General features: G+C 59.1%; 1 protein-coding gene across 2 annotated transcripts; it reads left to right on the top strand.

Moving 5' to 3' along the window:
- Positions 1–2851: 2851 nt before the first annotated feature.
- Aacs (acetoacetyl-CoA synthetase) lies at positions 2852–53553 on the top strand. Of its 2 annotated transcripts, XM_046445993.2 has the most exons (18): positions 2856–3072; positions 9348–9451; positions 10423–10543; positions 12464–12577; positions 15683–15780; positions 19437–19551; positions 19713–19794; positions 22530–22677; positions 26866–26946; positions 29281–29405; positions 32888–32952; positions 33046–33168; positions 35619–35732; positions 37512–37637; positions 40633–40702; positions 41315–41373; positions 42145–42347; positions 45605–53553. In XM_046445993.2, the coding sequence occupies exons 1-18, from the start codon at positions 2940–2942 to the stop codon at positions 45740–45742; spliced, it is 2019 nt and encodes a 672-aa protein (XP_046301949.1). In that variant the 5' UTR covers positions 2856–2939; the 3' UTR covers positions 45743–53553. The 2 variants fall into 2 exon arrangements, with proteins under 2 accessions (XP_058435755.1, XP_046301949.1); XM_058579772.1 differs by lacking the exons at positions 29281–29405; positions 32888–32952; positions 33046–33168; positions 42145–42347 and having other exon boundaries at positions 2852–3072.
- The last annotated feature ends 6506 nt before the right edge of the window (positions 53554–60059 follow it).

The raw sequence follows: 60059 nt of genomic DNA, 5'->3' as shown, positions 1-60059 counted from the left end.
GAAAGTCACATCAGCCCCACCCCCCGTTTTGCCATTGCATATTACATCCCAAGCACTAAAATAGCACCCGGAGCGTAGTAGGTGCTCAATAAAGACATAATCCAGTGTTGAGTGGATGGATTTATATTCTTCCTGGTTGGAAGCTGATTCAAGGAGGCAAAAACCCATGGCAAAGGGTTTCTTCTTTACCTTCTCTCACCATGCAGCCTAATTCTAAGACATTTTTAAAAAAACTGGGCCCTGAAGAGTAAGAAGGAGCCCTTCCCCGGATGCAAGACTCCAAGCATCACGTCTCCTCCCAGACAGCAAATCCCCATGTGCTCACATGAAAATATGAGGCTCCCCAGCTGAATGATTTTGATGAAAAAAGGTTAAAAGGGGAAGTCTGAAAATGTGGAGGGGACATGGGGGCTTGGTGGGGACCGGAACAGATTAAGGAGAACATTCCCATTTCTCAGGTGTGGGAACCGCTTCTAAGCTCCAGCTAAGTGGAGTCCGAGGTTGCCAGCCTTTCTGAGTGTCCAAGCCCCAAATTCAGGTTTCACCTTGGGCAGCATTGGCTGGCGGCCTGGGCAATAAGCTGTTTAATTTCGAAATCAAGGGTTCTAACTTTGCCATCATGGCTCCTGTGAGAGAGGCGTCCTGGCATGGGGCTCTGACAGTCTCTTGTCATTACTGGTGGCTTCATATCATAAAACCAGGTGGCCTCAACTGAACCATGAGGTGATGAACATCCTCAAGTGAACAGAGGCCCCCAGGGAGAAAGGGAAGTGGCCTTGGTGAGCACTGCAGGCAAACGGCCTCAGGCAGCAGCCCTGAGCCTGGACTCCCAGTGGCTAAGCCATCCTGCAGTGAGTGTCCATTGGGCTGGGCCCACCGACGGCCACTCCTCATCTCGGGGAAGAAAAGCTCCTGCGAGCCTGTGATGAAGCTTCTACCGGGGAAACAGACCCAGCCTGGGCACAGCCAGGCCTGTGGACTTCCGAGCTGGGAGTCCATTTGCAAGGACACAGTGTGGATCTTACTGAGGGTCCGCGTCCATCAGGTCGATTTTCTTAGGGTTCTCTCCCCAAGACAGGAATTTCGTTTTCCCCAGTTTTATCTGAACACCCATTTATTCCTATAGGTGCAAAGACACACCACGGTTTGAGACGCTTGAGAAAAATGAGATTCCCATCATCTTTTGCCATTGCATATTGTCCATAACAAACCATAGCAGACACAGGGACCTGGAGGCGGTCCTAAAACTTGGAGATCAGGGAAGTCATGGTGCACAGCAAGTTTGAATGTGGTTGTGGGGATTTAAGTTTGAATGTAGTTGTGGGGCCGGGAGAACTGTTAAAGACAAAAGGTGGGGGAGGGGATTGCTGCATCCACTCTAACGCAGCAAAGGGCTCTGTCTGTGGGAAGCCATGGGACTGCTGCTGATTGACACCATTAACACATGAACATGGAACCCAGGGACAGCGTCCAAAACAGACCCTCAGCCCCCTTTCTTCTCTCCCAGCTGTCACCTGAGTCTGGCCACCAACATCATCCCTTGCAACATGATCATAACTGCTCTACCTTTCCTCCGGAAGACTTATCGAAGACTTATCATTTAAACGTGTCCCCAACGTTCATGCATTGGAAATTTCGTACCCAATGCTGCAGTGTAGGGAGGTGGGACCCAGAGGGAGTGTTTAGGTGGGAGGACTCCACCCCCTCCACAAGAGGGGATTAATGCTGAAGGAAAGGCTCTGGGCTGCAGGGTCCACCTGTTCCTCGCCCTCTCTGTCCACACAACAAAGAACAAACAAACAAAAAAGCCAAACAAGATAGACTATTCTTTACTGGGCAGCCCCAAGGACCTCCCCCTACAAAAGCAAATAAACAAAAAACACTTTCAATGCTCTCATCTCATTAGAGTCAAAGCCAAATTCTCTGCTGGTCCCAGGCTCCACTTGAGCTACCACCTCTTTCCTGGATGACCTTTCTTTCCCCCAGGTCTTTCAGGTCAAAGGCACCCAAGTTCCCTACGGCACCCAACAGGAACAGGCCCGATCACTGGCTGTTCCTGATGCTGGAAACTTATCCCCAGATACGGAATAGCTCACTGGTGTCACCTCTTCAAGTCTCAAGTAGAAGTCCACCTCCAGAGGGGCCTTTCCTGGCACCCCTATTTAAATGGACACACATCTTCTTCCAGGGATTACACCGCTCCCTGGCTTTCTCTCCATAGAACTCAAAAAGTTTTTTTTTTTTTTTTTTTTTTGGTTGTTGTTGTTTGTCCCTTAATCAGGGATTGAATTTAGGGGTGCCGAACTACTGAGCCACATCCCCAGCCCTTTTTTGTTTATTTGGAGACAGACTCTGGCTAAATTTCTTAGGGACTCACAAAAAATTGCTGAGACTGACCACCCACTTGGGATCCTCTTGCATGGACCTCCCATGTCGCTGGAGGCGTGCACCACCGCGCCCGGCTCAGTGCCTTTTTTTGGACAGATTCTATACACTACACGCCCCGCTGCACAATGTCGGCAAGGACACTCCCGGATACACCGTGTGGACTAAGGCAGCTGTCCGACCACTGCACTGTCACCCCCTCCTGTCCCCCACCCGCTATCGGTGCACGGCACGCCGCAGGCTCTCAGTAAGCGTCCGCACAGGAGCGCACCAGCAGCGAGGGAGAAAACCACGCCGAGCCCCGGGAGCTGCTCGCACCGCCGGGCCGCAGGTGTGGGCGGGCGGCGGCCTAGCGCGCCTGCGCCCAGCACTCCTTTCCGAGGCGCGGCTCGGCGGAGGGTTACAGCGGTGGGCGTGACCTGTCCTGGGAGGGGCCCGCGGGGGCGTGGCCTCGCGGGTGTCCCGCGGGCGGCCGCAGCAGCGCCGGCTCAGTCTTGCAGACCGCAGCGCCGTGCGACTCCGTCCCCGGCGCAGCCCGCGCAGCCCTCGCAGCCATGTCCAGGCAGGCGCGCCCCGGGCGCGAGGAGATCATGGAGTGCCAGGTGATGTGGGAGCCTGACAGCAAGAGGGACACGCAGATGGACCGCTTCCGGGCGGCCGTGGGCGCCGCCTGCGGCCTGGCGCTGGGTGAGTGCGGGGCGCGGGCACCGGCCACCCCAGGGCCCTCCGGAAGAGGGTCTCTGGGGTCCCGGGACCAACCGGGCGGAGGGAGGGTCTCTCCTCCTGGGCAGGGCGTGCCCTTTTCCAAGGGCGTGGCGGTCCCGGCCCCTCCTTGCGGTTGGGATGCGCTCTTGAGGTCCAGTGTCCCGCTGCTGCGATCGGAGGAGCAACCGGACGCCGGGACCTTTCCTGGGGGTGGCGTCCTCCAGACGCGGGGCGTGCTCCTGTCCCTGGGGAGCGGCACCCCTGCTGTCACGGTGCCACGTGTCTCCTGACCAGCATCTCCTGGCACGTGGGTCGCCCTCTCCCGGGAGGGTCACTCCTCTGGCGGTGACAGCCTCCTGTTGGCTGAGGTCCCTTGCCGGGTTTTCTACTTGTTCGGTGCTCCTCTGGAGTCTCGGCTCCCAGCCTGTAGGGGCTCTTCCCTGCTGTACTGTTGGTGGGGTCCAGTGTCAACCCCCTCTGATTTCCAAGCCGCCTTTACTAGAGGCCAGCATGGATTCCCTAGCACCCAGTGGGATGTGCCATAGCAGCCTACCTTTGGGAAGATGGTAGAATCCCTTCCTCTTATGTTTAAACTCCTAGCCTCCAAACACATCCTCCTTCCAGCCATCCTTTGGCCCTCAGAAGCCCCTGTCTGATGTGCATGGATAGAGGTCCCTCTTCTGGGTGAGGGACTTCTGCTCCTTCCTGGGCACTCATTGGCTTGGCTTGTGCAGCTGCCTGCTCCTGGTGGCCCTGGGTGTCCTCAGGGATTTTTAACTCATCCTGGCCTTCTCCCCCCCCCCCCCCCCCTTCTCAGCTGCAGGGTCTCCCTCATGTCTGTTGGTGACATCGCTCTCCTGGTTATCAGCTTCACAAAAATGCAGTGGGGTCTTTGGCCCTGCAGCCTGGAGCCTCCCTCCCCAGCATGGCTTTCCTGAAGCCTGGAGCCAGCCCTCTCCTTGCAGCCTCCTCCCCTCTTCTCTGAGCCGGGGCTGCTCTTCCTGCTTCCTGCTCCCCGCCTCCCTGCTCAGCACACCCTGCCTGCTTTGCCAGAATGATCCTGAAGCACAGGTCTCACTTTGTCACTCCTTGGCCCAGAAACTCTCCATGGTTCCTTGTTGACCTTGGGAGTGCACACTGCTCCTGGCAGCTCCCAGGTTCCCCTTAGCTTGGTGGCCCTTGCACAGGGTCTCTTTCCTTGCCCAGACCAACCCAGCTCCACTCCCCTCCCCCCACTTGGACAGGGTGTGTTTCTTACCACTTTCAGGCTTCTAGGCTGTGGTTGGACTTGACCTCAGGGGGACCCAGCAGGCTGTGTTGGGGAGTTACTTCATTTTTCTGTGTCTCCCTTCATTTCGTCTGTTTCTTCTGCCAGCATCATCTAATACTGATCCCCTGGTAGCTTTACAACACAGTTTCGTACAGGGGCAGCCCTGGGAGTGGGCAAAACCTCCTTGCTCCCAGCAAGTGGAGAAGAAAGGGACCTGTAACCTGACTACCTGCATTTTTAACTGACTGCACTTGGGCTAACTGAGGAAGTCATCAGTTAGCCCAAGCTGTTTCCTCAGGGTCTGTGGCACTGGGTGCCTGTGAGGGTGCCAGGAGATGGTCAGGTCCAGGTGCAACTCTGCTACTGGCCTGTGGGTTGCTAGGCAGACATCAGCCAGCACTGGTGGCTCCCAGTTTTTCCCTCTGTCCAGGCTCTTGGACTGTTGGCCCCTGGGCCAGATTTGACCTGCAGATGTGGTGTTGAGCTTCCAGTGTTTAAAAGTTGGAAGGCTAAAAAAATAAAGTTGGAAGGCTGCATATGAAAATCAAGCTTCCCAGCTCCTGAAACCCCAGGGCCTGTAGCACTGGTCTGCACCCACCTGGCACTTCAGTGGGAGCGGTGAGGAGCTCCCTGTGGTCTGGACAGGGAAGGGTCCACGCTGTTTGGCTCTTTCCTCCTCTGGGGCACACTCCAGGTGATGTGTTCCCACCTACTTCTCCCTTTTCACATGCTGGCTCCTGGAGGTTTGGGGCTTTGCCTTAAGGTCTAACTCAAAGGCCATCTTTCCTTTGAATATTTTCTCCTTTCCTCTGCTCTCCAGGTGCATGTGGTCTGGGCTTTGGTCCTGCCTGTCTGCTCCTGCATTTGTGGGCATTCTTACTGCTGCACAGCAGCCCTCCTGCTGCGGCTCTTCACAGCTGGCACAGCCTGGAGTGTGCCACTGAGTGGCTCTGTGCAGAGCTCTGCATCCCCAGCTGCCCCAGCCCTGGACTGTGCAGGGAGGAAGGGGCCTTCCCCACCCTGGCTGCCTCTCCTTGCACCTTGGGCAGGAGATTTTCTTTTTCTTTTTTTGGTCCTGGGGTCCAAACCGTGGGTCTCACTATGATGGGCAAGCACTCTACCACTGTGCTCCATCCCCAGATTTTATTTGATACAGAACCTTGCCAAGTTGCCAAGGCTGGCTTCAAACTTGTGATCCCCCTGCCTCAGCCTCCTGAGTTGTGGGAACAGGCTGGCTACTGTGCCATTGTGCCAGTGGTGGGAGGTTGCTGTCCCTGGATTTCAGGAGGTGCAGGGCCTTGGTGAAGTCATCTGCTTCCTTTCCACCACTGCTCCCAGCCAGCTTGTCTGAGGCTCCCTGCACAGCCATGTGGGGCTCAGGGTCCCCTGATGCAAACTTCCTCAGATGCGGCCTGCAGCTCCAGCCCAACTTGTGTATGTGATCCTTTTTTGCAAGGCCCCAGGGGACATTCTGCATGTGCCACTTTCTCTGTTCAGCCAGTGCCGCTTCCCACAGGTGCCAGGGCCACCTCTCTGAGAAGCACCTGGCCTTCCTCCCTCTCGACCAAGGAGCAAGGAGCCATCTTCCTGCTAATTAGCACTTTCCTGGGCTGTGCCTCCCGTCTGCACGGGCTGGCTGGGTGTGCCACTTTCCTACAGATGGTGGGGTGATGCCAGGCCACACCTCTGGGCACCCTCTCTCTGCTGAGCACAGTCCCAAGCAGTTCCTGTGTTCTGACTCAGTGACCCTAGGATAGGTACCATTATCCTCCTCTTATGGAGGAGACAACTGAGGCACAGAGAAGTAATATGTCAGGGTTACCCCATTAGAGTGGCAGGATTCAAACCCAGTTAAACTTAGGAGCCTGTCCCAAGAAGGTCCTCACCACAACCCTATGACCTTTTCTATTTGCTTGTTCTGCAGCTCTGGATGACCCTAGGGGTGCTCTACCACTGAGCTGCATCCCTAACCCCCACCTTTTTTTTTTTGAGACAAGGTTTCACAAAGTCACAGAGGCTGGCCTTGAACTTGTGCTCCTCCTGCCTCAGCCTCTAGGTAGCTGGGATTCAGGTGTGCACCACCGCACCTCTACTGAGAGCCTTTGATTGATTGATTCATTCATTCATTCACAGTCCTGAGGCTCAACCCTGGGGCCCTGAGCGTGCTGGGAGTGCTCTGCTGCTCAGCTGCACCTCCACACTCACAAGAACCTTTCAGAGGAGCCTCTGTAGCTGCCCTGTGCTGAGGCTCCCAGGTGGGGCGGCTTGCCCCGGCCACCCTCTAGGAGCAGCAGAGCCAGATTCGACCCTGGCCATCCAGCCTGACCCTGGAGCCCAGGTGACCACTGCACCCGTGTGGGAGGAACCAGGGGTCTACCAGTAGTTTCAAGGTGACCCTTGAGGGAAACTGAGTCCCCGGAGGCAAAGTGGCCTGCCTGGGTTCCCGGGCAAAGTGGCTGGAGTCAGGCCAGCCACAGCCTTCCTGAGGCCCTGACTGGATGCTCCTGGTTGGGGCCCTGTCTGGGCATCTTTGCTGTGAACCAGATCCCTGCTTTCTGGGCCTGGAGCCCTAAGGCCCTTGGGGTCTGCCTCTGATAGCGATCCTCTGGCCTCTGAGTTCCCTGCTTCCCTCAGGGCGATTGGTGTCCCCCCCCCGCCCCTGCCCACACCAGCTGTCTCCACCTGGGCTCTTGGCACTGCTGTAGCCCATAAGACCTGAGTGTCCAGACTGTGTCCTGCGGCCAGGCCAGCCCTGGCCCTGTCCCCCCGAGTCCAGCATGCCTGAGAAGTTACCGGACCCCACAGTCAGAAGGGACACTGCCCAAGTTCAGTGTCATGAGGCCTCTTCCTCTGCCCCTCAGGCCTGGGGCCTGTGAGGAGAGGTAGTGTTGGTGTGTGGACCGCCGTGATGATTGAGCGTAGCTGGTGTAGTGTGCTCTGGTCGGTCATCTTCCTGCTGTCCCAGTGTCCCACCAGTGGGCTGTGCCTGGGGCTTCCCCTGGGCCTCCAGCGCACAGCGGTCCCCTCTACCTCAGGATTGCTGGTTCGTTTTGGTTAGTCACCTGGACCCTGTGGACGTGGAGGGTGAAGCCCTCAGCCAACTGGGGGCAGTTTACAGAGAAGTGAGGCCTCCTGTAGGGATGAGATCCAGCTCTGTTTCCCGTTTCATCTAGATGGCACTGAACTACGTCCCCAAGCCCTTTAAGCAAACAAACAAAACCAAATATATGTATTTTTTTGAAATCTTGAGACAGGACCCCACTAAGTTGCTGAGGCTGACTTTGAACTTGGCGATCCTCCTGTCTCAGCCTTCTGAGCTGCTGGGATTACAGGGGTGCGCCACAGTGCCTGGAGGGACAGTGGTCTTTTAACTTCACCGCCGCTTCTCGGCGGCCCCTGGGGTTCTCCTTCCTGCTCCCAGATGTGCGCCTCTGTCCCTCTCAGGTTGGCCTTGATTTCTGAGGCATTGGGTTCAGCTATGTGTCGATGACTGTCCGTCTCAGGTAATTTGGATTTCTTCTGCAAACTTGTGTTGCTCTTGTCCTGTTAAAGGCTACAGCTTTGCTGGGCATGGTGGCACATGCCTATGATCCCAGAGGCTCAGGAGGCTGAGGCAGGAGGATGATGAGTACAAAGCCAACCTCAGTAAAGGCGAGGCGTTAAACAACTCAGCAAGACCCTGTCGCTAAATAAAATACAGAAAAGGGCTGGGGACATGGCACAGGGGTGAGTGCCCCTGATTCAATCCCCAGTACTTCCCCCCAAAAGAAAAAGACAGCTACAGCCATGTACAATTGGTCTTTGAAGCCCGGAGACAACCCAGACATCCTGGAGGAGTGTGGTTGACTGAGTCCTGGTTCCCCAAGTGGAACACCGGGCAGCCCTTACACCCAGGGAGGAGGCAGCTCCCCTCACACCGAAGTGGAGAGGTCTGTGGTGTGTCTTCAGTGAGACATGCCAGTTACAGGACAGAGGGTAAAGCAGGCTGCATTTGCGATACAAAATTGCACACACACACTCCTTTCTCCCATAATCTCTTTGAGAGAAGAGAGAGGAAATGTTACTATTGATCCCAGGTGAACCCAGGGGTGAGGGAGCCGGTAGTCCTCTCTAGATTTGCAAATGCTGGTGAAGGTAGTATCCTGTTGGAAGCTCACCAAGGGCCACACGTGGCGGTGCATGAGGTGTCGCACACCTATAATCTCAGTGACTCAGGAGGCCAGGGCAGGAAGATCCCAGGTTGGAGGCCAGCCTGGGCAACTTAATGAGACCCTGTCTCAAAAACAAACAAACAAACAAAAAAACATAAAAAGGGCTGTGGCTGTGGCTCAGTGGCAGACTGCCCTGGGCTCAGTCCCCAGTGCCCCCCCGCCCCCCAAAAAAAGAAAAATTGGAAGGGCCCAAAGGCAGAAGAGATGTCCCCACGGGAGCCTGGTGTGACCAGTGGGCTTGCAGGAGTGGAAGGGTTGGGGAGGGGCATGTCACTCACTCTCTGCCAAGACACGGAGAATCCCTGTAAGTGGCGATCTCTGGACAAGGAGAGTAGATGGTTGTGGGATGCAAGAGGGAGGCTTGTTATATTTTTGTAATGCTAAATCATATGAATGTCTTACTTATTAAAAAAATCACAATAAATAACAGCCCCTCCCTGGGACCCTGTCCTGGCAGGAAGTCCACCAACAAGCTAGTGGTTCTGGCCCGCCGTGTTCCAGGTCTGTTGGGCACAGGCTTGCTCAGCCCTGCGCTAAGCTCTTTATACATGTGCTCATTTAAATCCCCTGGGGGGCTGTTAATCCTGCCTCTGTGTAGGTGGGGAGCATCTGGCTCCAGGGTGACACTTCCTCTGGGGACAGGTGGCAGAGGGCTTGCTCCCGTTGGTGGGGCTCCTCCTTGGGCCACCCCCTTTCATGGCCATGACACTCCTGCTGGCCTGATGAGCCTCTCACCACACGTCCCTGAGCCCTGAGCCGTCTCCTTTTGTTCTTAGAGAGTTATGACGACCTGTACCACTGGTCAGTGGAGTCGTACTCCGACTTCTGGGCAGAGTTCTGGGAATTCAGTGGCATCGTCTTCTCGCGCATGTACGACGAGGTAAGTGGAGATCCTGCCTCGCGCTCTTCATGGTGAGGTGCCCGTTTGGGGGAATGCTGGGTTGTCTCTCCTTTGAAATCCTCACGTTGGCGGGGAAAATCCAGACCCAGAGCAGGTTTAGTCTAGGCCCCTGCCCCCAGAGCCTGCTGTCTGTGAGTGCTCTGCTTGGTGCATCCCTGGCTCTTTTGGGAGCTTGAGCCCTGCTAAGGAGTAAACCCAGGGTGCTCTGCCCCTCAGCCACCTCCCCAGCCCATTTTCATGTTTTATTCAGAGACAGGGTCATGCTAAGTTGCTTAGGGCCTTGCTGAGTTGCTGAGGCTGGCCTTGAACTTGCCATCCTCCTGCCTCAGTCTCCCCAGCTGCTGTGATTGTGGGCGTGTGCCACCTTGTCTGGCTGTATTCAAATTGTTTTGACTGTAAAATACACATAAAATTTACCCTTATAGCAATTTTATAGAGTATGGTTCAACAGTAGTAAGCACATACATATTGATGTAGTGACTTAAACTGGCCTGGATTTTATAAAGAACTTTTCAACTCCTTAGTGAGACTGTAAGCAACTTAGAAAGACTTGTCTCAAAGATAAAAAGGCTGGGGATGTGGCTCAGTGGTTGTGCCCCAGGGTTCAATCCATGATACAGTAAAATAAAATAACTAGGGCTGGGGATACAGCTTCGTTGGCAGAGTGATTGCCTTGCATGCAGAAGGTCCTGGGTTCAATTCCCAGCACCACCCAAAAATAAATAAATAAAATAAATAAAGTAGTAGATTAGAGTAGCAAAGTAAATTAAAAAAAAAATGAAAACTGGATAAGGCTTTGGGCAGTGAATGAGTCAGCTTCCCTTGGCAGTAGCTTTCACCTGTTCATGGTGCAATCCTGCTGAGTACGCGCCGCATGTGTGTGTGTGTGTGTATGTGTGGGCGTGCGCGCGTGCACATGTGTGTGCATCTTGGCTTTCTGTCCTCTGCAGGTCGTGGACACGTCGAAAGGGATCGCGGACGTCCCCGAGTGGTTCAAAGGCAGTCGTCTCAACTACGCAGAGAACCTCCTGAGGCACAAGGAGAACGACAAAGTGGCCCTCTACGTGGCCAGTGAGTGCCCAGGGGTTCTTTCTGGGTGGCGCACAAAGGCATGCCTGTGGCACTGAGCGTTCTGAGGGGCCTGAAGCATGCAGGAACCGAAGGCTGGGATCGTCACCGGACAGGCTGATACCTCCCCCAGAGAAGGAAGACTGTGACCTTGGTTTTCCCTGGGAGGGGAGCGCCAGGAGCAGTGGAGATGCCACTGAGTGGCCTGAGCCACCCAGGCAGCTGCAGTTTCTTCCCTCGGCTTCTCCTTCTACCATCAGGTGGAAAGAGGGTCCCAGTTGGTGCTAAGAAGCTTCTGGAAGCTGCGGTGCAAATGGAACACGGGGGCAGGCTCCCCGCTCATAGTGAGGGTGCGGCCGTGGTTTTTGGCTTAGCTGGAGTGTGTTCAGTCACCTGGCGCCCCCGTGTGGTCAGGTGTTCCTCGTGGCCCAGCTCTCCCCTGTGAGTTAGGCTGCCTCTCAAGAGGCCACATGCTATGTCACGACGCCGTGGGAAGGGGCCTCAGGAGCTGGGGCGAAACTTCTGTTGTCAGGACGGGCCTCTGTTGTTCGGGACGTGCCAAGGTCTGCTGCTGAGAGCTCTTGGGGTGCAGGGCACTTGGCCCCCAGCTTCCACATGGGCCCTGGCTGCTTTGGTCCCTGTCTCCGCTGAGCGCCCTCACAGGCGCCAGTGTCCCTGCCTCTGTGGCCACCCCGGTCTTTACCCAGGGTTTCCATGTTCAGTCAGGCAGGGTGAAGGGGTGGATGCCTGGATTTGAGAGGTCGAGGCCCAGCCACACTCATTAGCCATGTGACCTTGGGTGAGTGGCGGAAGCACTGAGTCTTCCTGCAGGTGTGATGTGGGAAGGACGATAGCACCACTGCAGGGTCGCAGGGCTGGGCGGGTGTTCTGCACCTGTGTGTGGTCGTCAGGCACCTGTGTGGTCATACTGTGCTGGGCATGGGGAAATGCGGAGAGCCCTCAGTCAAGGTCGTGTGTTGGAGATCCCTTGCACCTTTAGGACCGGGGCACTCTTGGCCACTGAGTCACATCCCAGCCCTTTTTATTTATTTATTTATTTAAACCGACCTGGAACTCCATCCTCAAAGACTCCAGATGCTGGGCTCAGATCATGTTATTTTTATTTATTTTTAATTTTTTTGTAGTTGTAGATGGACAAAATGCCTTTACTTAATTTGTTTATTTATATTTGGTGCTGAGATCAAACCCAGTGCCTCACACATGCTAGGCAAGCACTCTGCCACTGAGCCCCGGGTCCAGCCCTATTTTGTATTTATTTAGAGATAGGGTCTTACTGAGTTGCTTAGGGCCTTGCTTTTGCTGAGGCTGGCTTTGAACTTGTGATTCTCCTGCCTTGGCCTCCCCAGCTGCTGGGATTTCAGGCATGCGCCACTGCTGGGTGTCTCTTTTGACCAAAGCTCTGAGGTCACTCTGGTGTCCACAACATCTGGTTGGTTGCTCAAGCCAGGCCTGGTCCACAAGGGAGGGGCTGCGCAGAGCTGACCAGGGTAGCAGCCTTGGTATGGGCATGGAGGCCACGGCCCCTCCCGTCCGTCCCTACTGGTCTGTTTGGTGCAAATTAGAGTCTTATTGTTTTGACGCTTATTCTTAGGTAACTAGTGAGGTCGGTTGTTTAATTTTCTTATTTATGCACAAAGTCAAGTTTTCTACCCTGAGCTCACATCATTTTTATTTATTTATTTGTTTTTTGAGTGGCAGGTGATTGATCCCAGGGGCGTTGATCACGGAGCCACATCCCCAGCCCTTTTGTATTTTATGTGGTGACAGGTCTCACTGTGTTGCTGAGGCTGGGCCTGAACCTGCGGTCCTCCTGCCTCAGCTTCCCCAGTGCACCACCATTCCTGGCGTAAGGGACATTTCTTTTAGGACGGTGTGTGTATACGTGTCTTTTTCTTCTCCCAGGGGAAGGCAAAGAGGAAATTGTGAAGGTGACTTTTGAAGAGCTGAGGCAACAGGTGGCTTTGTTTGCCGCGGCCATGAGGAAGATGGGTGTGAGGCAAGGAGACCGGGTGGTCGGTGAGTGTCTTGGGGAGGGAGTGGCCTGGGGAGGCCAGGGCAGCATGGATGGCATGGAGGGCCGAGGAGCTCCACGTGGGTGGAGTGGGTTGGGGTCCCTGTCCCCATGGGGCTGCACTGTCGTGAGGCAAGAGGTAGATGCGGGCAGAGTGTGGAGAGGGAGCCGCTGGTGCAGGGGGATCCTGTCCTCGGGCTCCTGCCTTGTCCTGAGCCTCGGACAATCCAGGGGGTGCAGCCGTGTGGGTGTGCGCTGGGCAGGAGCTGGAGGGTCGTCTGGCAGCAGCAGGAGCTGTGGGGTGCAGGGTGGGCCAGGTCCAGGCTGATCCTGAAAGGCTGGTCCCCCTGCAGTGCCTCCCCAGGGCTTCCCGACGCAGCCCCTCTGACTGCCCTTCCCTTGACCTGGGGAACGAGGGAGGGTGCGTAGAGTCCAGAGACTGCGGGGCGGGCAGGAGCTGCCCAGTGCTGGGGAGAGGCCCTGTGGGGGCTGACCTGAAAGGGGGGCGCTGGAGGGCCAGATGGTGATCGAGGCCTGAGGCCTGGCTCTGCTCCCTCCCTGAGCTGGGCCCTTCCTGTCCCCTTGGTGGCAAGGCACAAGTTCCTGCTAGGAGCAATTGAAGTGACTCTTAGTTTTCCTTTTACATCGACTCCTGGAAAAAATGAAAGGCCTGGGTGTGGAGCTGCCCCGGGCCCAGTAGGCGTGTGCACGGGGACACACAGGCAGGGATGAAGGTGACGGAACGCGTCTTCCATTGCACCCAGGGCTTGGGGCTCCTGACTTCCCTGCTCTCCCCCTCAGGTGGTGGATGAGGGCCAGGGTCCAGGGCAGTGGCTGGAGGTCCTGCTGGGCAGGGTTGTTTGGCTAGGGTGTGCCCCTCCCGAGGGAGCTTCCTGTGAACAGGCGTGTTCAGCTTGTGTTTGCTAAGAGGACGAAGGTGGCCCCATCCCGTGTGAACCAGGGACAAGGCTGGATGGGGCCTGTGTCCCCTCAGGTGACTGGGCAAGGAGCTCATGCTCAGCTGCTCTTGGTGACTAGCAGGGACACGCCCGCTCGCCCCATCTTGCTCTGGACGGCCGCCTGTTCTCCTGCGTATCCACAGGGTCCACCCCACGCATCCAGGCGCTCAAATGTGACCTTGCTGGAGGCTGACCCTGGCCCTCCTTTGACAAGTCCGTTGCCAGCCCTCCCAGCATAGGCTCCATTGTTCTTGCAGCCCCTGGCCCCCGGGTTCCTGGGATGCGGGCTGTGGCCTGCAACACTGTGGGACAGGCTTTCTCTTCTGCTCCCGCGGTGTCTCTGCAGAGGGCCTGGCACACCTCTGGGTGGCCACTGCTGGTGCCACAGGGTGCCGCTGTCCTCCCCCCCGTAAGTCACACTTAACGTTTAGCAGGACAGCGCAGAAGGTTCTTGTGGGCTCCATTTTTTCTTTGCCTCCATTTTCATTTTATTTTATATATATTTTTGCCACAAAATGGAACCCGGTGTCTCCCTTGAGCTGGGCAAGTGCTCTGCCTCTGGACTCCGCCCCAGCCCCGGTTTTCATTTTTCAAATCTCCATTTGAAGCACATTCCTGAGAGCAGTGAGCGGGGTCTGGGGGAGGCTGAATGCCTGGTGGGGCTTTCCTGAGGAGGCGCTGGCTGCAGGGCCCAGGGCTCTTCAAGGCCAGGCCAGCCTAGGCCACCGTCCTTCTTGTGGACTGCAGCTTGGAAACCCATTTCCCCCAAGCACAGGCACCAGCCTGGGGCCTCTGTGTTCTAGAAGGGCCATCAGGAAAAGGTTCAGAGGGGGTGAGTGGGCAGGGGCTCTGAGGGCCACCGTGGAGTCCGGCCCAGTTCTGCTTGCCAGGGCCTGCGGAGGGGCCTGTGCTGCGCTGGAGGGCTTGGAGGAGGACGGGCTGCTCGATTGTCAGTCACTAGAGAGTCACTGGAGCTCGCAGACTGCCCTGGGCTGGGAGTCCTGCTGCCCTCAGGGAGTGGCCACCCCCATTCTTCCCTGCGGTGGGTTCAGGGGCCTCTGGGGCCTGTGTCTGGGCCAAGCAAGCCATGCCTGGCCTGGCCAGTGGGTGCTCTTGGCCTCACAGGGGAGATGCCTGAGCGCAGAGGACAGAAGTGTAAGCTGTGTGGCCAAGCAGGAGGGGACCGGGCAGAGTGAGGGGCTGCCCAGGGGACAGGGACCCTTCTGCTCTAGACGCCTTGTTTCCAAGTCCTCCTTCAGGAATGTGGATCAGTCTGTTGTGTTGATCATGGTCACTGGTGGGGGATGTTCTCTGCTGCTATGTCATGGAGCCAGCCCTTGGGGCACAGAGCCACAGCCCTGCTCGGCCCTCAGATGCCCACACGAGGCTGAGCCTGTGCTCATTTCCCCTCCCTCCCTCCACCCCCCTGTCCAGCCATCCACACATCTGTCTGTCCCTCCGTTCCTCCATCCCTCCCTCCCTCTACCTCCAACCCTCTATCTATTCACTCCTCCCTCCCTCTCCCTCCCTCCCTCCGCCTCTCCATCCTTCCCTCTGTCCCTCCATCTGCCAGCAGGTACCCGGGCCTTGCTGTGCTGGGCGTGCCGTGGGCAAAGGCTCCTGGTTGAGTGGAGCTCGAGGCAGGCAGAGCCCTCCCCTCCTGCGAGGCCCCGACCCGGGCAGCCAGTTGCGTGTGTCACGATGAGCTTGGCAGGACAGGAGTGCAGGGGTTTGGGTTGACGAGCCGGGGGACCCACGTTCTTGGCCTCTGTGAGGATCTCTCTAGGGAGTCCCATCTGAGTCGAGGGCTGGAGGCGAGTGGGGAAGGGCGTGTGTGCGGAGGGTGCTCAGGCGGAGCAGGCGGCCTGTGCCAAGGCCCCGCACAGGAGACGCTCAGAACAGCTGAGGGGCTGAGGGAAGCCTGCTGTGACTGGCATGGAGAGGCCAGCAAGGGCAGGGCTGGCTCTGGCTAGAGCGTGGAGGGTGGATGGGGGGGATAGTGCAGTGGACAGAGAGCCTGGTGGCGGGTGGTTTTGCTACTCAGACAGCAGCTGGCCAGCCCCTTTCCACCCTGGCCTGGCTCTCCCAGGACCGTTGGAAGCCCACTGCCTGGATGCCACCTGAACCCCAGGCTTCCTTCCGTGCCAACAGGTTACTTGCCCAATGGCGAGCATGCGGTGGAGGCCATGCTGGCCGCAGCGAGCATTGGTGCCATCTGGAGCTCCACGTCCCCCGACTTCGGTGTGAACGTGAGTTGGGTCCCGTGGCTAGGAGTCCTGGTTGGGCCCTGGGGGTACGTGGGGTTCCTAGTGGACTACAGGCAGGGTGCTGGGGTGTGCCCTGGGCCACGGCACGGCAGCGCCCTTGGATCTTACTTTGAAACTCACAAGATGCTCCTGCTTCCCTTCCCTTAGTCCTCATGTCCCACTGTCCTCTCCTGCGGGTTGGGGCCACGCAAGGGTTCCTCAAGGAGCTGGGGACAGTGTTACAGGCTCGTCCTCAGGGTTGGGCACAGATGGGGCGGGGCTTCTTGCGTGGCCTGCTGCTCTGATCTCTCCGTGGGTGGGAGCTCTGGGGACACCCTGTGCATCCCCCTCTGCCCTGGGGAGCCGGGGGCCCAGGGTGCGTCCAGGTATACAGAGCAGTCAGGTACTGGGGCCGGCCTGCCCACGGGATGAAGGAAGCCACAGCTGGAGGAGACCCATGAGGGTCCCGCCCCCAGCCAGGGCTCGAGGATAGGGCTGTGGGGCATGGGGCGCCTGCCCTCTGCAACTGCTCTCCTCCCTTTACGCCGCCCAGGTCCCTGCACCATGCATGGGTTGTGGTGGCCCAGGGTGTGGGTCGGCATGGCCTTGGTGGCCCTGTGTCCAGGCAGGTTTCTGTCCTCTCTGTCCTCAGGTTTCCTCATCTGCAGAGCAGGGGTGGCGATGAGAGAGGCGTGAGGGGTGCATGCGCCTGGGTGCCTAGGGTGTGGCTGTGCACAGTTCCTGGTGCTGCTGGGGCTCCGCGCTGTGGCCTCGCTGCCTGGCTCTCGGGTGTGCACTTAGTATCTGTGCTCTGAGGCTTGCTGCTTTGATGAGTCACCGTGGGTCTCCCCGTGAGGAGGACTTGGGCCAAGGCCTGGGGGAGGGAAGGGCTCGCCCGGGGCCCCACAGCAGCCTAGGGCCCGGGAGCTGGGTCCGGGGTGGAGGTCTACTTGGGGCCAGATGCGGTGTACGTCCTGCAGCTTCCTGGGCCCTTTTCCACATGACCTCACACCAGGACTGTCCAGGGTCAGCAAGAACTGGCCGAAGACCCAAGCCCCAGTGATGGCCTCTGTGGGCCCTGTGCCGGGCTGTGCGAGCTGCCCGGGGCCAGTGGGGTCCTGGGAGGAGGGTTGCAGGTGGGCCTCGGCACTGATGCTCTCGGATCCCTCAGGTCTCGAGTGACCGTGGGCAGTGAAGGGAAGGGCCAGGAGGCCAAGGGCCTGGTGGGCACAGGCAGGCCGGCTGCATGCCTGGGGCCCGAGCTCCAGTCCCTGGATGGACAAGGGCACTGAGAGGACGAGGTCTGGGACGTGGGTGCAGCTTTAGTCGGTGGCAGCTCTGACCCTCTTGGTTCCTGTCCCAGCTCGGGGCTGAAGTCCAGCCTGACTGGGGACCTGGCACAGAGTTTCTGGAATCAGCCCTGGTGGGCGATGGGGGGGATGGAGTGGGGAGGGTGGGGAAAGGCACGTGGCCCACAGCGTCTCACCGTGCCCTCCCGCAGGGCCCTTGTTCTGTGTGGATGTCACCTGAAGTCCCTGGTGGCTCCAGCAGGTTCTGCCTGTCTCAGGAGGAGCGGTGTCAGTGAGGGCTCTAAGTGCCTTCCCAGGGGCTCCCTTCCCTGGGGCACCTTTCCCTGGGCTGCGTGGTCACGGGGCATGCTCTTGCTGATATTGGCACTAGGTGGCAGCAGCTCTCCTCTGAGATGGCCAGGCTGTTTGGGGTCAGGGAGGGACAGGCGGGAAGGCCTTCCTGCTAAATTCTGGGAACGGGTCTCATTTTGCTGGTCTTTGTGGTGTAGAGTCACCACTCCATCTTGTGTTCCTCAGGTTGGAGGTCCTTGTGACATTCCCTGTGCCCCGGGGCCTTCGGCAGCCTGGCTGGCTGCAGTCCTGGCTGCTGGCACCTGTATGGTGCCCACTCCCTCACGCTGCAGGAGCCTGCAGCTGTGACCCGAGGCGCAGAGGGTCCTTGTTCAGGTCTCAGCCCTATAGGAGTTGGTGACGGGGCTGGAGCCTGCGGAGGCAGAGAGCTCAGGGCGCATGGCTGACCCTGCCCCCATTCACACATCTCTGGGAGAGAGGACCCAGCCTCCACCTTCCGGTGTCCTCAGAGCTTCACCTGGACACCCTCTCAGCAGAGGGCACGCTCCTGACACTGCAGAGAGCATCACGCTTCCTGCCTGGAGCAGGCTTTCTGCTGTGCGCCCCGCTAGGCCTGTCGACGAGGCATCTCTGAGTGCAGCTGGTGGCCGTGGGGATTCTCAGAGGGCATTTCACAGGCAGCATGGGGGCCTCTGCTGGTGGGGGAGGGAAGGGCCCAAGGAGGGTAGCCACTGCCCCTCACCAGGCTGGGCTGGGTGACGAAGGGGCCTTTCGAGGCTATGGCACAGGTGTGGGCCAGGACACCTCTCTTTCCACAGCGATGCCCCTTGTGTCACTCTGTCCTGACCCTGTCCACCTTCTCACCACAGCCCCAGTTCCCTCCCTGCCCTACTTATGGCTGCCGGGTGCCCTGGCCCGTGTAGCCGTGCCCCTGGGCTGGACGGTGTGGCCCTGTGGGTGCTGTGCTCCTGGGCGCCCCTCCCCTAGCCTCATCCAGACCTCGGCTCCTGAAGTCTCCACTCCTCTGGGCTTTTCTCTGTGTCACCTTGAGCTGGTGTGTTGTCTAATGTCCACATGTGTGCCAGGGGCCCGCCCTCCTGAGCATCCGGGGCTGTGTGTGTTGCGAGCGTTGATGGGAAGGCCACCTTCCTGTGTGGTGGCTGCTCCTTGGGATTCCGTTCTGGTGCTTGGTGGGCCGCTGAGCACCACAGTCGGTCAGAACCACCATCATCACAGGTGTGGGTTTCCTGGCAACACGCAGGGTCCCAGCAGCCCCTGTGGACACCAGAGATCCAGACGGGTGCCCCCCGCTGTGCCTGGGGCTTCGAGCCGTGGTGTTGGACTCTGGTTCTGAAGCACTTACTGGTTTCTAGTCACTGTCACTGTCATTGTGACTGAGAGTTTTCTCTTTGGCATTTGAGCCCCAGGCCACTGGCCCACCTGGGCCTTCCCTGTGGCCTGACCAGGATGGTTCCCAGACACTGGGCTTCCAGGCTCTCCCAGTCTGGTTCCTCTGAGCCTCCCAGGCCTCAGGCTTCTCGCAGGCCTGGCCCTTCCCTCGCCTGGGCCACCCGCCACCTGCCTCACGGCAGAGGAACCTCTGCAGCCATTTGGGTGGCGTGGGTGACATGGGCACCAGGTGGGCAGCACCCGGGTCAGGCCTGGCACCCAGGTCAGGCCCGGCACCCAGGCTTCTTGGGCGGTTGTGCCCTGCACATCCTTCCCGCTCGGGGGCGGAGCCTGTGACGTCCCTCTCCTGGGCTCTGCGGGTCAAGGGAGCGGGTCCTCTCTGTGGAGCTTGCTGCCTACAGGCGCGAGCTCTCAACAACGCCAGGCATTTTGCTGCCGTGGTTTGCCTCCAAGCTGAGGGGGACCCCCATCCCAGGGTCCTGGCACAGCCAGGGTTCTAGGCACAGGAGCCCCAGGTGCTGGAGGGAGTGGGGGCAGGACTCCTGTCCAAGGCCACTCAGCCTGAGGAGTGGCCCTTCTCTCCTGAATGCAGCGCCTGCTGGCCCTTGCCTTCTGGATGCTCAGTGAGGACTGTCCTCCCACTCACAGGGCGTCCTGGACCGGTTTTCTCAAATTCAGCCGAAGCTCATCTTCTCGGTGGAGGCCGTGATCTACAACGGCAAGGAGCACAGCCACCTGGAGAAGCTACAGCGGGTGGTTAAAGGTGCAGCCCCTCCCAGTCCCCTCCGGTCCCCCCAGAGCGGTGTGAGCAGATTGGAGCCTCCTGGACTCTGTCTGCACAGAACTGAGGCCCTCAGGAGTCCTGCCGCCACCCCGCCTCCCTGGGTGGCTCCTGGTGTGACGTGTTCTCGCCTCTCCCTCCAGGGTTGCCTGACCTGAGAAAGGTGGTGGTGATCCCTTACATCTCGCCTCGGGAGCAGATCGACATTTCCCGGATTCCCAATAGGTAAGGAGCCAGCGCCCACCCCCAGGTGCCCACTTCGCAGGCCTGCATGGCCCCAGTGCCCTGGGAGGTGCCCCTGGGCTTCCTACTCACCCTGGTGGTTCGGAGATGGAGGTTTTGGTGAAAACGCTTGCTTCATAGATGGGCCCTTAAGTCCCCAGAGCAAATCCCCCAAGGCCACATGGTAAATGGGGGGCAGAACAGAGGGTCCCAGGAGTCCTCCCTCATAGGTCTGCTTGTGTCCCTTTGCTGTGGTGGGCTTGGGCGGAGGCGTCCAGGTCCCTGGGCGGGCCACATGGCTTTTCCTTGGGACTGACGTGCACACATGCATGAGCATGTGGGTGCCGCCTCTGTGTGTGTGGGTACGTGTGTCAGATGGGTGCCTGAGGCTGGTGATGCCCTCCTTGGCTTTTTTGACACTTACAAGCTGGTAAGCCGCACGTCTCAGCCTGGGTCGGCTGGGACTGCCCAGTCCTCGGAGTTCTCCCTGGATCTCTGGAAACAGCTGTGGGCGAGGCTGGGGGTTGGGGTGATCCTCAGGCACCCTTCCTATTAGCTTCTAGCCTGGTGGCTGCAGGATCCACAAGGGGCCCCTCGAGCTGTGGGGAGGGGTTTTTCAGAGATGGCAGGAGTCCCTGGGTCTGCCACCAAGGAGTGCCAGGGTGGCAGAGGCCCTATTTAGGCAGACAGTAGGTGACGTCTGGCTTGCTGGTTTTGTGTGGGGGCTCCTGGGCGCTGAGCGGTGTAAGGCACATGTCCTTACAGCGTGCCCATCACGTGGGTGACAGTGGAAGGGCCTGGGAGTTGAGACTGGGGTGTGGCTGTTCTGTTGGGTCCAGAGGTGGCGTCCGACTGGCCTTGAAGTGTGGCCTCCTAGTGCTGCAAGCAGAGTGGTGGCTTTGGGAGGCTGTGGCCTCTAGTGCCAAACTTCTTGGATTTGGGTCTCAGCTGGGTGACCCTATGCCAGTGATCAACCTCTCTGTGCCCTGGTTTCTCCATCTGTAAAATGGGGACCCCACCTTCCTCGGGGGCTGGTGTGAGGGTCAGAGAAGTGAGTGCTGAGCCAAGTGAGTAGTCAGTGCTCAATAGCCGTGTCTGTCACCGCCCGGCTGCACAGGCTCTGTCACTGGAGTGTGTCCTTCACAGGCGGGCCTGTGGGTCCTCTGCTGACCTCAGGTGGAGCCCTGGTCTTCTTTCCTGCAGCCTCAGGCCTGGCCCCCAGGTTTGCCTGACGGAGCTGGACATGGCGGCGAGGAGGAGGAAAACCAGCTGGGCCTCCAGCCCTGCGGTGGCCGGTTTCTCTTCCCCTGAGTGTGTTTCCCCTTGGCGGGGGGACAGTGGGAGCACCTGCCCTGTGATGGGGGACAGTGGGAACACCTGCCCCATGATGGGGGACAGTGAGAGCACCTGCTGCCATTCAGCTTGTGCAGTGGGAAGCTCTGCCCTCCTGAGGCCCCAGCAGCGGGCTCCGCACTACCCATGTCCTGGTTGCCAGGTCCACAGAGAACCCAGGACACGTGCTGCCCCTCACAGGGAGCGGAGGTAGGGCCACCTCTGGGCTTTGCATCTTCAGAAGAGCAACAAAAGTAACGGCTATTTACTGTGATTTATGGACCTTTTTAAAGGAAAGTCTCTTCTCTGTGTGATGCAGCGTGAGCAGTTTATATTTGAGGTGTTTTATATAAATGGGCTGCACAGGGAGGCGCCGGGGATGGCCTCCTTCCCCGTGCCCAGTGCTCGCGGCTATGTGTGCCGAGGGCTCCGAGCGAAGCGTCTTGGATGCCCTTCCTGAAACACCTTGTCCCCGGAGCCTTCTCCCTAAGGACATCATTCCGCTCACAGGGAGGGTGTTCCCCGTCTGGATCATTCTCCCTGGTGACTGCTGCTGGCTGAGAGTGACCGACTCCCACTCCCTTCCTTGGAAGGGAGAAAGTTCCACTTGGCAAAAATGTATAGGGCCAAGTTCACAGGACCCATGTCTCTGCTGGTCGCAAAATAGAAATCCCCTCTCGAGGTGGCTTTGGGAATCCTGCCGCTCTTTCTATCCCAGCAGACAGGTCTGGGTCGTGCCTTTGGTGGCTCTTGGCCACCCACATCAGTGCTCTCTGTCAGCGTGGGGTGAGGCTGGGCAGGCTTCCTCTGCTGGTCAGGAGCTTGGGTGAATCCCATTTATTCTTGGACACGTGTTTGTATCTCACGCCGTGGGCCTCAGGACACAGTGACGGAGCCTGGCCACATTGTCGTCACTGGTGCTGTGGTTGGCCCCTATTCCAGTTTCTCCTCCCCGTGGGGCCTTGGTTCAGAGGCAGGTGGCCTGTGCTTCCGTAGGGTGGTCAGTGGAAGCAGAGTGTGATGGTCAAGGGGACGAAGAGCCAACAATGGGAACGGGCCGCGACACGGATTCCAAGCCGCGTCAGCAGCGTTTGCACAAACAGGGTGTTAGTTGCGGGTGGTCCTCTCTGCAGTGCTTGTGAGGGCCTGAGAGTCTCCACGGAGCCAGCCCTTGGCCTGGCAGCAGTGCTAAGGAGCCCACTCGAGATCTTCACCCTGCAGTCTGTCCCTGTAGTCAGCTTGAGTTCCTGAGATGGGACCTCCCTGTACCCTAAAGCGTCCACGCCAGGCCGGTGTCCCAGGGGACGCACACCTTCCTCGTGCTAGAGGCTGGTGCTGTGTGTGGCAGGGTGGGCGGGTCAGGTCTGGCGTCTGAAACGGTCACTGTTTCGCTCTCTTGCCCGCAGCGTGTTCCTGGAGGACTTTCTGGCGAGCGGGCCCGGCGAGCACGCCCCCCAGCTGGAGTTCGAGCAGCTGCCCTTCAGCCACCCACTGTTCATCATGTTCTCCTCGGGCACGACCGGGGCGCCCAAGTGCATGGTACACTCGGCAGGGGTAGGTGTCCCAGCAGGGCTCATACCGCGGGCTCCCAGCTGGCAGCGCGGTGGGCATCAAGTCCTCATTGCCCTCCCGGGGACCCCGAGTGCTGCTCCTTGGGGAGTCTGGAACTGGGCTAGGTGAGAGGCCTGCAGTGTCAGGGGACATTGTGGCACTTGCCACAATGAGGACAGGTGTGGAGGTCACTGTGAGACGGTAACTTCCAGCTGCAGGCTGTGGCCCTGAGGGGACTAAGGTCCGGGGTGGGGTCCTGCAGTGGTCTAGGATCCAGACCAGTTGAGAGCAGAAATGCCACACATCAGGTTGGGAGTTACGGTGGTGTCCACGGGACTGTCCTTGCGTGGTGTGGGTTGGTGCACTGCTGGGGATGTGGTGGAACCCTCTCTGACTGTGAGCCCTGGGCAGACACCTGAAGGCCACGGGGTGACGTCCTAAGCTGGGGTTAACCTAGGGAGGCCCCCTGCTGCCCTGGATGGAGGCTAACGAGGGAGCCCGCTTTCCCACTGTGGAGGCTGGGTTCCGAGACCTGGGTTGTGGGCCGGCCTCCCCAGCCCCTGTCCCTGGCTTGTGGGGGCCCGCTTCTCCCTGTACCGCCCCAGCCTGGCACGCGACGCCCTGCCTTGGTTTGTTTCTGTTGCTAAGCCAGACGCTACTGACGGCATATTTAGGGAGAATCCATGTTTGCTCAGCTCACAGAGCCAGGTGGAGGGGCCCAGTCGGCCCAGCTGGGGACTTCCACAGGTCTCCGTGTGGCACAGGGCACCGCACCTAAGACGGAGCAGCTCGCTCAGCGTCCTTCTTCTACCCCTGCTGCCGACATGGGGCCCCACCTGCGTGACCTTTCCCACCTGTCACTTCCCAAGGGTTCCACCTCCAAATGCTGTTAACGCATGACTCTGGGGACAGGTTTCCACAGGCACCAGGTCTGTGGGTCTCCTTGGACTGGGTCAGGGTCACCTAAGGGCCTTCTCCTGGCCTTATCGCCTCTGTGAACACCTCTGTGGAGGTTGGGCTGGGGCTTCCACATCTGAGGCTCGGGGAGGGGGGAGCGGGTCAGCCTGAGGCAAGCCTCTCGCATCGCGTTTCCCAGAAGTCCAGCGTCCTTCAAGGACACATGAGATACATGGCTGCTGATGGTCTGGTCATAGATCGGCCGCCCCTAGCCTTTCTTCTTTTTGGTGCTGGGGATTGAACTTGGGCACTTAACCACAGGGCTGCGTCCCCAGCCCTGTGTTTGATTAGAGACAGGGTCTCACTGAGTTGCTTAGAGCCTTGCTAAGTTGCAGAGGCTGGCTTTGAACTCGTGATCCTCCTGCCTAAGCCTCCTGAGCCACTGGGATTAGAGGTGTGGGCCACCATGCCGGCTGTCCTTTCTTCTTTTAAAAGTAAAATGCCTTGGGCTGGGGTTGTGGCTCAGAGGTAATTCTCGTTTAGCATGTGTGGGGTGCTGGGTTCCATCCTCAGCACCACATAGAGGTAAAATAAAGATATTGTGTCCACCTATAACTAAAAATTAAATATTAAAAAAATGCCCACAGGACCTGTAGAAAACCTCTAGAAAAGCCGTAGAGTGAGGAGGTCCTTGCCCTTTGCCAGGCCCAGGCCTCGGTCCTGGGCTCCTAACATTTCCAGCATCCAGTTGTGACGTTTTCTGTTTGTTTTTTTGGTACCACTGAGCCACGTCCCCAGCCCTTTTTTATATTTTACTAGAGACAGGGTCTCACTGAGCTGCTCAGGGCCTCACTTTTGCTGAGGCTGCTTTGAACTCGTGATCCTCCTGCCTCAGCCTCCCCAGCTGCTGGGATTGCAGGCGGGTGTCATCGTGTCCGGCTGTGACATTTCTTATAGCCTCCTTTGCTTCATTTCTCTCTGGGCACCTACGCATTTCTGTCTCGTTTTTTGCTGATCCATTTGAGGTAGGCTGGAGCCGTGAGGGCCTCTTCCTTGACCTCCATCTCATCTCCTAGAAGCGAGTGCTCTCAGTGCTGTGGTCCAGGATCAGCTCCTGAACACCAGAGTGGCCGCCGGCTGCCCTCCAGCGTGCAGCCCCCACAGCACTGGGTCGCGCTGTCCAGTCTCCCCAGGGCCCTCCATCTGGAGCAGCTCCTCGCCGTCCCTGGTCTTTCCTGACCTTGACGTTTGAAGTCCAGGACTTGGTGTGGCTTGGATCTCTGGGCCTGTGTGACGTTTCCTCGTGTCAGATCTGGGGGATATGGCTCTGGGCAGGGCTCTAGGGCCCTGACGCTGTGTCCCTTTCTAAGCATCTTCTCTGGGGGATATGCAGTGCCATTCTGTCCTGTCATTGTCATTTAACTTGGTCACTTCAGAGGTGACTCCAGGATGAGTCTGGTGCTTTCCTAACAATCACTCCACACAGTCCTGCTGGCTCCTGGGCTGTGAGATGCTTCCTCCTGACTGGGGCCTCCCCAGGGCCGCTCCTCCCCAGGGCTGCTCCTCCCCAGGACCCTCCTCCCCAGGGCTGCTCTTCCCCCAGGGCCTGTCCTCCCCAGTGCCTGTCCTCCCCAGGGCCACTCCTCCCCTAGGGCTGCTCCTCTCCAGGGCTGCTCATCCCCAAGACCCTCCTCCCCAGGGCCCCTCCTCCCAGGTCCTAAGCAACTCAGTGAGACCCTGTCTCTAAATAAAATACAAAATAGGGCTGGGGGTGTGGCTCAGAGGTCGAGTGCCTCAGAGTTCAATCCTGGTACCAAAAAAAAAAAAAAGTACAGGAAGTTGCTCAGGGTGGGATATGGCTCAGTGGTGGAGCGCTTGAGGCCCTGAGTCTGTCCCAGCACTGTCCCCAATTGCTCAAGACCACCAAACTCCTCTGCCTACACTTCCTGTCCTTAGGGGAGGCTTCAGATAGCCCTAACCCCCAGCATACTTTCCACGACTCACAGAGAAATTCTGAGAGAGGAAAGCCTCTTGCTTCTGCCCTCCGGGGTGCTGAGGTGAGGGACAAGTGCAGGAAGGTGGGTGACAGGGTCTCGCAGCCGCCGTCCCACACTGAGCGGAAGAGGGAGGGAAGCGGTGGGCTCTGCAGGCGTCCAGCCGTGGGCCCTTGTCCCTGAGTGGGTGGATCGAGAGGCTTCAGTGTTCACCGGTGTGTCCCTGCAGTCTCTCCTCCCCAGGGCTTTCCTGCCACTGGCAGCCCCTGTGTCCCGTCCTGCAGTACAATGAAGCCTGCAGCCGGGGACCAGGAACAGAGCCCTGTCCCTCCAGCAGGTTCTGTGTGGCCCTGTGTGCACCTGCAGGCTCAGGCAGTCTCAGTCACCCTGGTTGATGGCGCCGCTCAGGGGCCGTGGAGTCTGGAATCAGAGCCCTGCTGGGCGAGGCTTGACCCTTGGCCTCTTGACCACTCTGGGCTTTGGCTGGTGGCAAAGGCTGGTTCCTAACATGTGGGTCCAGCACTCGTGCATGCTCTGAAGGATGGTGACCCGCCTTTGTACGAGCTCCCCCTGCAGGGGCATTGAGGGCAGGGTCCCCACCTGTCCTCAGGTTCTCCTCCGGGACAGGCCCGCTGTGCTGTGTGGCTCATGCTCAGTGACAGGAAGCTTCCTTTCTCCCCGAGAGCCCTTCAGGGAGAGCCGTGTGGTCTGCAGTGCCTCTCAGTGAGACAGGAACACAGGGGTGTTGTGGTGGAACCCGGGTGCAGCTCAGGTGCTGGTGGGCTAGGGTGTGCCTGGCCTTCTGGGTGTGCAGCCTTGGAGTGGGACCCTGTCAGCACTGGAGGTGCGTGGAGGAGGGCGAGGGTGTCCCTCCGTGTCTGTTGGCAACAGGGTCTCCAGCCGTCCCTGGGACCCTGCGTCCTTGAGCTCGGCCTGCTGATGAGCAGGAGTCCGTCTTGCTCTCCATCGTGCCTGTTCTGTCCTCTGCTGGGGGAGCCTGTGGAGGGCATGGCGGCTGGTTCCGTGAACAGGCATGTACTGTCTGCCCTGTCACTTTGTCCCTCTCAGCAAGGTTCGCTCCTGTCCTGATGTTCCAGGTCCCCACGGTGCCTCTGATGGAGCTGGCACCTAGAGCTCGCAGGCAGCTGGGGTGCATCATGGTTTCCCGTCAGGCATGAGCACCGCTCAGGTGGCAGGTGGCAGAGTGATCCTGGAGGTGGCTCATCAAGGCCAGGTGGAGACGCTCCAGCTCCTTCCTGGGTGTGGGGCTGCCACTCACCTGGGCATCCTCCCTCCGCAGGGCACGCTCATCCAGCACCTGAAGGAGCACATTCTGCATGGGGACATGCGCTGCAGTGACGTCCTTCTGTACTACACCACGGTGAGCCCCTCACGTCCGCCTGAGGTCACCCTGGGTGCTGTACTGTGCTGTGGGATAGCAGACGAACATGGCCCTGCCACCAGGCATGCACATGGGTGGGTGGCGGCCCTGCGTGCAGGAGTGGAGGGCTTGCTGTCCTTGCTGGGCACAAGGCACAGGCTCGGGTGGGTCAAAGGGATGTGTCCAACCCCGAAGGAGAACTTGGGGTTAGCCTTTTCCAAGAATGCCAGTATCAAGAGGTTCCGGAATAATCTAGCGGTGTTTCCTGGATGGCATGACTGCTGCGTTTTTAGGAAGCGGGTGCTGGAGGCAGGTGCCTTCCCTGCCCAGGCTGTTCCCTCTGTGACAGGCCATCTGGACCCCTTGCAGACACAGGAGCAGGACCAGGACATGCCCGGGGACCACCGTAGGCAGGGTACCTGGGTTTCTGTGCCCGGCTATGAATGAGGGGCTTGGGCCAAAAGACTCAGATATCTTTTAGCAGCAAGATTGTCTCCTCCCTGTGCCCAGCACGTGGCGCGCAGGCCTTGGCACCCTGGGATCCAGGCCCATGTTCTGCCATGTCCTGGTCTGGCACCCTCATGGCGGGTCCCCTGCAGCTCCAGGAACGAGTCCCTGCTGTCCCCCACGGAGGCGGGTTCCGGGCTGAGGAGAGCACCTCGGGAAGAGCCCTGTTGGGGCCGCCTCCAGGGTGTCGTGCTTTCTGGAAACATCCTGCCTCAGGCTGGCCGCCCCATTTTGCCAAGTTGGTTTCAACAGCAGCCTCAGGTGTGGTTGTGAGCATCCCCAGCCCTGGCCAGGCCCGTTCTCTGTCACTCATGGACCTCACTTTAATGGCCTTGCTGGACAGTGCTGTACCGGGAGGGCTGGGCTGCTGGGCCTCCAGCCTCTGCCTCCTTGTCAGGGCTGATTCCTCGCTAGGAGAGCCTCGGCCAGTGGGTGGACACCTGTCTAAGCAGACTGGCTAAGTGGCGGCTCTGCCAGTGAGGGCCACTCACGTCGCAGAGGGCCGTCCTCAGGGCTTCGTGAGGCTCTTCACTGTGGCCCACACAGGTGGAGGCCAGAGTGGCTGAGGTGGCCAGCAGGAGGGTCCCAGTCACAGGCCTGGCCATGGCTTGCTGAGTCCTGTGGTACCTGCCCGTCCGACTCGGGCCTCACACCACCCCACACAGGGAGCCACTCAGGAGCTTCCTCCTGCCTCCTGTCCCCACCACGGAGAGTGAACCCAGGTGCTAGGGGACGCCAGGGCCCCCACGACTTGTGCTGAGTCCTCCCGGGTGGGGCACGACCCCTTGTCCTCGCCCACGTGGGCGAGTAGCTGCACTCTCCTGCCCTCCAGGCTGAGGCCCCTGCTGAGCGTCCCTGGTCCGTTGTCATGTCTGTGCTCCAGATGGCCCCGAGGCTCTGTAGGTGGGAGCCTGGTGGGCGGGCCTGTGGGCACATTTTTGGAGTTTAAAATTCTTTTTTAAATTAAAAAAAGAATTAAAATTAAAAAAAAATCCAATCTCCTCACATATGGTGAAGATTTCAAGCCACATCAGAAGGACACAGTGGAGGGGGTTGTTCTCCAGGGCCTGGGTGTGGCGCCTGCCATCCTGGTACTGCTTCTCCGGGCAGGCCTATGCGTGTGTGTGTGTGCATGTGTCCTCATGTGTGTGCATGTGTGTATGCATGTGTGCTCATGTGTGCTTGTGTGCGTATGAGCATGTGCGTGTGCATGTGTGCTCATGTGTGCATGCATATGCATGTCCATGTGCACACACATACGTGTGTATATGTTCTCATGTGCATGCACATGTCCACGCAGGTGCACATGTGTGTATCTGTGGGCATGTGTGCATGTGTGCTTTTGTATGCGTGTGCATATGTATACGTGTCTGTGTCTGTGTCTGTGTGTGGGTGCGTGTGCATGTCCGCTCTATCTGCTCACGGCTGTGCCTCTGTGCCATGCTTGTTTTCCACCTCACAGTGTCTTGCCATGTGTCCCCCACCCATTGGGTCTCTTCTCCGTGGCCACATGGGGCTGACTCTGAGTGCTTGCGAGGTGGGTGCTGAGCGTCCTGGGGTTTCACTGAGAGCAGTGGAGTGCATGTGTCCTGTGGCTGTCCTGTGTTGGCGGGTGCTGGGCTTGCTCAATCTCACCCCAGTGAGGGCTCACAGATCTCCTCTGCCACGTCTCTGCTCACATGCAGCTGCCTCTGCACTCAGCCTGTGGCTGAGGCTGGTGCGTCTGAGGCGGGCAACTGCAGCCCATCCTGGGCTCTGGGCCCGGTGGTGCTCTTGGGCTGGCGGGAAGCTGGTGGCGCCCGTCTGAAGCTGGTGCTTGTGTTGCAGGTCGGCTGGATGATGTGGAACTGGATGGTGTCCGCTCTGGCCACTGGGGCATCTGTGGTCTTGTACGATGGCTCCCCCATGGTCCCGACGCCCAACGTGCTGTGGGATCTTGTGGACAGGATAGGGTAGGTACCTAATGTCCTGCTCAGCCGTGGGATAGCGCTGGTGTCCTCGGGAGGTGCTTTGGAATATACGCAGCTGCAGCCATGTGTCCCCTTGCAGGCTGCTATCTCTGGAGTGCACTGCTACCCTGGACATCCCTGCCCAGTGCTGGGGGGTCCAGGAGCAGCAAGAGGGCGGGCTGGGCTGGTCCACTGCTGGGTCCACACTCCCCGGCAGGGTGAGAGGCGCCTCTCAGGGCCAGGAGTGAGCTCGGCGGCTCCTGGAGAAGCTGTGGGTTTTGGTTTTGGTACCTGGGACTGAACCCAAAGTGCCCAGCCACGCAGCCCGCCCCAGCCGTTTTTGATTGTTATTCAGGGACAGGGTCTCCTGAGTTGCTCAGGGCCTCATAGAGTTGCTGAGGCTGGCTTTGAGCTCGCAATCCTCCTGCCTCAGCCTCCGGAGCTGCTGGGATTACAGGTGGGCGCCACAGTGCCTGACCCACATGGGACCTTTTTGGCCATCTGTTTTGGTGCAGTGCCAGGGAGCAAACCCAGGGTGTCCCTGAGGGCTGTGGCGGTGTTCTCTTGGCATCTTCCCTGAACATTATAACATTGGTACAAAGGTGTCTATGGCATCTGGACGGTGTGGCCCTCTCTGTGGCCCTGTTAACTTCTCTTCCCTTGATGGGACACAGGACCCCCAACATGCAAGGCACTGCAGGAGGAAGCATCGGAGTCACCAGGGTCCTGGGGTCAAGAGCGTGGGGAGGACCTGAGCAGCCCCCACCCAGCATTAGAAACAGTCTCAAGGCTCAGCGCCACCGGCCTGGGCTAAGGAATTAGTGGTGACACGTTCTTATCACTCGCCTAATGACAGTATCTCTGGCAGTAAAAACAGGAGGCTGCCGAGCTCCAGGAGCCAAAGTGTCCACGCTCTGAACCCCTGACCACGTCTTGTGGTGGAAACAGGAGCCACTAATCCTTTTAAATCCCCGCGGTCAGTGCTTTCCGTGCAGCCTGGCCTGCCTGGTGGTGCCGTATGAACCCGGGCGTCTGCCTTTCAGTGCTGGTGGGGAGGTCACTTCCTAAGGAGGGTGTTTGCTGTGCCAGGTCCATCAGATCCCTGGGAATCAGAGTGGCCCTCACTCCCGCCATACTACCTCTAGCCAGGCTCTGCCCGGAGACTCTGGTTTTTTGGTGCAGTTGTGGGTTGGGGGTCAGAAGGGGGCGGACAGGGACATGTGGTCACAGGCTTAGAGCCAACACGGCTGAGGGACAGAGGTCCGGCAGCCAACCCTGCTCCGTGTGCGCACACGCATGTGTGAGGGACATGTGTGATGGTGTATTCGTGTGTGTATGCGTGTGAGTGAGGAGTCACGTGTGTGCACGTGGGTGTGCATGTGCATGGGTGTGCAGGTGTGTGTTGGCAGCCCGGGGATTGGCTCTTTGTGGTACGCTCCTGCTGAGCGCATGTCCTCCTTCCCCTGGGGCCTGTACCTGACGCTCAGGCCTGGCCTTTCCCTCTGCGGGGGCCTCTGGATGGGGTACAGGCCTGTACCCCGCAGAGAGCTCGCCTACTCAGGGTCAGGAAGGCGGGTGTCGCTTGGCTCTAGGCCAGGGCCAAGGGTGGGGGCGGCGGCCAGGCACAGTCCTCTCAGCTGTCTCAGTTTCTCTGTTTTTTCCTGTGGTGCTGGGGTTGAACCCAGGCCTGTGCGTACGAGGCAAGCTCTCTGCTCGCTGAGCTACGTCCCCAGCCCAGTTTCTCTTGTTTTTAAACAACGTCGCATGTTGAAGAGCAGATTGTTGCCGTTTGGCCTCCGCTTGCAGACGTACCGACTCATGACACTTGGGTGTCCATTTGGGGGCACACACTCCTTTAAAAGGTGGCTTTTCAATGAACATCATTAATGCAAACACTCAGTGCCTTTTAAATTCTTTTCAACAATGATGGAATTGTACCGTGTGATGCTTTTGTACCTAAGATTTTTAAAATGACAATAAATTTAAAAAATCTTAAAAAAAAAAAAATAAAAGGTGGCTTTTCTCCTTCACTGGTGCTGTATTTGCCTGCTCCATGTCTGACGAGGGGAACCTTCTGGTTAGAGGCAGCCTGAGCTCCAGGTCCTTGTCCTCCTGCGGGTACCGAGGGGCGGGGAGGTCATCGGAGCCGCCGTCTGAGGGGGGCATGGCTGCAGTGGGGCATCCTGGATGGCAGGCCCTGCCGGGAGGAGGCCGTGGCAACACCGCGTGCCGTAGGACGTGCTGCGTGTCAACCCTGATGGGCCTGGTTCTTGACCTCCTGGAGTTGGCTGGCGCAGGGAGGCCAGGGAGAGCCAGGAGGGCCAGCTGCTGTGGGCCTGGGGTCCGCGGGGCCTCAGAGGTCACGGCACAGGGCCGAGGCCTGTGAGTAGAGTGCTCTTGAGCTCTTCACTGCTGTGACCAAAGGCCTGATGAGGACAGAGTAGAGCAGGAAAGCCTGGCTGTGGCTCCTGCTTTTGGGGTGAGACGGGGAGAGCTGCTCCAAGGGGACCCACCTGCTGTTGGCTCGGCCACTCCCATGCCAGCCCCAGGATCCCAATGTCTGCAGCATCGGGTGGGCGAGCCAGGCCTGCACCGGACAGAGGCTCTCCCAGGGAGCAGGGGATGGGAGCTTTGGAACTGCCAGCCTCCCGGGGCCCAGGAGCGTGCCTCTAGTTGGGAAGGTGGGGTTTGCTGGTAGGGCCACTGTGCTGCAAGAGAAGCCGGGGAGGGGCCGGGCAAGGTGGCCCATGCCTGTAATCCCAGGGGCTGGGGTGTGGGGGCTGAGGCAGGATCGCAAGTTCAAAGCCAGCCTCAGCAAAAGTGAATGCTAAGCTACTCAGTGAGACCCTGTCTCTAAATAAAATACAAAATAGGGCTGGGGAGGTGGCTCAGTGGCCGAGTGCCCCTGAGTTCAAACCCTGGAAACCACCCCCCCAAAAAAAGAGAAGCCAGGTGGGGTGGAGAATGACCTGAGCCCCCAGTGGCAAGTCCTCAACAGAGTGCTGGATGCCGTGGGGCTCAGGGCACGGAGGAGAGCAGCGTGGTCTCAGCTTTACGCTAACACAGCTCACTGCAGGCAAGGCCGGGCTGGGGGCTTTTGGTTCCTGCTTTACCAAGCAAGGCTATCTGCAGCTCTGTCTGCTTCCTCAGAGTGAGGGCAGAGTCAGGCTAGAGGGCTCGACCAAGCCCTGCACCTTCCTGCGGCTGAGCCAGACCCACCACACTGAGCTGTGCACAGAGGGAGCCTGTCCCTGCACCATGAGGTCAAGGTGGAGATGCGTCCCTCAAGCCTGGAGGGAGCCCAGTGCGGGGACTCTCCCAGGTGAGGGTGGGATATTGGCAATCCAGAGGAGGCCCTCGCCTGTTGGTCTTGTGGACTTGTAGGAATGAGTCACCAGCGCAGAGAGTGTTGGTGTGGGGACATGTGTGGGATGCATAGGACCCTGGAGAGCCTCTGATATCTCCTTTCCCTCCCATGCCCCTAGCATCACCATCCTTGGGACGGGTGCCAAGTGGCTGTCTGTGCTGGAGGAGAAGGACCTGAAGCCGGGTGAGTGTGCCTCGCCCTGGACCGCCACCATGTGCGCGCCTGTGGGCTCCCAGTGCTGGGCTTGGCTCTAATCTCTTGGTGGCTGTCCCCCAGTGGAAACCCACAGTCTGCAGACGCTGCACACGATCCTGTCCACGGGCTCCCCGCTGAAGGCCCAGAGCTACGAGTATGTCTACAGGTGCATCAAGAGCAGTGTCCTGCTGGGCTCCATCTCAGGTACAGCTCCGCCCCAGGCTCGGTGGTGGGTGGAGATGTGGCGTGCAGCCAGGGAATGGGGTGGCGGGGACAGTGACTCTGCCCCGACGACCAGGCTGGCCTGCTGGGTCACCCGCTGACTGCACCAGCCCACGTCTTTGGACTGATCCCACCTGGCAGGAGGGCTGGGCCTCACGCACTCCTTATTGAGGTGCTGAACCCCTGCTCCTGGTGGAGTGCATGCACGTCTCACATCAGTTGTGATTGGAGCCCCCAGATAGCTCAGCCTGGTTGTCTGTGTGTATGATGAGGGTGAGGTGCAGCAGGTGGAGAGACTTCCCTGGCTCCCCAGGAGCAGGTCTCTGAGCTGGGAGCCTTGCCCTACCTTCCATCTGAGGAGGGTTGAGGCAGGAAGGCCAAGCTGCCTCGAGCACCTGCCCAGCATGCCTGGGGCCACTTACATTTCCGGTTGCTCTGCATATGTCTGGGAGTGACCCAAAGGTCAAGAGTCTTGACTTTGGGGTTAAAGATAGATTTTAGCAAGTAGGTGCTTTGTGCATACAGGATCTGAAAATGAGGTTCGATTGTGTGTAAGGACGGTTATTGTGACATTGTTGACACTGATAAAAACATAGGTTGCCTTTATACGCCTCTGGAAAGGATTTACCTGAACGATTTATGACCTCAATTTATGCAGCCCCTAGAAGTGACAGTATGGAGGTGGTTATTTGGATAGGATCCCGCTGGTTGTTGTTGAGAGGGGTCAAGACATGTTGAGTGGAAAAGGACTGATTATTGGTCAAAATAGATTAAGAGGGACCCCTGGGTGAGGCTGTTCCTTATGTGTGCATGGGGGCACCCTGTGTGTGGATTGCAACCTTCTTTTTAACACGAAGCTGCTCTTTGGAGAATACTTTGTGTCCGCTACAAAATTCAGAGTCCCCAGGGCAGCTGGATGTGGAGTCCCCACAGCGTTCCCCCTTCTGGAAGTGGGTCCTTCCCGGGATCTTTCCTGCGTGGGGGGGCATGTGCCAGGGCACCTAGCTCATATTCTTTTACACATTTGCAATTCTGATTTTTTTCCTTGTGGTTTTAAAAAAATACGTCCTTAAGACACATATTTAAAAGGTGCCAATTTACTTCGAGTAGCAGGAAGGGTGTCAGGAGCCCCGGGCCTCCATGGGGATCGTGCTGTGTCTCCAGGGGTCCTTGCAGGCTGTACTGCCCTGATTCTGCCCCTCAGGGGGACACAGGGGTCAGGGCTCTGGCCTTCAGTGAGGGCCTAGTACAGGCCCTGGTCTTGCCCAGACCCTCTGTGCCTGTTTCCTCCACGCTCCCCATGAAGTTTCGGGTTCCCCCAGAGCTGCTGGTGGCCCGTTGCCGAGTTCTCCTGGATGTGTGTCCCAGGTGGCCCCTGCTTCCCGGAGCCTGGCTCCCCTGGCCCCGCTGATACAGGTGCTTGGGTGCAGGGCAGTCCCCTCGTGGCTTCGTCTCTGAGGGTCTCCCCAGTGGCCATGTCGTCAGAACCCCGCCTCTTTTCTCCCTGCAATCCTGCTTGTCCGTCCTCTGAGGGGGCACAGGCAGACGTTGCATCTGGTGGAGGTGCTCATGTCCCTATGAAGCCTGGAACCTGGTGGGACCTTGGTGGTGGCAGATGCGACCAGGACCCCTGCATTTTGTGGGACGTGCCAGGGAGTGACGGAGGTGCCAGAGACCCGGAGCAGGCGTCAGTCTGGTTCTCTGCCCGGGAGTAACACAGACCCACAGAGGGAGGCCTAGGCAGACCCTCGGAGTCTTGGAGATACCGAGTCATTTTATGTGATGGCCATCTCCCCCTCCGCCCACAGACACTGAGTGCAATCACGGAAAAACTGTCCTAATTACGCACACTTTCCCAGGTGTGCAGCAGGCATGACGCAGGCTCCGCAGGGTTAAGTGTGGCACAGACTCAACACAGCTTGGGCGGCTCCTCCTGCTCTCCTCTGCCTCACTGAGTGACATCCTGGGGGTCCTGGCCAGCCTGGCCTGACTGAGCACTCTGTGGTATTCGTGTGAGCCTGCATGTGTTGCGTGTGTGCCCGGGCACAGCCTGCTGTGGCACTGGGGCCGCAGTGAGGGGACCCTTCTGGGCTTGGACCTTATGCTGCTCCCGGCCCCAAGTCCCCTGGTCTCTGTCACAAGCTCCTCCTGGAAGCCATGCTCTCTCTGGCCTGAGGCAGTGCCCTGGCATCCTGGCAGCCGGGAGGTCTCTGGCCCCAGTGACAGCCACGCACAGCCACTCTACCCAGGTGGCTGTGGCACAGGGGACGATGGAGAGGCTTCCATCTTCTGACGCCGAGTTTTGAACTTTTGGGTGACATGGAGGGCATCTATTCAGTGTCCTCTGGCAGGAAGCTGTCCTTCGTTCTCAGGGACACAGAGAAATGGGGTCTCTGTGCGTCTGGTCTCAGTCCCGCTGTCCTCACCTGCAGGTGGCACTGACATCATCTCCTGCTTCATGGGCCAGAACGTGTCCATCCCCGTGCACAGGGGTGAGGTGCAGGCCCGGAACCTGGCTATGGCCGTGGAGGCGTGGAACGAGGAAGGTGAGGCGCACTGGCTGCTCTAGGTGTGGGAGGGACAGGCGTGGGGGGGACAGGTGTGGAGAGGGGACAGGTGTGGGGGGGACAGGTGTGAGGAGGGGACAGGTGTGGGGGGACAGTTGTGAGGAGGGACAGGTGTGGGGAGGTGACAGGTGTGGGGGGACAGGTGTGGGGGGACAGGTGTGGGGAGGACAGGTGTGGGGGGACAAGTGTGGGAGGGGACAGGTGTGGGAGGGACAGGTGTGGGGGGGACAGGTGTGGGGGGAAAGGTGTGGGAGGGGACAGGTGTGGGAGGGGACATGTGTGGGAAGGCCAGATGTGGGGAGGGACAGGTGTGGGGAAGGACAGGTGTAGGGAGGGACATGCCCTTCACTTGGGGGTAGTTCCCCCAAATGGCCGCTGTCCACACAGAGCAGTGTCCTCCATCCCTGGCCTGGCTTTATACCCCTGGGGCTCCTCGTCCTAACCCTGGAGAAGCAAGGGTGGGCCCGAGCACAAATGTGAGCTGTGTGGGGTCAGCTCTGGGACAGAGGCCTCACCAGCTGATGTCCTGGCCTTAGTGAGGGCCCAGAGGGGACCAGGTGGCCTCTGCTGGTCTCTTCCTGCCGGTCTTGTGTGGAACTGGCCTTTGCTTGTGGTCTAGTGACAACTGCTTATAAACAGCAGAGCCTATTAGTGTCCCCAGCACCAACCAGGGCCTGGCGTGTACTCTGAACAAGTTCATGGACTTAAGTTCTCTGGGCCACTGCTGCATTGTCTTTCCTTATCTGAGTGGATGGGAAGGCTACACCAGCCCTGTTTCTGTGAGGCTCAGGGAAACATTGGCAGGGGCATTGGCCACACCAGGGCCCTACCACCCTTGGTCTTTCTGGAGGAGAGCCCTTCCCACCTGGTCCCAGAGTGACTTCTCATATGGGTTGTTCCTTTCTGTCTGAAGTTTCTCTTGGGCCTGGTCAGGAGGGAGGTGCCCTGGCAGGGACCTTCCACACCCACAGAGAATGCCTGTCGGCTTCTGTCTGGGGGACATTGTGGGGTGGCGTGAGCTGGGGAGGTGGAAGAGTCAGGGGCCTCCTGCAGAGGGGGAGTGTAGACGGCGGAAGGTGCAGGGTGGACGGCTGGTCAGCTGGCTGCCTGTGCCCCAGGGCGCTCCTCTGCAGCTTGCGCTGTGACCAGCTCGGAATCTGGCTGCCCAGGGGTGGGAGAAATCCAGGCAGCGGGAGTGGGGCCATGCTTTGGAAGCCACCAGTGGTGGTGGGCACAGGACACCTGTGTACCTGTGACCTCGAAGCCACCCCCCGAGAAACGCCTGCAAACACCAGCAGGTGACATGACATGCAGGAGTGCCCTAGCCGTGACCCGTGAGGGCAGCAAGGCCGGGAGCAGAGGCAGGCCTGTCCTCGGGGGGGCTGAGCTGAGCACGCGTATGGACAGGGCGCGGGGCCAGGGCCAGAGCGCGGGAGCCAGGGCCAGGGCGCGGGGGCTCTCTCGCAGGCGGCAGAGCAGAGCAGGCTGAGGCATCCAGCGGCCTGGCTGGGCAGCAAGGTCCGTTCCCGCAGCCCAGCGTGCGTGAGCCCTGTGTGTGCTGTGGGCCACGCGGTGATGGTGCTGCTGCATGTCCAGGGAACGGTGAAGCCTGCCCTTGAGGGGGGCAGAGGGGGCCGGGGCTGGGGTGGACCCAAGTGTGGCCTCCTGGGAGCCCCACAGGCATGGAGTGAGCTGGGCTGGAGGAGCTGGGGAAGGAGGGCCTTAGAGCGGGGCCTGACCTCCCGCTACCCTTGCCAGGGAAGGCCGTCTGGGGGGAGAGCGGAGAGCTGGTGTGCACCAAGCCCCTGCCCTGCCAGCCCACGCACTTCTGGAACGACGAGAACGGGAGCAAGTACCACAAGGCCTACTTCTCCAGGTTCCCAGGTGGGTCTGTGCCTGTGCTGTGCCCAGCCCGAGGCTGGGGCGGGTGTCCACGCAGGCTGCTGTTCCTGGATGTGTTCTGTCTCCCCTGTGTCAAGGGAGGCTCCCCTGGGCACAGCCGAGCCCTACCTGCCCCTGCACCCAGCCCCTTGCCGGCGCTGGCCAAGCCCCTGGTTTGCCTGCAGGTGGCCTTGGGAGGGTGGGGACCCCTGGGCTGGTTTCTCCTTCCTCCTCTTGCCCTGGCGCCACCGCCCAGCCCTTTGGAGGCGGAGGGAGAGGGCTTAGCATAGGGAGGCGTCACCGGCTTCTTGCTCCGGCCAGGGGAGTCTCTTCTCCCGGGGGTCCCACCTCCCTCTCCGTGAGTGGCCGCTGCAGAAGGCAGAATTCAGCAGGCCCCTGCCGCAGTCGCTCCGCTGGACGCTGCCTGCCCCCGGCTCACATGATTCTGCACACTCCTCATGTGCGAGTCAGAACGTGGCTGGCGACTAAACAGGAGTGGCTGCGTCCTTGCGTGTTGGCCTTGGGCGCCAGCTTGGGGGGGATGCTCCTCCCAAGCAGGGTGCAGTGTACCCGTGAGGCCCAGCCTCCCCTGCTGCCCACCTGGTCCTGCAGACTCAACAGTGGGGATGTGCTCTTTCCTTCCCATGGCCCTGGGAGGGACTCCTGCTGTGGGAAGGGAGGTCACAGGGTTGGAAACTCCACTCGGAGATCCGAGATCCTTCCAGGAAAGGATGCCCCCTTGTCCTCTGCAGGGCTGCTCCTTGGAGACCAGTTTTGTTCTATAATTTTTGTCAGATGCAGGGATTTGTGTGATGAATGTCTTTCTGGACTAAGTTCAGGAAGAAAGCTCTTTTGACTCTGATATTCCTTCTTGGAGAAGACAAATTCTTTGTGTCATTCGTCCATTTTTGTTCTGGAAACTCAGAGCTGGAAGCCCTGCCCTGGGTCCTCCTCTTACCCTGGGTGGGTTTCTGGTCCCTTTGATTAATGCCATCTTGATGCCTGGCGTCACAGAAGCTCCCCAGTACTTCCTGGGGACAGGAGTGACTCAGAATGGGACCTGGGGCTGCTGGCCATGGGCAGAGTGGACGGCCTCCTGCAGCACAGGGAGCTGCACAGAGAGCCTCCCTCCTGTACAGGCTCAGAGGCCTGCACCCTGTCCTGTCAGGGCAGATGCAGGCGGGCGTGTGCAGGGGGACGACCAGGGGATGGCCGGGGAAATCTGAGGGTTAGGACAGAGGGCAGGTGTCCCTTTGGTGTGAATTCTGAAAAAGAATTTCTATATGACTGAGGGCGAGTGACCCAGGGCAATGAGTGAGGGGCACAGGAGTGGGTTCACAGGCCGTTTTTATTCTCCTTATGGCTTATTTAAAAATATTTTTTAGGGGCTGGGGGTGTGGCTCAAGCAGTAGCGCGCTTGCCTGGCATGCGTGCGGCCTGGGTTCGATCCTCAGCACCACATACAAACAAAGATGTTGTGTCCGCAGAGAACTAAAACAATAAATAAAAAATAAAATAAAATTAAAAAAAATTAAAAAAAAAATAAAATAAAAATATTTTTTAGGTGTAGTTGGGCACAATAATACCTTTATCTTATTTGTTTATTTCTATGTGGTGCTGAGGGTCGATCCCAGGGCCTCGCATGTGCTAGGCAAGCACTCTACCGCCAAGCCCCAGCCCCAGCCCCTAGCTTATTTTTAAAAAATCATAATAAACACTTAAAAATAAGTCAGAGGCAGAATTAAGAAGGACTCTTAGGCCTCGGCAGGGACAGACCCCGGGAGGCCTCCGGTGTCACCTACAGCCCTTCACAAAACCATGCTTCCAGGAGATGTGGGGCTGGAGTTGCAGCTTGGGTTCCGAAGGTCTGGCCGGGTACTGTGGAGGGAAGTGTGCTCTGGGGCCTATGCCAGCAGCCACTCCCTGCGTGGCCACCAAGGCCAGTGGCCTCCCGTGGACTCTCCACTCAGCTTGGCTTTGCAGGAGGCCGACGAGCTTCCTGGTGACATTTTCGTAAAAGGTCTCCTGGGCGCACCTGCACCTTCCTTTTCCTCTGCATTTCCAGAGCCTTGGTCATCAGGCCCGGGCACCAAACAGCCCAGAGAAGCCAGAAATGTCCCCTGGATTCAGGGAGACTCTTGCCACGCACACGTGACAGGGCAGGTGGGGCTGCCCCTGGGTCTGCTGCAGCTGAGGTGCTGCTCTTCTCTGTCGTACCTTCTAGAAGCCCATGTTTGACGCTCCGGTGCGGATCTTCAGCCCGGGAGGCCGATGGCCCCCGTGAGCTGCTCCCTCCTCGCAGGGCCCTGGGTGTGGGGACCCAGCTCCCTGTAGTCAGGCATCGGGCGAGTCCCCACCAAAGACTCTTCGGGGCTTGTCGAGGGCGCTGTCCTGACACTGCAGGAGCCAGCGGGCTCATGAGGACGGTCCTCAGGGCCGTAGGTCAGCCCTGAGTCAAGTGGGAAGTGGGGGGCGGAGCCCTCCGTCGGCCACCCTGGGAGGCTTCCCTTCCCGGTCGGGGCTCCTGGGCTTTTCCGGAGGCTGAAGCCCAGGGGACGGGTTTGCTGGAGTTCCTCTCCGTGCTGGTGCAGGAGGCTCCCCTGGCCACACGGCTGTCATCCCAGCCTAGCCCTGGCCCTCGCCTGGCCCCCACTGCCCTCCCCAAGGCTAGCCTTGTCTTATACTCAGCCCTCCATGTGCCCCGCTGCCCGAGGAGCCTGCACACTGAGTGTGGGCTCACTCTCCTTGTTCTGTGGCCTTGCTGGTGTCCCCAGGTGCTGTCTCCCCAGGTCCCCGTGTCAGAGCTGGGTAGATGGCCATCCTGCCATGGGACTGCTCCTGGGGCAGGAGCTTCTGGTTCCCTGGGTCCCCTCTTGACCCCAGCCTCAGGTGGCACCTGTTTGGGCCTCGCGGTGTCCGCCAGCTGGCATCCCATCTGCCCCGGGCAGGCCACCTTGATTGCATTCCCTGAATGACCAGTGGCTCTGCCTCTTCTCAGGTGTCTGGGCGCATGGTGACTACTGCAGAATCAACCCCAGGACCGGGGGCATCGTCATGCTTGGCCGCAGGTGAGGCTCCGGTGGGCTTCCCTTCCCTGGAGGACCCTCCTGGGGGACCCGGGAAGGAGGCTCTTCCCTGGGAGGGGTGGCCCCCCCCTCCGGCACCATGCCTGCCTGAGTGGGGTGCTCCGCAGCCCTGCTGGGGCCCTCCCTTACCCCTTCCCCGGCCCTAGGTGCTTTGTGCTTCCACCCTGAGCCTGGGTACGTGTTGTCTCTGACCCAAGACCCTTCTGGGGAAGGGTCCCAGCCCTTGTCTCGCTGTCACGTGGGTGGACGTCCCCCATCTTGTGACCTCCCTGTACTGGACTGACCCTGGTTCCCGACCCGGTGGGTTTGGGTTGTGGGGGATTCGTGGGGTGAGAGGCCCAGGGCAAGGCCTGGCCAGTGTCTATCACTGGAGGGGGGCTGTGTGTGGCCTTGTCCCCAGTAGGGAGGACACTGCAGGTGAGAAGGGTGTTGAGGGCTGAAGTCTGTGGACAGGGGCCCCTTGATGTCCAGGGGGGCCGTGGGACGCGGAGGGCTGGCTGTGGGAGGTGAGGCCCTTGCCAACTGGCCTGCTGGTGCCTGGGTGGGACCTGGACTTGCTGGCCACGGCTCCTCTCACGCCCTGCCTCTCTCCAGCGACGGCACGCTCAACCCCAACGGAGTGCGCTTCGGCAGCTCGGAGATCTACAACATCGGTACGCCCCGCTCTACCTTCCCCCCAGGACCCAGGCCTGGGTCCTAGGCAGTGCCTGTGGGTCGATTCCTGGTCAGCTTCCTTGTGGCTTGACCAGGGTGAGGATGGACATTTAAGCACAGCTTCTTGCCTGTGGCCCAAACCGAGACCTAGACCTCAGAAGGGCTGTAGGTCACTCGGCCCCTTCCCTGTCACGTTCCTTCCTCATGGCCAGCTGACGGTGTCTAGGCTTAAAGGGTGAAGGAACAGAAGCACAGAGAGGCTGTGTGAGTGCTGAAGGCCACACAGCACCTTGCAGACACCAGGTGCAGTCAGTGCAACCTTCGAGTCTCATGACCGCCCAGTGGAGTCCCGTGGGGCACGCTGAGCTGCCTGACCCAGGGACTGGAGCCCCACCTAGGCCCTGAAATCAGCCTTCTTGGGAGGGGGTTGCCTCTGGTGCTCAGGCCAGTGCCCAGTCTGTACGGCCAGGGTAGAGACACCTGGCCTCCCCCATAGAGCCACCGCAGGGACCTTCCTAATTGTAGTTGTCACTGGCAAGCCCGGCCCACATGGGCTCCTGGAGGCCCTGCCCAGTCCAGGCGTGGCTGAGCACTGGCTCCCAGCAGTGGCTGTCCTCCCACTTGGTTATGAACATCCCCAGGGCACTTTCCCAGGTGGGCTGAGGACAGGATGTGGGCTTCCCTGCCAGGTTGGTGGCCGGGCACCCTCCCTGCCTTCCGCCCAGTTGATGGGTGTCCCCAGCTTACAGAAGGGCCTTCTGCCTCCACAGTGGAAGCCTTCGAGGAGGTGGGGGACAGCCTGTGTGTCCCCCAGTACAACAGGGACGGCGAGGAGAGGGTGATCCTCTTCCTGAAGATGGCTCCGGGGCATGCCTTCCGGCCCGAGCTGGTGAAGCGGGTCCGCGAGGCCATCCGCCTGGGCTTGTCGGCACGCCACGTGCCCAGCCTCATCCTGGAGACCCAGGGCATCCCGGTACGTGCCGAGCCTCGTCCTGGAAACCTGGTCCCTTGGCCAGCACCGGAGCTGGTGCCTGTGTCGGGGTCCTGGGGCCAGCAGCGCCATCTTCCCCTCCCCTCCCTTCCAGGATGGCCTTGAACCGCCGATGACATGGGTGTGCCAGGGTGAGGCCGCCAGGCTGTGGTGAGGACCTGGGCCCAGCTCTGCGGGAGCTCTGGGCGCCCGCCCTGCGCAGAGGCAGGTCCTCAGCTGCACCCACCCACCTTGCTCGGATTAGGGGAGGAGACAGGTCCCTCAGAGGGTCACAGCGACCTCCTGCATTGCTGAGCGGTGCCTCTGGGTCAAGCCCCAGGGCACCTTTGCGCACAGAGTCCCCAAGATGGTGGCCGTGGGATGAACTACAGAAGTGCTGCTTGTTCAGAGGGGCGGTGGCCTTGGGGGTGGTGGCCTTGGGGGCAGTGGGCTGTGTTTTGGCGAGTGTTGGGGGCTGCGGTGGGATGCAGGCTCACCTGGAAACGGCTTTGGGGACATCAGGGCCTCTGCCACACGCTGACTTGGGGACCTCTTAGCAGCCTGGGTCACTGTCTCTGCCTTAAAGAGATGCTCTGGTGTCCTTGTGCCACCTCTGCAGGAGGGGCGGGCGCTGCTCCTCCTCTTCCCACTGGGGATAGCGGCTGCCCTCTTCCCCTGGACCCACGTCCACGTCTGTGGTGCTGGGCTCCCTTCCTTGTGTCCTCGTGCCTCGTCATGGTGGCTGTGCGGAGAACCTGCTGCTGGGAGCTTCTGTCCTCTCCCTGGTTGGGGACTTGCTGACAGTCTGTGGAGACGCCGGCCCCTTGGGGGGAGATGGACGCCTGGGGTCGTGGCCCTGCTGCCCCCGTGAGGTCTCAGTGCTCCTTCAGCCAGCCGGTTCAGGGCCCAGGGCTCCATTCTGTCCCTTGGGCTTGTTGAAGAGCCATGTCTTCTTGCCAGGTCCTTCCCAAACTGCGCCTGAGCCCTGGCTCGTCATCCTCCCTCCTCCAGCCTCTGTCCCCTGCTGTCCTGGCCCCTCGCTGCCCACACCAGCTGCCCCTGCTTGATGGAGCATGAGGTCACCGTGAGGCTGACTCAGATGCCATGGTCTGGACTGACCAGGGCTCAGGGAGGGGCTCCCTAGTGTCCTTGGGCCAGGGGACAGTCACTGGGAGCTTGAGTCACTTTCAGGAGAGGCCAGCTGAGTTCCTGGCTGTCGAGTTCTGGGCCTTGCTGGAGGCGGGAGGGCCCCTGCATGGGGAGCCCCGGGCTCCCCAGCCTTGCCCAGGCTAGGGCCATGGTCTGCCCCCTGGAGCAGTGCCGCTCCCACTATAACAACTGAAGGCCCTGGGAGTGCTCGGGAGAGATGAGCAGGACCCTCCCCATGTCTGGGCTGTGGCGTGAGGAGAGGGCTTGGGACAGAAGGGACAGCTGCGAGCCCCGTGGGATGGGACGGTCCTGGCTGGCACTCCCCTAGGCTCTGGCTTACCTGTTCCCTTAGGCCTGCCTTGGGGCCACTGATGGGCGTCCCCCAGCCTGGTCTGCACCCCTGAGCTGGGCTGTGACAGTGCTGGCTTGGCAGTACAGGGGCCTCAGGGCCTGAATGTCAGCCTGGTGGCTTGGCTCTCACTGTCACTGGGGCCAGTCAGCCACCTGCCCCCTCCACCTCATGGCTGGGCTCCAAGAGCAGAGAGGTGGCTTGTGGCCCACTCAGCCTCCCTGGCTCCCTCCCATCCCAACAGCGTGCCTAACCCCTCTGAGTTGCCGTGTCACCGTCACCCACCGCTGTCCGCAGGGCCTGGGGGGCTGGGGGCCAGGGCTTCTCCCTGCTCGGCCTGTGCTGGTGAGCGAGAGAGAGCCTGAATTTGAGTGAGCGAGTGTGTAAGTGACTGAGAGTGTGTGTGTGTATATGTGTTAGTGAGCGAGTTAGTGACTGAGCCAGTGTGACTGAGCGAGCAGGGCAGGCAGGGAGGGAGGCAGGGAGGGAGGGACACTGGTGGCTGGGACAAGCTTATCTTCTTGGTCCCCCTTACTGATGAGGAAGCTCAGAGGCAGGCCCTGTCTGATGGAGGGGAACCCAGTCTTTGGCTGGTTGGCCACTGACTCTAAAGAAAGGCCTTGAGACTCTGGTCCTGACGAGGGGCCTGGGCGTGGAGTCCTGCTGCAGGGCCCCAGGTAGCCACCAGTGTCCCCGTTCCAGGGGCCTCTCCCTGGTCACCTGGGTGCTGGCCTGCTGCTAGGAGGGCTCTCGGCTCTTTCTGGCCACCAGAGGAGGCTGTTGCCAGCGCGTGAGCCCCACATGAAGTGTGGCACAGCCCCCGGGAGGTGGCACCATGAGGGCCCATGGCACATGCTGGAGTGACAGGCAGCCCCTGGGAAGCTGGCACTTAGATCCTTAACTGGTCACACATCAGCTGAGTCTTTCCAGTGCATGAATATTAACTGCACCTTGGGTAAAAACTGGTGTAGAACTCGGGCGCCATGGGGCCTGGGGCTGAAGGGCTGTGGCGGTCCTGCCCACGGGCACACGCGGCCCAGCCTGCTGAGTTCCCGGTGGAGCTCGGCTGCCGATCCCAGAGGGAGCCCTGTACACTCGGGAAGAGCCCGGCCATGAGAAGAGGCCACAGCCTCCTGGGCTGGGTGCCTCTGGGGGAGGTTCCTGGAACTTGGGGAGGCCGGCAGGTCCAGCCCTGGAGGGCAGTGCCCCCTGAGGTCAAGGGCGGGCCTCGTAGTGTAATGCAGTGGATGACGAGGGCGTGGAATGAAGTAAGAGTCAGCCATAATGGAATACCATAGCCAGGCCCTCTGAAGCATCTTGTGGTGACCTGTGTCCCCTGCTCATGGTCCCTGGGGCAGGCACAGTCACCCTCACTTCACGGTGGAGGAAGCCAGCTCAGGCGAAGGGATTTGCCACAGGCCCCCAGGCAGGGTGGCAAGGTCACATCTTCATTAAAAACTTCCTGCTCAGGTGCCTGTTGGGAGTCGGGGATGAGCCATGGATTCCCACCCTGTGCTCTGAGAAAGGGCCCAGTGGCGACTGTGTGCCCACTTTAGGACCAGCTGGGGTGTGACATTTCGAGCCGATCGTGTGACGGGCATTAGGAAAGTCAGTCTGGGCCTCATGGCATCTCTGGACGCTGGTGGGGGCAGCCCGGGAGGCTCAGGAAGCATGTGAGGGTGGCTTCTGAGTCCCCGGCAGCCCTGCTCGCTCTCCCTGCCTGGGCTTCACCTCTGTGCTCTGTCTCCTATCTCCCATGCAGTACACGCTCAATGGCAAGAAGGTGGAGGTGGCCGTGAAGCAGATCCTGGCAGGCCAGGCCGTGGAGCACCGCGGGGCCTTCTCCAACCCCGAGACCCTGGACCTGTACCAGAACATCCCGGAGCTGCAGGGCTTCTGAGCCGCCTGGGCACGCCGCTCACGGTCAGCAAACTACTCACACATCCACGGCTGTGGGGGGCACGTGGCCAAGCACTCCCTGGCCTGGGGCATCGTTTCTGCTTCGGAGTTCAGTCTGGTGCGCAAGGACGGAGCTGACCTTCGGACTGGAAGGCAGGTTGGCCCACTGTGGCCTGTCCCCGAGCGCTGTCTGCACATGGCCTTGCTCACCCTGCGAGAAGGCCTTGCGGTGCTGGCTGGGCCCAGGTGGCAGCGCCCACCCAAGGAGCGGCATAGCCCAGCCTGCGAGCCCATGTCCTGTTCCCCTCTGTGAAGGTCAAATAGTCCCTTCCCGAAGCCTCGACGCCTGGCCCTCCCGCTTTCCTCAGGGCACCTCCACCATGGGGCACTAGTCCTACCAGGGACACCTGCCTGGCTTGTCACCGTCTTTCCACAGCTGGCCATTGGGACCCCAGGCCAGGACTCACGCACCGCGTCACACCCCGGCCAAACAGCACCTCCTGGCCCCGGACCATGGACTTTGAGTGGTTAGGGTGATTCTGTGTTGGTTAGGGTTCTGATGGGGACCATTTGGTGCTGCCTGTGCACCCTGTCACCCTTGGTACCCTGGCGAGCCCTCTAGGCTGCACAGCAGGCAGTGTGGTCACCGTGGTTCTGGCCAGCAGGGCTGCCTGGGCCTCTGGGAAAGGCCTCCTTGCACTTGCTCCACCTGAGAGTCCTCAGGACATTACTGTTGAAGTCGTGTCACTGGCACTTGTCAGGGAGTCATGGGTCTCGGCAGCTGGGCGGGTGGCTTGTGCCTCTGAGGTCAGCATGCCCGCGGATGTCAGGAGCCCTGGTGTTGGCCCTGTGGTCAGCGGAGCTGAGCACAGGAGACGCCTCCTCGAGTCCTATTCTTCTAGCTCATGAGAACACAGGGGAGCACTGGAGGGTTCATGCAATAAATAACAGTGTGCACCACGCCTGTCGGGGCCGCTGTGTGTCCTCTTTGAGGGTGTGGCCTGATCTCTGTGCACCAGGCTGGGCTCTGCTGTTGGGGCCCCCATGTCCTTTCTAAGGACGTGGCCGGGTCTCTGTGCTCTGCTGTCAGGGGCCCCATGTCTTCTCTGGGGACATGGCTGGGTCTCTGTGCTCCAGGCCAGGCTCTGCTGTCACGGGCCTGCTGTGTCCTCTCTGGGGACATGGCCGGGTCTCTGTGCACCAGACGAGCTCTGCTGTCAGGTGCTGCTGCCACTGTGCCCTGGAGCTGCTCAGCCCAAACCCTGGCAGCCCTTTAAGACCCCGGGCTTTAGCCATGGGCTAGTGGCCAGCTGGCCACAGGCACTGCTGTTGGTGTGAGGCCAGCACCCTACGGCTCCAGGTCCTGTCCTGTCACCCCCTATGTCCTGCTCCCTGCCGTCCCCAGTGCATGCTGTCTTGGTCTGGTCACGTGGTCACTGGGCGGCTATCTCCCTCCCTGTGTCTACAACGACAGGAAGGCAGAAGCCGCGGGGGCTGGGCAGAGCAGAAGGCCTGTCTCCTGGATCCTTTCAGCAGCAAAGCGATGGCTCTCTGGGACATCACTGTCTCGTGTGTGCAGCCTCAGGGGCCAGCTCAGACTCTTGGTCGAAATTGCGGGGGGATGGGGTGCTCCGACAGGAACGCCACCCTCGGTGTCAGCTTCTCATGGCCATTGTGACCCACTTTCCCCGCTTGCTGTGGGTCTGGGAGTCAGAGGTCACCACTGCCGGGTGGTGGCTGTCCCTCCACCTGCAGCTGCTGTGGCCCCGGAGCTGTCCTTGTGCAGCGGCCCAGCACCAGGCCAGCCACAGGACCCTTGTGACCGCCCTGGGAGTGACCTAGGGTATCGTTCCCATTTCCCACTAGCTGAGGAGCCAACGAGGCCCCCAACACACATCCTGCAAACCACGTCATGCCCCAGGGTCTGGGGTGAGGATGGACATCTCCGGGGCTGCTCCCTGCTAACCACCTGCTGCTGAGGAGCAAGGAGCGGCCGCTGGGAAGGTGGAGCTGCCTGGGGAGGCTGAGCTCAGGCCCTGCTGCCCCTGCCAGGGCTGGGGCCACCATCCACAAGGCCCTGTTCTCCTGCCAGGTGCTTAGGGACACCTGCTGCATCCATGGCACCTGAGGAGGCCCAATTAGTGTGCCCTTTGCTTCCTGCAGGAGGCCCAGGCTGACTGAGCCCCGCTGGACAGCTTCATTAGTGAGTGGCAGATGGGCTGGAACCACAGCCACTGGTCACAGGTGTGGAGCTGCCTTGGCTAAGACTCTAGAGGACCCCCAGCTGCTGGCTGGCTGCCCTCTCCTCGCTGGGATGGGCAGGCTGCCCCGCCCCTCGTCCTCCTTCCCTCCCCCCAGGCCCTGCTGGAGCAGCTTCACGGTGGCCTGCCCAGGGCTGTCTCCCAGGTGGGCGGGAGCTCTGGCAGCTGGCCTGGTCCAAATGGGCACCCTCCTCCCCTGCCCAGCTCCCTCCTGCCTGGGCAGGTGCTCTCACGGGGCAGGAGCTGGGGTACCTGCCCCCTTCCTCCTCACTGCACCGAGCGCCGGAGATGGGTCCCCGTGGGCTTCCTGTCTGCCTCACCTGCAGGTGACCTGAAATCCACTCCTCTTGGGCCCGGTGCATCTGCCTCTGTCACAGGCTGCAGGGGGACAGAAGGGACCCTCCCTCAGGTCTTCAGATGCTCCTCCAGGGCCTTGTGAGTTGCGGGGCCAGGCCAGGGGCGGTCGCCCTTCGGTCTGGTGGCTACACCGTCCTCTGTATGAAGGTCTCATCCACACTGGGACAGGGGCGTGGAGGAGGGGCCTTGTCCACTCTGCTCATGTCCTCCGGCCATGGCCATTTCACAGTGTGCTCAGCTGCGTGGGAGTCTGAAAGGCATCTGTCCAGACAGTGCCGGGCCCTCCCGCGACCATCCGTGGCAAGGAAGGGCGGGCATGGTGACTGGTGACGGCCACAGTCCCTCCCATGGGGGAAGGGCCTCTATGTCCATCTCCAGCCCCCTCCCCACAGGCAGGGCACTTTCCCCTCTGGGGCCCCTGACCGGGGGCTGGAGAGCTGAGGCAAGGCCTGATTGTGCCCAAGGCTCAACAGCCAGGTAGGAGCTTGCAGGTCGGCTTCCGCCACGCTAGGCTGGGGGAGTGTGAGTGTGCATGCACCCAAGTGAGCAGCGCACGGGTGTAGACGTGTGACTATTGTCTGTGCACATGCACCCTTGAGGCCAATGTTGTGCACACATTGGCCCCAGCAGGACGGGCCGTGGGCACCCTGCATGCTGCCTGTGCTCAGGGCGAGGACAGAAGCCCAGTGACCATGGCAGGTGAGTGGGGAGGCTCCTCCAGTCGCAGCTGCCAAGGCCAGAGGACACTGGCCTGACCCTCTGTGTCTTCCAGTTCAGGAACAACTTTCTGTGTCCCAATTGGATGGTTTTTCTTGGGGGCTCCGCAGGACCAGGGACTAGCTCTGTCCTAACTCATGTGCCCACCTGAGTGTGGGGTCCCACAGGGGCCAGGTGGCGGAGGCGGCGGCTGTGGAGGTGCAGCTAGCGTGCCTCTCCTGGGGATACCAGAGCCACTGTCCGAGAGTGTGATGCCACCATGTGAAGACTGGAGGGCCACCAGCCAGGCAGAGGCCTGCGAGGGGACCACCTCATCTAGAGGACGGCAGGGGCCCCGTGGGGACTGCAGGGCACGTGAGTGGGGAGCGGCTCCAGGTGGTGGGTCGTGTTCTGAGGGCTCCAGGAGGCCACTGGGACTTGGGCCCAGCAGTGCCCTGGCTGGCTGGGAGCTCACTGTGTGGGGCCCAGGGCAGTGCCTCCGCCTGGCCTCCCCTGGCCTCTGTCTGGCAACAGCTTCAGGCACAGCTGCCGCCCTCCCCTCCTCTCTCCCTGTCACCCCAGCACCTGCGCGCAGAGCAGAGTGGCCCACCACAGAGCCCTAGACGCAGCAGAGCCATCAAGAGGCTTTAAGGAGCTGTGCTCCATCCTCTGCTAGCCACAGCTGCCCTGGGTGTCCGCACACACCATTTCTAACAGCCTTCGGCCATCTTGTCCCCGTCATGGGCAGTAGTAAAGGCCTGTGAAGGAGGTGTCCCCACACTCCTGGCCACGCTGGCTCCGTGGTCATAGCTTCCCCTGTTGCATGGCCCTCTGGCCACTGCAGAGGTGAGCAATAGTCCAGTACTCCATCAGATGACCTCTAGGAGACGTGGGTGGCTCACTGTGCTCTGGAGAGGCTTCCAGGCTCTGTCCTCTCTGGTCCCTCTGTCTGTCCCTTCTCTTGTCTCACTGGCTCAAGTAGCACAGCAGGTGATTTCGGGAGTGTCAAAGAGGGTGGCCATTGTGGGCCCCGCATGGTATGGGCCGACTTCCCTGCAGCCCTGGGCTCTCCTCTGCCTGCTGGCTGCGGTCAGGGCACGGGTGTCCACTCCTCTTTTCATTTACGACTGTGGATTTTGTTGGCGACAAGTAACAGAAACCCCAGCACCAACTGGTCTCTCGTTAAGTTGCTTAGGGCCTTGATAAGTTGGTGAGGCTGGCTTTGAACTTGTGATCCTCCCCCCTCAGCCCCCCGAGTTGCTGGGATTACAGGCGAGAGCCACCACACACACAGCCTAAATAGCTTTTTAAATGTCAGTGTGTCCCAAATATTGCATATCTGGAATTCAGACGTAGCTGGGCCTCCTGACTTGAGCAGCCCCATTTACTGGAACCAAGTGCCTACACCTGAATGGTGGCTTCACCCCTGTGTGACCACAGGCAGGTTACTCGCCCTCTCTGAGCCTTGTTTCCTCCATCTGTAGTGCAGGTATTAAGACTGTTATTAGGTGGCGGGGTTGAGGCGGTGCCTGTCATTTGTGCTGGCTTGTAACAGGTACACACGGGATGCCAGCTACCCTCATGTCACCATCTCCTGTCTCCACTTCTGTGCAGACTTCAGTCTTTCATTCTTAGGTAAAGAGTCTCCTTGGTCGGCCCAAGGTCACATGCCCATCTCTGAACCAACTGTGACATCTGGGGAATGGGAGGTTCTGATGGCAGTACCTGGGTCATAAGCCCACCCCTTCCCTGGAGGATGGGCAGGTGGGCTGAGAGTGGGGAAGCTGCACAGGAGACCTGGGGTGCCGGGGTCGGGGACATGGTTGCCCTGGCATCGTGAAGTGGCTGAACCCCAGGTCAGGAAGGAGCACTGTGCTGGCCTTCAGCTGTGGAGGCCTCAGGAGTGAGTCCGAGAAGGCCCTGCTTTAGGAGGACAGAGGATTGAAGGCCGGCCTGGCTCGTGCCTGAAGGAGTCCAGATAGGGTTCTGGAGAAGTCTGTGTGCCTGGTCCTGGGTGTCCCTGCATAATGAAGGCGAATGACACTGGCTTGTTCTGGCTGGAGGCCCGCTGGTGCAGAGGGAGGCCAGCCTCCTGTGGGAGCCTCTGGGTGAATCATCGGTGAGATGGTGGCCCTTGGAGCTCCACGTCCTCTGCCAAGAGAGGCACCCGGGGGTGGGCAGGCCAGGAGAATGGCAGAGGTGCCCGGCCCTTCCCATGGGGGTGTCTGGCGCCTCCGTGGTGGCTGATGAGTGGTTTTCTCATGGGGTATGGCAGAGGCGATGCCCAGGGACGTAGGGGCAGGGCAGGTGTCGGGCAGGTTTCTGTGATGGTAACAAAAGCACCTGAGGTTAGCAGCTTATAAAGAGGAAGGGTTGATTTGATCACAGCTTTGGAGGTTCCAGCCCCACGAGCAGTTGGCCCCACTGTTTTGGGGGCCTGTAGTGAGGCCATGCATCATGGAGGAATCCCAGGGCAGAGCAGAGGGGGTGCAGAAGAGATGGGAAGGGAAGGGGCCAGGGGGCCAGGGGGCCACCATCCCTTCAATGGTACACCCGGGGATCTGAGGACCTCCCCACGCCCCCCGCTCTTAAAGGCCCCACCCCCTTCCAGTGCTGCCACACTGGGGAGCACTGGGCCTTGGGGACATTCTCGCCTTAATGTGTGCAGCTCTGTCTGGCTTCTGGATGCTCACGTGGAGGAGCCCCACCGTAGAGAAGGTGGACTCCCGGGGCCACCAGGCTGCAGGAGCCTCGTGCAGGGGTGCAGGTCAGCAGCTCCAGTGGGGCCAGGCTCCTGCCACCCCTTCCTGGCACGTGGTCTTTGGAGAGAGCTTCTGGGAAGAGGGAGAGGATCCCCTTTGGGTGCTTCCTGTTTGGGCGCCTTTCCTTGGGTGGTTCCCAAGTGTGTGGATTGATTAAAAAAAAAAATCATACCCGGGTGAAAAAGATCAATCGTGAGTGCGGTTTCCACGTGGCTTTGACACCATCACAGACTCCCATATGCCTAGAGCCTCTAATTAGATCTGGAGTGAGGATCAATTCACGTGTCATGAAGTTTTAAAAGACAGCGTTCCATGAATGGTTCTTCCTATTATTCCAGCCTGATTGAAATTGTGGGTTTTTTAAAGGTGCTATTTATACTCTTAAGACAATGGGGCTTTCAAACGATTCTGACTCCTAAGTTCCTATGTGATTTCCAGAGGAGGGGAAATTTTGAAATTTTTCATAATGAATGTATCTTTGTGACTTTTCTTCATTTTTTTCTTTCTTTCTTTTTTTTTTAAAATAACCTGCCTCAGCTGCATCTCACTCCCCCTTGGATGGGGACCTCGGGTTCTTGCCAAAGTATGTATCACATAATTGCTTTCATGTTCAGACTCAGCAAGAGTGCGTTGTAAATGGCCGTGACACAGAGGTGACAATTCTATTAGTCCTGCGTTTTTGCATGGTTGACCTTGCAAATTGAATCCGGGAGGTCAGCGCCTCTGCCTGGCTGCTGGACGCCACGCGTGCAGTTGGGGGGCATCACAGGGAAGTGGGGCTGAGGCCTCCATCTAGGTCTCTTCCCAGCTCCCCAGACGGAAACAGCAGCCCATGATCGATGGACTCCTGTCCGCTGTGGCGTTATTAGCCACTCTGTCAAGGTGACAATGTCATTTTTAATATTCTGTCTTCAGACGCCGGTTTATTTTTAGGGTATGAGTTAGCCAGCCTTCTCGGAGGTAGAAAGACGAAAGATGCAGGGGATGGTCCTCAACCCTGGGTGCTGGGGAGCTTTTTAACAAGAGCCATCCCCATGGGGGTCCTGGGCAACTGTTAGCTCTGTCCCCACTGGAGTTCATTTCTGTATACAAAGAAACAGGGCTTGGGCGAGGACACAGGGAAACTTGAACCCTTGTGTGTGGCTGCTCAGAATGTAAAATGGTGCAGCCACCGTGGAGAAGAGCGTGGGCCCCTCAGGAAGTCAAAGACCTGCCCTCACACAGATGCCTGCATACAGCGTGCGTGGCCTCCTTCACCGCATCCCGAAGGCGGAGGCGGCCACAGTGTCCTGCATTAACAAGGTGTGGTGCAGCCACTCCATGGCACGTGGTCCAGCCACAGAAATGAATGAAGCACAGAGAAGTGCTGCCAGGTGGCGCTGGTGAACACTGCACCGCTGACAGGCAGCACAGTGCCCGGGACAGAGCACGTGGCTCTGGCTGCACGGGCACCTACGACAGTGGACATGGCAGAACTGGGTTAGCAGGACCTGGGGGAGATGGAGTGAGGAGCTGGCATCTGATGGGCTGGGAGGTTCAGCTGGGGAAGAGAAGTTCTGGAAACTCACAGGAGAGATTCGCACCGCATCGTGAATGTGCTGAGAGCCCCTGCATCTTGGCATCGCATGCTGCCGTTCAGTTGTATGCTCAAAAATGACTAACGTGGTAATTTTGACACTTTATATAAAGTTATGTATATTTTTACTACAATAAAAATAACTGAGATGTCGACTTAAGCTTCTGCAGTGGACTATATATATGTGTTGTAGCTCAATCATAAAATGCCGGTTTCCAGGCCCAGATCCCGATTTTAATGGTTTGAGGAAAAGCCTGAGTATCAGTGCTTCAGAAAAACTTCACCAGGAGGAAGTTAGGGTCTGGGAAAAGGGGCAGAACTCAGGCATGAAACTCCCTCAAGACTGAGTCGGGACTGGGGTTTCACGACCAGTGTGGTCTGCACAGATGGGTGAGTTGTGAGCAGAACAGAACCACTTCTAGGCCTCCAGGGGTCTCCTTTACTGTTTGGCATGGGCGTTCCCTCGCCCCTGGTCCTGAGTGACATATGCTGTCATGCTGGGCCTTGCATGATGGATGGGATTTGATGAGGACAGGAACTGGATGATCCCATTGACCTCATATCAGGACTTGGGACATGATATCTGGGGGTTTCTTGGCCTTCTCCTCATGGTCACAAGATAGTTGCTGCAGCTACGACATCTTACACACCGATGTCACTGACAGCCGACCAGCGCGGTGAGGCTTCTCTTTGTAGCTGTTTCTTATTTTTAAGGGGAAAAAAATTTCCCCAGAAGATCCTCAGCAGCCTTCCCCTCCAATTCACTCACCATAATGGTCTTGTGCTCACCCCTCGCTCCAAAGGGTGCTGGGAAGCAGGTACCTGGGTTCTTTTTGTGTTTTTCCTTTTGTGTTTTGACATGATTTCAACATTAATGGAAGACTGTAAGAATAGCAAAACAGTTCCAGCCATCAGACCCTAGGGTTGGAGCCGTGAGTTGCCTCCTCTCTCTCACACACACATGCATTTTTCTGAATTGTCGAGTTGCAGATATTCCTTTATCCTGGTTAGTCAGCTTTGTGTCTCTGTGACCAAAAGACCTGACAAAAACAGTGTAGAGTAGCACACGTTTGTTTTGGCTCAGTTTCAGAAGTCAGTTTGTGGTTGGCCGACTCCATGGCTCCGGGCCTGTGGTCAGGTGGACGGTCATGTCAGAAGGGTGTGGTGGAGGGAAGCAGCTCCAGACATGGCCACCAAGAAGCAGAGAGCGCTGCACTCTCCAGGGACAACATGTAAACCCCAAGGCAGCCCCCAGTGACCCACTTCCTCCAGCCCCACTCCACCTGCCTACAGTTATGGCCCAGTTAACTGATTGGGTTGAGGCTCTCATAGCCCTGTCATGTCACCTCTGAACATTCTTGCACCGCACCACACTTGGGCTTCTGAACCTCATATCTGAACCATAACAACCCCGAGATCCTTTACTGTGTATTTCCTATAAATGAGGATTTTCTTTTAAATAGCCACAGCACAATGATCAAAAACAGGGAATTAACACGGACACCGCTGTTATCTGATTTACTGATAACATTATTATTGCCTAATAATGTCCTTTATAGCAGAATAAAGTCCCGGATAGAGCCGAGTGAGTGCGGGGTTCCTCGTTTTGTTCGTCAGAAGCTCCTCCTAGGACTTCCTTTTCCTTCCAGGACGTTGATGTTTGGAGGATGACGGGTTTCCATTAGGTTACGAATACCTGGCAGGGCCACACACAGGTGAGCCCGGGCCCCGTGGAACACGTACTGGGGCCACCAGCTGTCCCTCGGTCCATTCCTGACCATGAAACCTGCACCACTTGGCGGTGTGGGTTGCCGGGTTTCTCCACTGGTTGGCTGTTGAGTGGCCACCACAGCTCCACCCCAGGGGTCTGTGGCCGTCCCGTCACTGTCCACCTGGAGAGGAGGGCAGGAGGTCCCCTGCAGTACGGGCTCCGTGCTCCCTGATGCACTTTCTAAGGGCCTTCCGGTGCCAGGTCCTGGCAAGGCCCCACGCAGGGCAGCCGGATGGCCTGGCCACCTTCAGGGACGCGCTGCCCAACTGAATGGAGGAAGGCAACTCCTGTTCCAGGTCCACCCCCCAGGGCCCAGCTGGGGTCGTCCACCCACTTCCGTGTTCTCATTCGCAGGGCCGTGGACGAAAGCTGTCATCTTGATGGTGATTGGTGGGCAGGGCTGTGCTGGGAGCGGTCTTCTGGATGATGATTGGTGGGTGGTGAGAGGGAACTGTCACCTGGATGGTGATTGGTGGACTGAGGCTGTGGTCGGGAGCCAACACTCTAATGGCGATTGGTGGGCGGGAACTGCCACCTGGATGGTGATTGGTGGGTGAGGCTATGGGTGGGAATTGCCACATGGATGGTGATTGGTGGGTGAGGGCTATGGGCGGGAACTGACACTTGGATGGTGAATGGTGGGCGGGGACTGTTCGGTCCCGCTGAGAGCCATTCACTGCTTTCTGCATCTCCAAGTCGGCCTCACCTCTCCCGAGTGCGGCTTTTAAGAAGCATCTGAAATATTTTCCATGTCAAGTTTCAAGGACCTAATTATGAACTTCATTATAATTGTTCATTAGTTATATTTTGTTCAATTACTTGAACAAATTGCCAAATGGAACACAAAGCCGGCAATTAGCATTATGTAATCGTAGGAGACGCTTGGGGTGGGTGAGGTCTCTGCGAGCCTGTGTCCCCAGGACAAGCAGGGGGTGAGCGGTGGGGTTGGGGGAGGTGACTGGATCCTGCCCTGCCCTGGTCCTGCCCTGCCCTGGCTTCTGCCCTGGCTCCTCCTGGCCACAGGTGGGGTGGGGCGCCAAGTTTAGGGAAACGGAAGTATTTAAGGGTGACAGCTGAACAGACCACGTGGCCACGAGGGCACCCACTATTCACAGGAGCCTTCACATGCGCGTGCGCACAAGCAGGCACCACCCACGTGCACTTGCTCGTTCACCTTCTCGCCAGGTTCTTCCAGGGCGCCGTCAGCTTCCCACACCACATGGGGAGGTGAGGCGCCCAGTTCGGGCGGCTCCGTTGCTGCCGCAAGGGAGCGCTGGGGCCCTACGCGTATGTATAACTGCTGGTTTGGGCGCGGATAGGGTGTCCCCCAAGGGTTCGTTGGGATTAAAGGTGGTCCCTAGGGCGATGACGTTGGAAGATGCTGTGAAACTGTTGAAGAGGTGGGGCCCAGGGAGGTCCGTAGGGCCTCAGGTCCTATGGCGTGTCCTCAGGGATTTGGGAGCCAGTCTCTCTCTGTCTGGGTCCAGATACGGTTGCTTACTCCGACACAGCTTCCTCCATTGCTGATCACCATTTGGCACAGGGCGTCACCAGGACAGAGCGAAGGCAGGCTCTTTGCCCTTCAAAACTGTGAGCTGAGCAAACCTTTTGTCTTTATAAAGTTAGCTGCCCCCAGCACTTCTTTCTAGTTCTGCAAGGTAATAACCCACTTGAACCAATAGGAGACCATCCATGAGGAATGGATGAAATTGCTTTTTATCTACTTAGTTATCAGTATCTAAATGTATTTTGTTTTATTGTTATCATTTTTTGCAGTGCTAGGGACCAGACCCAGGGTCTCATGCATGCTAGGCAAGTGATGTACCATGGAGCTCACTCCTGGCCCTTCTGAACACATTTTAGAGGTTGGGAGAGGAAGGCAATTTCCTACTCCCGAGGGAGAGTTCTTTAACATTTTAATTACTGGTTTTTTTTTTTTCCTAAATTTAATGCCTAACAATTCAGCCCTTGCACAGTATTCCATTGGCTGAGTGTTTTGTCATTGAGAACTGTCCCTTACCCATGGGTGGGATCCGTTTATGACCCTTTGACGGGCAGCCTCACCTTCTGTGGCAGGGCTGGGGCGAGGCCTGGGGCCAGGAGAGCGAGGGGGCTTCATCCCTGAGCTGTCCTGAGCTTCCTGGCCTCTCCTGGCTGGGCCTGGCGGGCACCCTCTCCCGCTCAGCTCATCTCTGCCCATGTCTCCCCTCACGGTATCCATCCAGGCCCGTGTGGAGCGTGAGCCTCCTTCAGATGGGGGACGGGCCTGCGCCGAGGGCTTGGGGTGCCTGAGGGCACAGCCCATTCCTAACGGGACGAGATGAGCTAAGACCCTCTCCTGGACCAGCTCGGGCTACCTGGTCAGAATGCCATGTCTGCCAGTCTTGGCCGCTGTCCCCCACACGGGTGTGATTAGGTCACATCGGGGCCCATCTGCAGCCCTGGTCCCTCTGGTTCTGCTTCAGGGTCCAGAAGGTCCGAGTCCCGGACAGTGAGCGGCAGAGCTTGGGACCCAAAGCTGACAGCATCGGGGCTTGAGGGGGTGCTGGGGCCGCACCCCCGCACCAGGTCCAGCCCGTACCCTGCGAGCAGTCCAGCTGGTCGGCAGGGAGGGACCGACTGTAGTGACACCTGGGGGCTCAAGGGCTGTCGAGGAGCCGCAAAACACACTCCCAGTATGGTGGCATTAGGACCTAGACACAGGTCGTAGGTCACAGGAAGCACGACGTTACCGTCACCGATACAGCAGCAGAGCCAGGTGGCAGGGAAACTACCCATGGGTGGGATCCGTCTGTGACCCTTGGTACCACCCTGCTGCCCTGGACACCGGACACTGGTCACCAGAACAGCTCCCTCAGACCAACTGAAGGTCAGGTGGCCAAGTGCTCTTCACACACCCACACCCACACACCCACACATTCCACACACTCACACACCCACATATCCTCACACCGTCACACCCACACACCTGGACACACCTCACACCCACACATTCCACACACTCACACCCCCCCACAGCCTCTCACACCCTCACACCCACACATTCCACACACCCATACCTCTCACCCACACACCCACACACACACATTCCACACACTCACACCCCCCCACACACATATTCCACACACCCACACACTCACACCCACACATTCCACACACCCACACACCCTCTCACACCCTCACACCCACACATTCCACACACCCACACATTCCACACACCCACACACTCACACCCCCTCACACCCTCTCACACCCACACATTCCACACACCCATACACCCACACACACACCCTCTCACCCTCACACCCACACATTCCACACACACCCCCACCCACCCCCCCACTCATTCTACATACCCACACCCACATTCTATATACCCACAAACTCTCACCCCCCAAATACACCCCCACACCCTCACACCTACCATTCCACACACCCACACACTCACACCCACACACCTGCACCCACACACACCCGTACCCAAACACATGCACACCTGCACACCCACACATTCCACACACCCACATACTCACACCCGCACACCCACCTGCACACACACCCACATACCCACAACCACACACTCACACCTGCACACTCACACACCCTCACACCCCACACCTGCACATGCATGTGGGAGGCAGGTGAGGCGTCAGGAGCACGACTCTGGGCAGCCTGGGTGGGATCCAACCCTGGCCACGTCCACCTCCCTGGGGTGTTTGTCATCTAGTTGTGTCAGATGATAGGAGATGTACACAGTGTGCGGAAGAGGCAACCAGTGCCGCAGGTGTCAGCTCTGACGCTCTCAGCCTGGGTGGCCCTGGTGGAGGGACAGGTCCACCACGGCGCCTGCCTTTCTTTTTAAAAATACCTTTATTTTATTTCCTGTTTTTTTTTTTTTTTTTTATGTGGTGCTGAGGTTCGAACCCAGTGCTTCACACAGACTGGGCGAGCTCTCGGCCCTGAGCCCCAGCCCCAGCTCTTCTCCTTCTTTTGTGATTATTCTAGTTTATTTCTATTTTGAGCCCTGTTCTTCTGTGGCTCCCTGAGTCCCAGTCAGTCTGGGGACACATCTACTTTTTTTTTTTTTTTTTTTTGGTACCAGGGATTGAACCCAGGTACGTCCCCAGACCTTCTTAGCTTTTGTTTAGAGACAGGGTCTCGCCAAGTTGCTTAGGCTCTCACTGAGTTGCGGAGGCTGGCCTCTAACTTGTGATCCTCCTGCCTCAAATTCCTGAGTCGCTGGATTACAGGCGGTACCACCACACTCGGTTTTAGGATTAAAAAAAAAATTAGAGATGCACCTCCAGCTCACCATGGTCCATATCAGTCCTGGGGTCCTAAGCCTGCCCTGTTTCACGTGGACCAGCCACTTAGCTTGGTCCCTGTGGATAAGTCCAGAACTCACAAGTGGGATTTGGAAGATGAAAGGACAAAACTTTTGTGTCTAATTTCATGGAAGTCACATCACCACCCTGAGGCCTGTCACATGCTAGAGAGGGGGAAGGGATAAATGGCCAATTCTATCAGCCACACAAGGACAGAGTGGACACTCATGGGGCCAAATGCAGGACTGACGCCGCACCTCACTGCGATTAGAAGGCAGCGGCCACTCTCAGCTCCTGGCTGCCCTCTCCAGGTGGGGGGCTGCTGGCCTGCGCCCTCTGTGCCCCTGCAGTTTCTGTCTCCTGCAGCCAGTTCTGGGGGCCTGCGGTTCCTTGAGGTGACCCGAGTTCCAGAGCAGTCCCCAGCAGGCTTCCCACCTCCTTCATCCCAGAGCTGGGGACAGTCCCTCCTGGCACAGACCCTGACAGGCTGCTGCCCTCTGACAGCAGGTGCCTGCTGCCCTGCACGGGGTGGGCTGGTGTCCTCTGGTGGCTGAGTGCTGCTGTGGGGCC

The sequence above is a fragment of the Marmota monax genome, unplaced genomic scaffold, assembly GCF_021218885.2.
Source record: "Marmota monax isolate L192 unplaced genomic scaffold, Marmota_monax_Labrador192_F-V1.1 WCK01_AAM20220418_F8-fsc00092, whole genome shotgun sequence".
Classification (NCBI taxonomy): Eukaryota; Metazoa; Chordata; class Mammalia; order Rodentia; family Sciuridae; genus Marmota; species Marmota monax.
Note: the sequence above shows the minus strand (reverse complement) of the source record. Positions and strands in the feature narration are given on the sequence as shown.

Bases quoted from the DNA above. Each gene is read 5' to 3' on its own strand.
- Aacs (XM_046445993.2), top strand. From the start codon at position 2,940: ATGTCCAGGCAGGCGCGCCCCGGGCGCGAGGAGATCATGGAGTGCCAG. The intron at 15,781-19,436 runs GTGAGTTGGGTC...TCCCACTCACAG, and splicing joins CCCCCGACTTCGGTGTGAAC to GGCGTCCTGGACCGGTTTTC. The intron at 19,795-22,529 runs GTAAGGAGCCAG...TCTTGCCCGCAG, and splicing joins ATTTCCCGGATTCCCAATAG to CGTGTTCCTGGAGGACTTTC.